This window comes from Somniosus microcephalus, chromosome 1 (genome assembly GCF_052327205.1).
Source record: "Somniosus microcephalus isolate GS21.2 chromosome 1, FLI_Smic_1.0, whole genome shotgun sequence".
In the NCBI taxonomy this organism is placed as follows: Eukaryota; Metazoa; Chordata; class Chondrichthyes; order Squaliformes; family Somniosidae; genus Somniosus; species Somniosus microcephalus.
The window spans coordinates 42210089-42282177 of NC_140987.1; the positions used below are offsets into that span (position 1 = coordinate 42210089).

Consider the following 72089-nt stretch of genomic DNA (forward strand, 5'->3'; position numbering starts at 1 on the left):
CAGGCCGCTGGATTACTAGTCTAGTAACATAAGCACTATGCTACCGTTCTGCGCTGTATGGTTCTAGAATTCTATGATTATTAGTGTGCTTTATTCAACTCTTCATAAAATCGTAGTTTAGAAATGAAACGTATGCCATTTCCTGGGCCAACATTTACTACGTGATGGAGTTTTGTGGACCATGAGGAGAGGAGCTCTTGTATTGGGCATTAGTGGACTAATGTGAAAATGGTTTCTCTCAACTTAATTTGAAAGAAAACTACAGGTAGCCTCCATGCCCTTATCAAGTTACTGTTTGGATCCATCTGATAATTAGGATATGTATTTTGGCATCTTGATTTTCCAAGCCAAGCTGGCCTTAAATCCTCATTACTTACCGCTACTTACCTTGATTACTTTGGTATCAAGACACAAATGGTTTTCCTCTGACTAAGTCCTTGAAGCTGGTTGTGAAGAAGTTTATTCAGTTTCTCTGCTCTTAAAGCTATAAAAGAATTGAGGCTAGGAGGCCACAGTGGGGCAGGTGAAGTGTGTGGATTTCCTAAAGAAGAAAATGTTAACAATGAATGATGTGTTTTTCTCTTCCCTTCTCCGCTGCAGTCCGTCCCATTTATAGAAACTTTTATATATGGGGTGGGGGGAGCTTGAATGACTGGCAAAGACTGCAGTGAAAATGAGCAGTCACAGGAGAGCAAAATGAGATTGGCATTGCCCAGTTGAGCAACGCCTCGATTTTAAAATTCTCAGCCTTGTTTTCAAATCCCTCCATGGCCTCTCCCGTCCCTATCTCTGTAATCTCCTGTAGCCCTACAACCCACCGAGATAGCTGTGTTCCTCCAATTTTGGCCTCTTGAACATCCCCGATTTTAATCGCTCCACCACTGGCGGCCGTGCCCTCAGCTACCGAGGCCATATGCTCCGGAATTCCCTCCCTAAACCTCTCCGCCTCTCTTTCCTCCTTTACGACGCTCCTTAAAACCATCTGCCCTAATATCTCCTGATGTGGCTCAATGTCAAATTTTGTTTGCTAACACGCCTGTGAAGCACCTTGGGACACTTTACTATGTTAACGGCGCTATATAAATGTGAGTTGTTATTGTTGACTTGTAGAAATGTTTACAAAAACAAAATTGTCCTCCACAAAAATGTACAATAGTGTTGTCAATTGAACTCTCTTTAATATCAGTTACTGTATATACAAAGAATTCTGTTTTTTAAAATCATACTCCAGGAAACTTTCGATTAACCGGTCCCTAAATAACCGGAATGCTCTATCCACCGGCAAAATTCAGGAGTCGGTTCTGTTAACTTTTATTACTTTTATTACTTTTTATACTCCATTTATTGCTGTGCAAGGGTGTAGCTGAAGCTGTTGCTAAGCTACAGAGACGCTTGCAACTTGTGCCGATTGAGGGTTTGTTGCTTTATACGGAGCTCTGAGCTCCGTATCTTTTACTATAGCGTTCGGTTATCCGGAATTGTTGATGAACCGGCACCAGGTCGGTCCCGTCCGTGCCGGACACCAGAAAGTTTCCTGTATTCCATTTCTTTCTGCTGATTTGTAATCATTTTAAGTTTGGAGTTGAGGTAGAAGATCAGCCATGATCTTATTGAATGGCGGAGCAGGCTCGAGGGGCCGTGTGGCCTACTCCTGCTCCTACTGCTTATGTTACGAGGGCTGACGTTACACTGACATGGGAGCCTGGAGGAGTCCGTGTTCCACGTATATACGGAGTGTGAGAGGTTGCAGCCCCTCTTTCATTATTTGAAAGGGCTGTTCCTCGATTTTTGGCTGCACTTCAGTCCCACGCTCCTGATCTTTGGTCACCCGGTGCAGAGGGGAGCGGGCAGGTCGGGGAACCTCCTCGCGGGACTGCTCCTGGGCCTGGCCAAAGTGGCCGTCGACAGGTCCAGGCAGCGGTCGGTCGAGGGGGTCGTTCGGCCCGACTGCCTGCCTCCCTTCCGCGGCCACGTTCGCGCCCGGGTGGTCCTGGAGATGGGAGCACGCGGTGTCCGCCGGCACGCTCGAGGTCTTCCGCGACCGGTGGGCACCGCAGGGACTGGAGTGCTTCATCATCACCCGGTAATGGAATTTTAGTTTAATTTATTAAGTTTCCTTTAATGTTTTAAGTTACAGTTAATTTGTTTACTGCATCACCAAAAGAATAGACTGACATGGGAAAACAGCAGAGCTTATTCAGATGTGGTAAATGGAGAACTGCTTAACTGCAGCTTAACAATTGAGAGCAGCTGACAGGCCAGGAGTTAAATGGAAAATTAGCATAGCACCAGTTCCAAAAGTGCAGTGTAAGAGCCGCAGCTGCAGTACAACTGCACTTAAACGTTACAACTTCATCTGTTAATTCCACTCCTCGTGTCCAGTTCAGCAACATTCTCTGCATAACCGTCCCAGTGCTTGCTATTTAAATAAAACTGTTTAACAAAATGATAAAACACAAGAAAAGCTGTTATACTGCAACTATGCGACTCCAACCTGTATCTGTAAAATGCAATGTGCAGTTGCAAGTCTGCACTGGTTAGGAAATTGGCTGAGCGGTAGGAGACAGAGAGTAGGGATAAGGGGCAGGTCAGCCATGATCTCACTGAATAGCAGACCAGGCTCAAGGGGCTAAATGGCCTCTTCCTGTTCCTATGTTCCTAAGTCACACTTTGATTGCACCTCTCACTAAGTTCTCTCTTCACCGGTTTGTATATATACCCAGAGCTCTGCTCGTCAAGCAGCTAATTTTTAATGTTAGTGTGAGTGTAATGGAGTGTCTGTTATTTAAACAGTAACATTTTGAAACAGATACTTCAGTGAACTCCCAGACCCTTGTGTGACATGAAGCTTTGCACTGGGCTGAAGTGATCGTGCACCCAGTACAACTCAAAGCAGTGAGAGATTCTTTCACAAGGAGACGGTCTTGCATTTCTCAGTTTAGTGCACTCAGGAATCAGAAGGCCGACCTGAATCTTCAGTTCTATCACCACCCCGTTGGTGCAGATCTGAAACTGTGGCTTTTCTGACCTCAAGCTTAAACTACATTTTGTTTTTACAGACTCCTGCAAAAGGCCGTGGATGCTAGGTCAATTGAAACTTTCAAGACTGGAGATCGATAGATTTTTGTTAGGCAAGGGAATCAAGAGATATGGATCAAAAGCAGGTAAATGGAGTTAAGATACAGATCTGCCATTACCTGACTGAATGGCACAACAGGCGCGAGGGGCTGAATCGCCTACTTCTGTTCTTATAGACCTCATGTATTTGCAAACATACCCAGGAGTGGCTGCTACTAGTACAACGTTAGGGTTCTCTATTTACTTACTAGTTCTTTGTTTTTGTAAAGGTTCAAAAGATCAAAGGTGGGTAAATGGAGTTGAGGTACAGATCAACCACGAATGGTGGAAGAGGCTTGAGGGGCTGAATGGCCTACTCCTGTTCCGATGTACATGCACAAAATGTAAAAAAAAAGGAAATGTTTGCAGCACACCTCTGAAACATTAAAAACTTAATCTACACGTACTTAATTGGCAAATAGACAGGGCTCAATTTCCACAGCACATTATCAACAATGTTCGGCACTAAATTTAGCCGATTGCAGCTGAATTTTTGTTAAATTTGGCATTTAGGTTCACAATTGAGTGCAAACAGTTTGAAATTCACCAAGCCCTTAAAATCTTTGAAAATGATGCATCACAGCAGCTTTAAATGCAGTCCACTATCTGTTCCGAGGCCTTTGAGGGATTGTAAACCATAAAATGAAACTGGTCGAATCCTGGAGATTTACTGCACGCAGCACCTGAAAGAAAAAGACAACAGTTTTCAGGAAAACCCAGTTTGCGGTTAATGTAACACGTCAGAAATAGGTCTGTTATTTTGAACCAGCTGGTACTTATTCTAAAAGGTTTCTAATGGTTTGGAGTGCGACACAATGGCCCAGTAATTCCTCTCCCAACGTGTGAGTAAGGACGGGGTACTCACGCGTGTGGCTGGAGGAATTGCCGGTTTTCAGCATGTACAGCGCATGCGCTGAAAACCGGCATTTCCTGTCCTCTGACCCAAGGGGTTCAGAGGCAGAACGCGTGCGACTGCACAGGCAGCGCGTGCGCAGTGAAATTCCTTTTTTTTTCCCCCAGAGTTGCCCGAGTGTAAAGGCCTCCGGTTTTTACGCGTGGGAAAACCAGACGTAAGTACTAGTTTTACAGGTAAGTGGGCTTTTAGTACAATTTAGACATTTTTTTTCCACAGATTTATTATTTTTAAAGAATTTACAGTAAGGTAAGTTTAGTTTTAAGACCCTATTTTTTAAAAATTTATTATTTTCAAAAATTTGATTAATTGTTTAAAACATTTTTTAAAACTTATTTATAGTTAATATAATCAGTGGGATGTTTTTTAAAATTTTATTTAAAGTTTAAGTAGTGTTTTGGCAGCCCATACTTTTCATGAGTTTGACAGTTCTTACTCTCAAACTCATGAATGAGTTTCCCCTCCCCTGATTGGCTGCACAGTGCTCACCTGATCCCAGCCGGCACATCGCACTAACTACGCCGCTGGATCAGGTAAGCACATCGCGCCGACATCTGAACCGGGCCAGTGACAGGAAATGCAAGCAGACCCGGGCTTCAGATGTTGGCACGCAGGGTGAGTGCACATCGGGGGCTTGCACGCGCGGCAAGCTCCCGATCCTAATTTCAGGGCCATTGAATGGTTTTCAGCTTTATGCCACGCTAAAAGTGAATAATATTTCTTTTTAAAAAGGTAGCGGTCAATTTCCAAGTATTTGTACAAGTGAATGTACCAGCTGGAGAGCTTCCCCCTGCCACACTTAAACCATTTTCAAGAGTGTTTTTCTCTTGTAACTACCAGAGTTCCCGTTAAGGTGAGCGCGCGCGGCCGGGCTGTGGTCTGAGAGGTCCTGTGTGGGCCGCTCACTGACTTTTACATTGTAGATACCGTGCATACGCAAAAATTTGAATGGGCCGCGCATTGGGGAAGGCAGGCCGCGCAGGAGGCAGTGCGGCTTATGGGGTACAAGGGAAATCTAGCAGAATGTATATCGAGATGAAAGCTGCCAACCGTTAATCAATAGTACTGATTATGCAATTTCCATGATTAATAATGTGAATACATTATAAAGCTTACTGATCAGTCAATAGGTTCAGTGTACTTTTGAATTATGGGATTCCGTGCTATTGATGTGCCAAAACTCACTGCCCTCTCAGTTGGCAGGAGGGTGGAAACTTTGAAGTTTTATTTTAAAATTGAATGGGACAAAAAAATTATTTGCTTGAAAGTACAGCTTTGCTGAACAATGCCATTTCAGGTAATACCCTCATAAATTTTCTTCAGCAGCACCTCCCAAACCCGCGACCTCTTCCACCTAGAAGGACAAGGGCAGCAGGCGCATGGGAACACCACCACCTCCACATTCCCCTCCAAGCCACACACTATCCTGATTTGCCGTTACTTCATCATTGCTGGGTCAAAATCTTGGAATTCCCTCCTTAACAGCACTGTGGGAGTACCTTTACCACACGGACTGCAGCGGTTCAAGAAGGCAGCTCACCACCACCTTCTCGAGGGCAACTAGGGATGGGCAATAAATGCTGGCCTTGCCAGCGACGCCCACATCCCATAAACAAATAAAAACACACACACACAATATGCTGTCCATATGCAGGAAGGGAAAAGGGTTGAGTTGCAGTCCCATTAAATCTTAATGTATGCTTGGGTCTCTTCCCTCTTAGCTATAGTTCTTGCTTTGTTCTGGACCACAGTATTCTTTTCAAGAGCAGACATGCCTAGGTTAACTCCTTAAAAAAAGACTTGAAAGACTTGCATTTATATAGCGCCTTTCGTGATCACTGGATGTCCCAAAGCATTTTACAGCCAATTAAGTACTTTTTGAAGTGTAGTCACTGTTGTAATGGAGGAAACCCGGCAGCCAATTGCGCACAGCAAGCTCCCACGAACAGCAATGTGATAATGACCAGATAATTTGTTTTTAGTGATGTTGATTTAGGGATGAATATTGGCCAGGACACCGGGGATAACTCCCCTGCTCTTCTTCGAAATATTGCCATGGGATCTTTTGCGTCCACCTGAGAGAGCAGGCGGGGCCTCAATTTAACGTCTCATCCAAAAGACGGCACTGCCGACAGTGCAGCACTGGAGTGTCAGCCTAGATTTTTATGCTCAAATCCCTGAACCCACAACCTTCTGATTCAGAGGCGAGGGTGCTACCAACTGAGCCACAGCTGACACTCAAAGTTGCAAGTTCCTTCAGTTTTCAAGTTATTGAAAGTCAGCGCGGCAAAGCTAGAAGCTCTCCCCAGCCCCTATAAAATTATATATTTAAGAAATGATTAATGAAAAACTGAGTCGAGTAAAGCTTCTACAGCAGCATGGAATATTCAGGTGACATTATTACTTAGTCTTTGAACAACTCAGTGCTAAAAGAATCATAAATGGAGTGCAGAAGCAAAGTTCTGACGAAAGGGCATCGACCTGAAACGTTAACTCGGTTTCCCTCTCTCCACAGATGCTGCCTGACCTGCTGAGTATTTCCAGCAATTTCTGTTTCTGTTTCAGATAAATGGTGTGTTCTTCTCTTAACCCACGAACCAAGCTAGCTAATAAAATCCGTAGGAAAAATGTCCCAGAAGAACATTTAATCCAGATTGATGGAAAATGTTCTTTCTAAATCCAGAATATCATGCCACCAAAAATACCATGCTCTGGCAACACCCTGACTCCAGCATCTATTTCATTCTTTTGACAAAACCTACTTGTTATAAAAATGTTACCCGGGCAGAAAGATATCAAAATATAATTGATTTGATATTCAGATGCCAGATACTCTATCCTACGGTGGTGCCGCAGGGCATTAATGCACAAACACATGTGGGTTTGTAACAGCTTACCAATATTCCCAGCAGGTGGTGGATAGCGTGAGACATAAACGTATCTAGCCAGCCGATTACAAAGTCCAACGGTTTATTTTCCAGCAGCTTTTCTTACCAGGTATATCTCTATTGTGTTTCGATCTTATATAATGGAAGTATTTTGTAAAAGAACCACAGTAGGGTTTCAGTACTTTTATTGAAAAAATATTGCAGTACTCGAGGAGGTAGAGCTACACGTGCTGAATTGTGCATTCTCCCAGCAGATCAGAATCAAATCCTTCCTTGCAGATCAGAATCACGTTTCAGATTACCGGTGGGATTATCCACTTTAGTGAATTAACAGAAATACTGTAGAGTGCACTGTATTTTGGTCAGCTGCAACAATTCCTCGACTGGAGAATGGCTACACTCCCTTGACATCAAGGCAGCATTTGACCGAGTGTGGCATCAAGGAGCCCTAGTAAAACCGAAGTTAATGGGAATCAGGGGGAAACCTCTCCACTGGCTGGAGTCATACCTAGCACAAAGGAAGATGGCTGTGGTGGTTGAAGGTCAATCATCACAGCCCCAGGACATCGCTGCAGGAGGTTATCCACTTCGGTGGCAAAAACAGGAAGACAGATTATTATCTGAACGGCAATAGATTGGGAAAAGGGGAAGTGCAACGAGACCTGGGTCTCCTTGTGCACCAGTCGCTGAAGGTAAACATGGAGGTGCAGCAGGCGGTTAAGAAGGCAAATGGTATGTTGGCCTTCATAGCGAGAGGATTCGAGTACAGGAGCAAGGATGTCTTGCTGCAGTTGTATAGGGCCTTGGTGAGACCACACCTTGAGTATTGTGTGCAGTTTTGGTCACCTTATCTGAGGAAGGATGTTCTTACCATGGAGAGAGTGCAGCGAAGTTTCACCAGACTGATACCTGGGATGGCAGGAATGACGTATGAGGAGAGATTGGGTCGATTGGGCTTATATTCGCTGGAGTTTAGAAGAATGAGAGGGGATCTCATTGAAACTTATAAAATTCTAACAGGACTAGACAGACTAGATGCAGGAAGGATGTTCCCGATGGCGGGGGAGTCCAGAACCAGGGGTCACAGTCTAAGGATAAGGGGTAAGCCATTTAGGACTGAGGTGAGGAGGAATTTCTTCATCCAGAGAGTGGTGAACCTGTGGAATTCTCTACCACACAAGGCAGTTAAAATATATTCAAGAAAGAGTTAGATATGTTTCTGAAGGCTAAAGGGAGCAAGAGATATGGGGAGAATGCAGGGACAGGGTACTGAATTGGGATGATCAGCCATGATCTCATTAAATGGCGGAACAGGCTCGAGGGGCTGAATGGCCTACTCCTGCTCCAATTTTCCATGTTTCTATGTTTTCCTCAGGGCAGTGTCCTAGGCCCAACCATCTTCAGCTGCTTCATCAATGACCTTCCCTCCAACATAAGGTCAGAAGTGGGGATGTTCACTGATGACTGCACGGTGTTCAGTTCCAATCGCAACTCCTCAGATAATGATGCAGTCCATGCCCGCATGCAGCAAGACCTGGACGACATTCAGGCTTGGGCTGATAAGTAGCAAGTAACATTCGCGCCACACAAGTGCCAAGCAATGACTATCTCCAACAAGCAAGCATCTAACCACCGCCCCTTGTCATTCAACGGCATTACCATCGCCGATTCCCCCAACATCAATATCCTGGGGGTCACCATTGACCAGAAACATAACTGGACTAGCCACATAAATACTGTGGCAACAAGAGCAGGTCAGAGGCTGGGTATTCTGTGGCGAGTGTCTCACTTCCTGACTACCCAAAGCCTTTCAACCACCATCTACAAGGCACAAGTCAGGAGTGTGATGGAATACTCTCCACTTGTCTGGATGAGTGCAGCTCCAACAACACTCAAGAAGATCAACACCATCCAAGACAAAGCAGCCCGCTTGATTGGTATCCCATCCACCACCTTAAACATTCATTTTCTCCACCACCAGTGTACCATGGCTGCAGTGTGTACCATCTACAAGATGCACTGCAGCAACTCGCCAAGGCTTCTTCGGCAGCACCTCCCAAACCTGCGACCTCTACCCCCTAGAAGTACAAGGGCAGCAGGCGCATGGGAACACCACCCCTCCAAGTTCCCCTCCAAGTCACACACCATCCTGACTTGGAAGTATATCGCTGTTCCTTCATCATTGCTGGGTCAAAATCCTGGAACTCCCTCCCTAACAGCACTGTGAGAGTACCTTCACCCCATGGACTGCAGCGGTTCAAGAAGGCGGCTCACCACCACCTTCTCAAGGGCAACTAGAGATGGGCAATAAATGTTGGCCTTGCCAGCGATGCAAACATCCCATGAACGAATAAAAAGTCCAAACAATCTTAAAAAGAAACCTGATTTTGTTCCAAAAAAACCAGATTTGCAAGTTTTAGTGCAAATCCTAACAAAACTGTTACTTGCAAAATATTAGTACTGAACTTTGTACAGGAAACTTTTGATTTACCGGCACCTAAATAACCGGAAATCTCGGTTAACCGGCAAAATTCAGGAGTAGGTTCATACTTCATATTACTTACCTTCCTCGATCTGTTGCTGTGCAAGGATGTGGCTGCAGCTGTTGCTAAGCTACAGAGACGCTTGGAACTTGTGGCCATTGTTCTGAACCTGTTGCTAAGCAACAGGGTTTGTTGCTTTATACGGAGCTCTCAGCTCTCTGTATCTTTTACTATAGCGCTCGGTTATCCGGAATTTTTGATGAACCGGCACCACGTCGGTCCCGTCGGTGCCGGATAAAAAAAAGTTTCCTGTAGTTATAGGTTCTGTGCCGCTCTTTAAATTCAATGCAGCACCTGTTTTGGCCATGCGTGGCTTGGCTCATAAGAACATAAGAAGTAGGAGCAGGAGTAGGCCATACGGCCCCTCGGGCCTGCTCCGCCATTCAATCGGATCATGGCTGATCCGAACCGAGACTCACGTCCACTTCCCTGCCTGCTCCCCGTAACCCCTAATTCGCCTTATCAGCTAGGAAACTGTCTAGCTCCGTTTTAAATTTATTTAATGTCGCAGCTTCCACAGCTCTCTGAGGTAGCAAATTCCATAGATTTACTACCCTCCGAGTGAAGAAGTTTCTCCTCATCTCAGTTTTGAAAGGGCAGCCCCTTATTCTAAGATTATGCCCCCTAGTTCTAGTCTCACCCATCAGTGGAAACATCCTCACCGCATTCACCCGATCAAGCCCCCTCACAATCTTATATGTTTCGATAAGATCGCCTCTCATTCTTCTGAATTCCAATGAGTAGAGGCCCAACCTACTCAACCTTTCCTCATAAGTCAACCCCCTCATCTCCGGAATCAACCGAGTGAACCTTCTCTGAACTGCCTCGAGTGCAAGTGTATCTTTTCTTAAATATGGAAACCAAAACTGTACGCAGTATTCCAGGTGTGGCCTCACCAGTACCCTGTATAACTGAAGCAAGACTTCCCTGCTTTTATACTCCATCCACCTTGCAATAAAAGCCAAGATTCCATTGGCCTTCCTGATCACCAGTGGTAGCACTCTCGCCTCCAACTCATAACATCATGGGTTCAAGGCCTGCTCTAGAGACTTGAGCACATAATCTAGGCTGACACTTCAGTGCAGTACAAAGGGAGTGCTGCACTGTCGGAAGTGCTCTTTCAGATGAGGCGTTAAAACTTAGGCCCCATCTGCCCCCTCAGGAGAACGTGCAAGATCCCAAGGCACTATTCAAAGAGCAAGGAGTTCCCTTGGTGTCCTGGCTAATATTTATCCTTCAACCAACATCACTGAAACAGATTAAAGGAAAAATAAATTGCACTTATATCATGCTTTTTATGACCATAGGACATCCTGAAGTGCTTTACAGCAAATGAAGTACTTTTGTACTGCAGAGAATCTGGTCATTTATCTCATTGTTGTTTGAGAAATGTTGCTGTTCGCAGATTGGCTGCCGCGTTTCCTACATCACAACAGTGACTACGCTTCAAAAATACTTCATTAGCTGTAAAGCGCTTTGGGACGTCTGGTGGTCGTGAAAAGTGCTATATAAATGCAAGATCGTTCTCTCTTTACCCAATGTTAATCATCATTATATTTCACACCAAAGTCCGTTAGAGCTGGCTGGTTTTGCAATTCCCAACTGCCAACAATGAATCAGTATAAGCTGCTGCTATTTTTATAATTAAAAATCTCCATAGATCGGCAGTACAGCCATTCATTTAATCAAACATCAGGTAGTCCCAGGTAACAAGGGTCAAAGCTTGCCTTGCAAATTCTTTCAAAGTTGCTAAATGCATTTCCAAGTCCAGATTTATACAACTTTCTCCCCACCCCAAAAAGTTGCCTCAAAATAATTTATATTTAAAAATGTCACAATTTAATGGCTCTCTGCATCTAGTCTCCAATATTTTTAAAAAGCATCATTTAAATCTTGTAACCACTTTTTTCAAACCATCTGAATTTAGTCCCCTTTTAGCTTTAACCTTTGGACTTGTCTTTCAAAATGCTCATTGTGGTACTAGAACTGGAATAAAGCTAATCTCAACTATCTACCAACTTGATAGTAGAATGCCATTGGCCCTCCTTCACCTTCCGTATATCAGCCTTTCCATCTTCTCACCCTAGCAACTGGCTCGTTCTTATGAGCCAAACATCCTGGCTCCAGCCACCCTTTCTAGATCTGTACAGCTTCAGTACGACTTCTGGGATCTGAACTCAACTGATTTGGCAATATATCCCAGCATCCTGTTCATTTTGTTTTCCGGCTTCACACTGTTTAGATGTGGTGAGCAATCAAGTCTACTCGCATCCTTAGGTCTCCCAATATCCCCTTTGGTACACGTGGCTCCTATTTTTACTTTGAATATTTACTGCCTTGCATTGTTCACAGTGAATTTCATTGGCCACTGTTCAACCCGATGGAGCCTTCTTTCCAAGATCCTGAGTGCCTCCAAGTCCATCCCAGACCCACTTAATACTCTTTCCCCATTTTGACCTAGATCCCCTTATGATTACCCTCTATTTCCTTTCTATTAGCCAGCTATCAGTCCATATCTTACCCACTGAACTTGGTTTATAAAAAAGCTTTCACACAGGAAGTCTAGATACTAAGCCACATGGTCTCTCCTATCCCCCCCCCTATCATTTTGTCACCTCAAAAAGTCCATGGTGTTAGTCATCAAGATCTACACCTCTTGAAGTTTTGTAGGCCACCATTTAATTGTTCTGCAAACACTAAGAAATCATGAATTACTTCATTACATCTTTTCTTTTGTACATGGGATGTGGGCATCTCTAGCAAGGCGAGGCATTTACTGCCCATCTCTAATTTCCCTCGAGAAGGTGGTGGTGAACTGCCTTCTTGAACCTCTACAGTCCATGTGGTGAAGGTACTCCCACAGTGCTATTAGGTAGGGAGTTCCAGGATTTTTACCTAGCGACGATGAAGGAACGGCCATATATTTCCAAGTCAGGATGGTGTGTGACTTGGAGGGGAACTTGGAGGTGGTGGTGTTCCCATGCGCCTGCTGCCCTTGTCCCTCTAGGTGGAAGAGGTCGCGGGTTTGGGAGGTGCTGCCGAAGAAGCCCTGGCGAGTTGCTGCAGTGCATCTTGTAGATGGTACAAACTGCAGCCACGGTACGCTGGTGGTGGAGGGAGTGAATGTTTAATGTGGTGGATGGGGTGCCAATCAAGTGGGCTTTGTCCTGGATGGTGTTGAGCTTCTTGAGTGCTTTTGGAGCTGCACTCATCCAGGCAAGTGGAGAGTATTCTATGACACTCCTGACTTGTGCCTTGAAGATGGTGGAAAGGCTTTGAGGAGTCAGGAAGTGAGACACTCGCTGCAGAATACCCAGCCTCTGACCTGTGGTTGGTCCGGTTATGGTTTTTTTGTGTACATGGGATGTGGGCTTCGCTAGCAAGGTGAGGTATTTATTACCCATCCCTAATTTCCCTTGAGAAGGTGGAGGTGAGCTGCCTTCTTGAACCTCTGCAGTCAGTGTGGTGAAGGTACTCCCACAGTGCTGTTAGTGAGGGAGTTCCAGGATTTTGACCCAATGACGATGAAGGAACTGCGAAATATTTCCAGTTCAAGATGGTGTGTGACTTGGAGGGGAACTTGCAGGTGGTGGTTGTCCCATGCGCCTGCTGCCCTTGTCCTTCTAAGTGGTAGAGGTAGCGGGTTCAGACCACTAGGTGTCGCAATGGTTTCACTGCGGTTACGCACAGGTCAAACAGCATGTTTCAACTATAGCTAGAGTCAGTTAATCAAAATGTTCCCCATGTCAACATATTAAAAAATGTCTATAAACAGAACAAGTTTCTATATTTCCCCCTTTTGTTTTTTTTTGCTCTAACAAATACAAACATGTACCCACATGGGCAAGGGCACATTCAGCATTCCAGGCCCATGCCATATGAATTTATTTTGTAGATATTCTGCTCGATTATAGTTAAGTGCAAGACAAGTTTATTCAAGGTCGTTTTCTCTCAAGAAACCAGTTTCACACTTATCCTCATAACAGGTTTTGTTTTAAAGACTTACCATAACCCCCAGTTCTGTTGGCACAGACAAGTGCACCAAAAAACTTTGGGTAATACTTTTGGATTCTCGCAATAGCCTTCTGGCAAGCCGTGGCTGGCTCAATCCCCGATCTCATGTATTCCACAGCTTGGTAGCTAATTCGAGAGGCAAAAACACCAAAGTAAGATAATGGCCACATTGAAAACACACTTGAACAGCAAAAAATAAATCACACATTTTGCAGAACAAGCTTACCAAGCATATTCTCTGCAGAATCAGCAACATGTCAGTGCTCCTACAATCTGTTTATATTTTTTGCTAATAAACATTTTTAAATACAAACTGATTTTTAAAAAAAAACTACTTTTCACTTCTGAACCACTGCTAGAAGGACAGCATACAGAACTGAGAGCTTATACCTAATCAGGAAAGATTGAACAGGCTGGGGCTCTTTTCTCTGGAAAGAGAGAAGATTGAGGGGTGACCTGATAGAGGTCTTAAGGTTATGAAAGGGTGGGATAGGGTAGACGCAGAAGATGTTTCCACTTGCAGGCGAGGCCAGAACTAGGGGCCATAAATATGATATTCACTAATAAATCCCATGGGGAATTCACGAGAAACTTCTTTACTCAGAGAGTGGAACTCACTACCACAAGGAGTAGTTGAGGCGAATAGCATAAATGTATTCAAGGGAATGCTTAGATGAATACGGGAGCGGGAAAGGATAAAAGGATAAGCTGAGGGGGGCGGGGGGGGGGCGGTTAGATGAAGAGGGTGGTAGGAGGCTCGTGTGGAGCAGAAACACTTTTTGACATCCTTCCTAAAATGTGGTGCCCAGAATTGAACAAAATACCCCAGCTGAGGCATAACCAGTGTTTTAGAAAGGTTTAGCGTTAATGCTTGCTTTTGTACTCTATTGCTTTAAAAATAAAGCCAAGGATTCCGTATGCTTTTTTAGACAGCCTTCTCAACTTGTCCTGCCACCTTCAATGATTTGTGTACATAAACCCCCAGGTCTCCCTCATCCTGCACCCCCTTTAAAATTGTACCATTTGGTTTATATTGCCTCTCCTCATTCTTCCTACCAAAATGTATCACTTCACACTTCTCTGTGTTATATTTAATCTGCCATGTGTCTGCCCATTTCACCAGTCTGTCTATGCCCTCCTGAAGTCTGCTACTATCCTCCTCATTGTTTACTATATTTCCGAGTCAAGTCAACTTTGAGATTTTGCCCTGTATACCCAAGCCCAGGGCATTAATATATATCAAAAAGAGTAGTCGTCCTAATATCATCCCTGGGGAACACCACTGTATACCTTCCTGCAGTCTGAAAAACAACCGTTCACCACTACTCTGTTCCTTAGCCAACTTTGTATCCACGCTGCCACTGTTCCTTTAATTGCATGGGCTTTTATTAGTCCATACTTTTCCGAATGCCAATTAATTTTATCCCGGATTATTGTCTCTAAAAAACTTTCCCTACGTTAAGCTGACTGGCCTGTTTTTACCAGGTTTCTCCCTCTTCCCCTTCTTTTAAAAAACAGGGGTCTAACATTTGCAATCCTTCAGCACCATCCTGATATCCAAATAGGATTGGAAGATTATGGCCAGAGCCTCTGCAAGTTACACTCTTACTTCCCTCAGTAACATAGGGATACAGCTCATCCGGACCGGGGTGACTTTTCGACTTGTACTGCCAATCTTAAGTACCTCTATCTATTTTTATTCTATCCAGTTTCTCCACTGCCTCCTCCTTTACTGTGACATTGGCAGCATCCTCTTCTCTAGTGAAGGCACATGCAAAGTACAAATTTAATACCTCAGCCATGCCCTCTGCCTCCACTAGAATATCTCCTTTCGGTCCCCAATCGGCCCCACCCTTTTACTATTAAAAAAGACTTATGTTAGCTGCTAATCTATTCTCATACTCTTTGTCCCTCTTATTCCATTTTTTAGATCTCTGTACTTTCTATATTCAGCTTGGTTCTCTACTGTATTATAAACCTTACAATTGTCACAAGCTTCCTTTTTGGGTCTCATTTTAACCTCTATATCTTTAGTCATCTAAGGAGTTCTAGCTTTGGATGCCCTTTATTTCCCCCTCATGGGAATGTGTCTACTCTCTATCCGAACTTTGAAGGCTTCCCATTGTTCAATTACTGTTTTGTCTACCAATTTTTGATTCCAATCCACCCTAGCCAGATCCCTTTAACTCACTGAAGTTAACCCTCCTCCGGTTAAGTTTTTTTTTATGCTTGATTATACCTTGTCCTTTTCCATAACTATTCTAAACTGAGGATAATGGCTCGGAATTTGCGGTTGTAATGACTGTGAAACTGACCGCTCACTGTCATTACTGTGTAAAACTGACAACAACTCCTGGCGTCCGCACATGTGCAATTAAACGTGAAAATTCAGAAGTTGCTTTCAGTGATACCCTGCTCATCCACAGGGTGCGCTGTTGCAGTCTTCACAGATGCAATCAACACTGAATCAGTGATTTGACATGAACTTCAACTATTTACTGTAAAAAACACTGAAAAAGTTAAGCCTTGTTCAATAAGGTGTAACTGAGTTTTTAAACAGTGTACTAAGTTACAATTACTGCTGAACAACCTCTCTGGCCCTGAAAAAGTAATCTTATAATTGGGAGTGCCATTCCCTCCATTCCATGATAAAAAATCCATAGATTTTTACAACAATTTTTTTTTTAATTTTTAAAGTTTATGATATTTCGGCTTCTACTTTAATCCCAATCTTTATTTAGCTTTCGGTATAATTATTAAAAAGTGAATGATAATCAGTGCTTTTTACTTCCTGGTTTGCTGGCTGTAAGAATTCTTCAATATGATTGGCTGCTCAGCCTACTTGATGGCATCACTATTGCTGGACGCCACAGATCCCCTATAGATGACGCCAGATAGGAAGTCATGTTGGAATAGTGGAAATCCATGCCACAGAGCCCGCTAAATCTTTGTGGGCAGGTTTCTTAGAGATCAGCGGCGATCACCGTGCCTTCGGCGCTGATCGCAAAATCCGGGCCATTATGATCACTGTTTCCCAAATGCTCTCCTATTGAAACATGCTCCACTTCATTCCCCAGAACTAGATCCAGCATAGCTTCCTTCCTCCTTGGGCTGGAAACACACAGATCATGAAAGTTCTCTTGTACAACATTTCAGGAATTCCTCCCCTCTTTGTCCTTTACACTGTTACTATCCCAGTCTATATTTAGATAATTGAAGTCCCCCATTATCACTACTCTGTAGTTCTTGCAGCTTTCTGTATTTTGCTCCTCTACCTCCTTTCCACTATTTGGTGGCCTATAGTATAAACTCAGTAGCTCAATAGCTCCTCTATTGTTCCTTAATTCTAAGGGAATAGACTCTGCCTTTAACCCTTAAACTACATCATTCCTCTCCAGTGCTATAATATAGTGTCTTTGATCAATACTGCCACCACCTTTTTTTCTTCCCTATCTTTCCTGGATACCTTGTAGTCAGGATTATTGAGTTCCCAATCCTCCCCTTCTTTGAACCAGGTCTCTGTTATTGCTTCTATATCATAGGCCCGAATTTTGCTGTAATTACAACATTAAGGCCATCAGCACTCACCATTATTATGAGGTCGTTATCATACGTGTCTTCACACCGTTCCCTTTGGGGAACTGTATGAAGTGGTGGAAGGATTTCTGGCCATGATTAACGCTCCTTCCGTGACCGTAACCATCTTCGTACCAGCCATTAGGGTGGTTAGTCCTATGGCGGGAGGGTTTTACGGGCTCCCACAACCCATACGAGTGGGGGGGCCACCCACACCCCACGGACGCAAGTATCCCGCTGGATGTCAACCCAGAATTTAGAGCCGGAGCTCCGACTCCACTTGCCGGGACTGTCTGGAGCGGGGTCGAAACCCTACGCCTTCTGGCCCAGCGGCGGGGATGCTACCGCTACGCCAAAGGCCCACTCCCATTATGAGGTAAATTGGACAGCAATTTCTGGTGTCTGCACATGCGCAGTTAAAAGTGGAAATCCAGAAGTTGCTGTCAGAGATACCCTGCTCCTCCACAGGGGGCGCTGTTGCAGTCCTCCCCAGAAGACTCAGCGCTGAAATGACTGCAACAGCGTGAACTTGACGTAACTGCCCACTAGTTAGGCATTAAGGACGGCCGAAAATGTTAGGGCTGGTGCAGTCAGGAGTAAGTCAGATATCTGCGCTCTTCCAATTCTGCCCTCTGGAGCATCCCTGATTATAATCGCTCAAACCATTAGTGGCCGTGCCTTCTGTTGCCGAGGCCCTGAGCTCTGGAATTCCCTGCCTAAACCCCTCCGCCTCGCTACCTCTCTTACCTCCTTTAAGACGCTCCTTAAAACCTACCTCTTTGACCAAGCTTTTGGTCACCTGCCCCAACTTCTCCATATGTGGCTCGGTGTCAATTTTTTTTGTCTTTTAACACTCCTTTGAAGCGCCTTGGGATGTTTTACTACGTCAAAGGCGCTATATAAATACAAGTTGTTTTTGTTTTTACAATAGCTAAATACTGCAGATGCTGGAAATCTGAAATAACAACAGAAAATGCTGGAAATACTCAGTAGGCCAGGCAGCATCCATGGAGAGAGAAACAGAGTTAACGTTTCAGGTCGAAGACCCCTTCGTCAGAACTCTCTACAGATGCTGCCTGACCTGCTGAGTATTTCCAGCTTTTTCTGCTTTTATTTCAGATTTCCAGCGTCCGCAGTATTTTGCCTTTCCATCTTAGACTGCCTTGTGTCTGCCCCGTCTGACCCCTCCCATTTCTGAACTACATCTTCCACCAGAAGCAAATTTGGTAAAAATGACATACCTTGGAAGGAATCGCATCATAATATCTCCCATTCCAGTAGCAGCTGCAGCTCCAGCTGTGCTGTCGGCATAAGCACCTGCTCCAGCTATTGGTGAATCCCCTACACGGCTGTAAGAAACACAAATAGAATGTCCAATGATCGTTAACATTTTGAACAAATATTCATCTGGATTGTCCCTAGAGATTAGATTTCACAGTTGAAAGTACAATAGCTTTATCAACCTGATGCACTAAAGCAAGCAGCAGTGAACAGCTTTGCTGCCCCCCCCAGTGATTCCCTAAACAGAGAGGGAAAAGTCTCCGATCTCAGCTGGACTACGTGGGGAAGCACCAAATGGATGCAAGGATTCACCAAGCAGTCAGACCACAGTGTTCCCAAATGGGCATATTATAAACACTTACTCCAGAGGTGGGTTTAGTTGAAACTGGGACAGAGCTGCACTGTAAATGGGTAGTCAGATATTGGCAATTTAGGGCTCCTGTCTAACCTTTTGTCGAACTATAGTTTTTTTTCTAATAATTTTTTTTAATACAGCAATTTTATTTTCATGTTCGCTTGCAATATAATGTCCTACCATTATTATTGAATCTTTTGCAATGGGTTCTCTTTCATTATCCCAAGAGATTATTCTATTAGAGTGAGGGAGGGACTGGAATTATTTTGATATACCAGGGCAATTTCTCTCATGTCCCACCTCACAAACAGTTAAAAGACTTGCATGCAGAGAATTGGGTGCAGATCATTGCTGTATTGTTTTGTACGTGGGTTCAATGACGACACATTGATGAAAGAGTATGTCTTTTAATCTAAAGTGTGTTCAAGTAATTTAACTGCTTTACAGGAGACACCATCTTAGAGATCCATCCAAAACGAAACTACTCTGCCTCTCACACATGCCCTCTGCTGGTAAGGCATAAATAATCAAACAGGCAAATTGTGGTAAACCACTGTTTGTATTCCACTGTGTACATGCCTGGACATGCCTCGGCTGACTCCTCCCACAAGTCCTAGTATAAAGGTGACTGCTCCCCAGCCCCTTTGTATTCTGGACCGGTCGACCACTCGAGGCAGACCTTCATTCTTTTGTTAATAAAAGCCTTTAGTTACTCTCTTAACTCTCAGTCTTTTATGAGTAATTGATAGCGCATCAATTTTATTAACAAAATTTTTATAATGGAGAAGATCCTCACACCAGCATGCCTGGACTTAGATCATCGGGAGGCAGACTCATCCACCAAGTTTACTCACTGGCTTAAGTGTTTCGAAAAATTCCTGACCGCCTCCGCAGCAATCAAATCGGACGAGGACAAACTGGATGTCCTGACCTCCAAAGTGAACCACCGAGTGTACTCGGTCATCCAAGACGCGACCTCGTACGCGGACGCTATCAAGCTCCTCAAGGACCAGTACACGCGCCCAGTGAACGAAGTGTACGCCAGGCACCTTCTGGGGAGTCGCAAACAATAACCTGGGGAATCGACCGTGGAATACCTTCAGGCACTGTCTGTGCTTGGCCGGGCCTGTGGTTGTAAGGATGTAAAGGCCGCCGTGTACACAGAGGAACTTATCCGGGACGCTTTTGTAGCGGGCCACAGATCCAATTACACCCGACAGCGACTGTTGGAGCAGAGTGACCTCAACCTCAACAAGGCCTCTGAACTCGCACTATCACTGGATGCAGCCTACCGGGGCATGGATGCCTACTCCTCTACACCGTGGACGCCACGGGGAATGACAGCCTGGGACACGGTAGGACCGCCTCATAGCGCCGTGCCACCCCAGCCACACCCCAGCAACGGCCCAACTACCGCAGCAGTGTCCCAAGGCCAGACAGCAGTGCCCCAAGGCCAGAAATGCTACTTCTGTGGCCAGGCAAAACACCCCAGAGCGCGCTGCCCGGCGAAAAACGCGATCTGCTCGGGCTGCGGGAAGAAGGGACACTACGCTAACGTCTGCAGGGCCAAAGCCACCCCGAACCCCAGCAGCGCCGTGTGTGGGCCATGCGGGCCGCCATCTTGGGCCTCCCCGGCCATGTGCGAACCACCGGTACAGCAGCCATTTTGGACGCCTCCAGCCACATGGGGATCATGGACGCTGCCATCTTGGACGACAGCCGGAACACAGCAGGCCCCCAACACCGCCTCATCTGATACCCGCAGCGACACACCGACCCCTACGCTGGCATCCGTTACACTGGACCAAGCGAGACCGCACCAGCTGGCCAGCTCCACAATGGACATTAAGGTAAATGGCCACGATACAATCTGCCTTTTTGACTCTGGGAGCACGGAGAGCTTCATCCACCCCGACACGGTGCGGCGTTGCTCTCTCCCAGTCCTGCCTGCGCACCAGCGGATTTCTATGGCCTCCGAGTCCCAGTCGGCAGACATCGGCGGCTACTGCGTAGTGACACTCGTAGTAGACGGGACCGTGTATGATCATTTTAAACTTCTGGTCCTGCCCGACCTCTGCGCTGCCGTTCTGCTGGGGTTAGATTTTCAGTGCCACCTTAAAAGTGTTACGATGGCGTATGGTGGACCCCTACCCCCACTCACAGTCCGCAGCCAGCAGCTCCCAAATTGCCCGCCGCGCACCAGGTGCAACCTCTCCACACTCAGAGTCACCCCCCCGCCACTGTTTGCTAACCTCACTCCCGACTGTAAGCCCATCGCCACAAAGAGCAGGCGATACAGTGCCGGGGACAGGGTTTTCATTAAAACCGAAGTGGAGCGGCTCCTGAAGGAAGGGATTATTGAGGGCAGCACCAGCCCCTGGCGAGCCCAGGTTGTGGTCGTTAAGACCGGCGAGAAGCAGCGCCTGGTCATCGACTACAGCCAGACAATAAATCGCTACACCCTGCTGGACGCCTACCCACTCCCCCGCATAGCTGATATGGTCAACCAGATCGCGCAGTACCGTGTCTTCTCGACCACTGACCTGAAATCAGCGTACCACCAGCTCCCTATCCGCCCTGAGGACCGCCAGTATACTGCCTTTGAGGCAAACGGCCGCCTCTATCACTTCCTTAGGGTTCCCTTTGGCGTCACCAACGGGGTCTCCGTCTTCCAAAGGGAGATGGGCCGGATGGTAGATCAAAAGGCGTTGCAGGCCACTTTCCCATATCTGGACAATGTGACCATCTGCGGCCGTGACTTGCAGGACCATGACGCAAACCTCGAAAAATTCCTCCGCACCGCCCAACTCCTGAACCTGACATATAACAAGGAGAAGTGCATATTCCGCACAAACCGCCTCGCCATCCTTGGCTGTGTTGTGGAACACGGAGTCATCGGCCCCGACCCCGACCGGATGCGTCCCCTTATGGAACTCCCACTGCCCCACTGCCTCAAGGCCCTGAAGAGGTGCCCAGGGTTTTTCTCCTATTATGCCCAGTGGGTCCCCTACTATGCGGACAAGGCCCATCCGCTGATCAAGTCCACCTCTTTTCCCTTGACGGCAGAGGCCCGCTTAGCCTTCCACCGTATCAAGGAAGACATTGCCAAAGCCACCATGCACGCAGTGGACGAATCCATCCCCTTCCAGGTGGAAAGCGACGCGTCCGACTTTGCCCTGGCCGCTACCCTCAATCAGGCGGGGAGACCCGTGGCCTTCTTTTCACGAACCCTCCAAGGCCCGGAGACCAGACACTCCGCTGTTGAGAAGGAGGCCCAGGCGATTGTGGAGGCTGTGCGTCATTGGAGGCACTACCTGGCCGGAAAACGATTTACCCTGCTCACTGACCAACGTTCAGTTGCTTTCATGTTTAACAACAAGCAGAGGGGCAAAATCAAAAATGACAAGATCTTGAGGTGGAGAATCGAACTTTCCCCCTACAATTACGAGATCTTGTACCGGCCCGGGAAGCTCAATGAACCCCCGGATGCGCTATCGCGTGGCACCTGCGCCAGCGCGCAGATCGATAAGACTGCGGGCCCTCCACAATGACCTCTGCCACCCGGGGGTCACCAGGTTCTTCCACTTCATCAAGGCCCGCAACCTGCCTTACTCTATTGAGGAGGTCAGGACCATGACCAGGAACTGCCAAGTCTGCGCTGAGTGCAAACCGCACTTTTATAGACCAGACAGGGCCCACCTGATAAAAGCCACTCGCCCCTTCGAGCGCCTGAGCGTTGATTTTAAAGAGCCTCTCCCCTCCTCCGACCGCAACGTGTACTTCCTCAATATTATTGATGAGTACTCCCGTTTCCCGTTCACCATCCCCTGCCCGGACATGACCAGTGCCACGGTCATTAAATGTCTGAACGACCTCTTCACCCTGTTCGGTTTCCCCAGCTATATCCATAGCGACCGGGGCTCATCGTTTATGAGTGACGAACTCCGTCAGTACCTGCTAACTAGGGGTATTGCCACAAGCAGGACCACCAGTTACAACCCCCGGGGGAACGGACAGGTGGAAAGAGAAAATGCGACAGTTTGGAAGGCCGCCCTGCTAGCCTTAAAGTCTAGGGGCCTTCCAACCTCCCGCTGGCAGGATGTGCTCCCCGATGCGCTCCACTCTATTCGGTCACTGCTCTGCACTGCCACTAACGCCACCCCTCATGAGAAAATGTTTGTCTTCCCAAGGAAGTCCACATCGGGGACATCGCTACCGCCATGGCTGACGTCCCCAGGGCCGGTCCTACTGAGAAGGCACGTGAGGACCCATAAAACGGACCCCCTGGTTGAGAGGGTCGACCTCCTCCACGCCAACCCCCAGTATGCTTACATTGCATACCCGGACGGGCGGGAGGACACAGTCTCCATAAGAGACCTTGCACCCTCGGGGGCCGCAGTAACCCACTACTCACTACCACCCCCCACCACGATCCGATATCCAGCCCCAGCAGACGGCAGGCCTGGGCCCAGCGACCCGCTCGACACCTACGAGGACGACACGCCTGTGCCACAGCCTACGCGGGACTCGACGCCGGAAGCTCCACTACCCCTGCCGTCGCCACGCCGATCACAGCGGCAGACAAGACCTCCGGAGAGACTCCAATACACTAACTTTTAATACACTTCACCCCGCCGGACTCAATTTTAAACAAGGGGTGAATGTGGTAAACCACTGTTTGTATTCCACTGTGTATATGCCTCGGCTGACTCCTCCCACAAGTCCTAGTATAAAGGTGACTGCTCCCCAGCCCCTTTGTATTCTGGACCGGTCGACCACTCGAGGCAGACCTTCATTCTTTTGTTAATAAAAGCCTTTAGTTACTCTCTTAACTCTCAGTCTTTTATGAGTAATTGATAGCGCATCACAAATATGCTGGTAAGGCATAATAATCAAACAGGCAAATACCATCACTATTTGCTGATATCATTACATCTCCCTTTCTTAAAACAAAAGTATTTTACTTTTATCTAACAACATGTTTTCTTTGTATTACTCTGCATTTTAACTGTAACACTTAATCAAGTTTTTTAACCTTGTTTTGTGTGTTCACATGAAATATGTAAATACACTAGAACTTGAAGAGAGAATAAGATTACATTACTTCCTTCTATAAAAAGAGTCCTTAAACCTGCTCAATGAGTCTCTCAGGAGGCTTCACGTGTCTTGAGGATTTTCTGATTGATTGTCCTTGAATCTGAGTTGTTGCCTCAGATGATGGGTTCTCAGCTGTGTGATCAGGTTGTTCAACAGTATCAGTCTTTTGACCTGCTGTGGCTGGTCCCATGAGAAGATCCCGACGATTTCTTCGCAGAACAGCACCCTCATCTGTCTGAATGGTGTATGATCTTGGTTGGACTTCACTCAGGACAGTTCCCTTCTGAGTCCATATGTTTGTTTTGTCTTTGAACCTTACTTGGTCACCAGTGTGGAGTTCAGGTAAGTTTTGTGTTCCTCTGTCATAGTAGTACTTTTGCTTTTCTTTCTGTTGTTCTTTGAACTTCCTCACTTTCTCCCCCTCTTTTGTTTTCAGGAGGTTCTCCGGGATGGGTAGGTTCGACCTTAGCAGACGTCCCATAAGGAGTTGGGCTGGTGACATACCACACTCGAGCGGCGTTGTGCGGTATACAAGCATGCTCTGGTAGAAGTCAGTTCCACTGTCTTTTGCCTTGTACATCAGTCTTTTCACTGTCTGGACCGATTTTTCCACTAATCCATTGGACTGTGGAAAGTGAGGGCTTGACGTTGTGTGGACAAAGTCCCACTCTTTGGCAAAGTGTCGGAAACTTGCATTGTAAAACTGGGGTCCGTTGTCTGTGAAGACCTCGCTTGCCACGCCATGTCTGGAGAATATGGCTTTCATACATGTTATCACAGCATCTGCAGTGGTGGTGTACAGTCTACAAACCTCTGGATACAGGGAGTAATAGTCTATGACTACAAGATAGTCCTTCCCTTGACATACGAATAGGTCAGCGCCTACCTTCTGGTAAGGTCTGTCTGGCGCTGGGTGTGGCTTTAGTGGTTCTACAGGATTGCTTGCTTGATATTTCAGGCATATTGTGCAGTTTGACACCTCATTTGTCACATCTTGGTTGATTCGTGGCCAGTACATCACCTCTCGTGCTCTTTTCTTACACTTTTCAATTCCCAGATGTCCTCCATGGATCCTTTTTAGCATCTCTTTTCTCAGACTCTTTGGGATAACTATTTTACTTCCTTTGTAGATGATGTCTTCGACCACTGATAGTTCCGCCCTGCAGTTCCAGTACTCTGCCATGTCAGGTGAGCAGTCTTGCTTCATGTTGGGCCATCCATCCAAGATGCTTTTCCTCAGTCGTCTCAGTGTTTCATCTTTGTTTGTCTCAGTCTTTATGAGCTCCATTTTTGCATCTGCTATGGGCAGTGCACTTGTGATCATGTCCACGTAGGCGTTCACGTCTTCATCCATTTTGGTGTTTGCGGGCTCTCTTGGGTCAACAGCTCTGGACAACGTGTCTGCTGTATACATCAGCTTACCCGGGGTGTACGCAACATTCAGTGTATAGCGTTGCAGCCTGATCATCATTCTTTGTATTCTAAGCGGACAGACATTTAGTGGCTTTTGGAACAATGCAATCAAGGGCTTATGGTCAGTCTCTACACTGATTGCTTGTCCTGACACAAACTGGTGAAACCTTTCACAGGCGTATGTGATGCTGAGCAGCTCCTTTTCTATTTGAGCATATCGCATCTCCGCGTCTGTCATTGAGCGCGATGCATATGCAATAGGTTGCCAGTCATCATATTTTTGCAGAAGAACGACACCGAGCCCACTCTGTGATGCATCTGATGATATCTTGATGGGTCTCGCTGGGTCATAAAACCTCAGAACTGGTTCCTCTGTGAGCAGTTTCTTTAGATCACTCCATGACTTCTCATGCTCATGATTCCATTCCCATTCTATGTTCTTTTCAGTTAGTCGTCTCAGTGGCGCCATCTTTTCTGAGAGGTTGGATATGAATTTACCCATGTAGTTGATCATTCCATTAAACCTCTGCACGTCCTTTTTGCATTGTGGCTTTGGCATATTCTCAATGGCGGACACCTTTCTGGGATCTGGTCTGATGCCCTCACTGCTAAGGGTATCTCCCACGAATGTCAGTTCTGTCACCCCGAGCTGGCATTTCTCTCTATTCAGCTTCAGGTTTGTTTTCCTTGTTGCTTCCAGCACTTTTTTCAGTCTCTCGTCATGCTCAGTTCTCGTGGTTCCCCATACTATGATGTCATCCATTGAGGTATCAACTCCCTCCAGGTGCTCATAGATCATATGGATAGTTTTGTGATACACTTCAGGAGCTGAGGCAATGCCAAATGGTAACCTTAGGAATCTGTATCTGCCAAATGGACTGTTGAACGTGCACAGTCTTGAACTTGCCTCGTCCAGTTTCATCTGCCAAAATCCTGATGATGCATCTAACTTGCTGAAATACTTTGCATTTACAAACTGTGACATGATTTCCTCATGTGTAGGAAGCTTGAAGTGCTCTCTCTTTATTGCTCTGTTTAGATCTCTGGGATCCAGGCAAATTCTGAGCTTTCCATTCTTTTTGTCCACAACGACAAGGGAACTCATCCACTCAGTTGGCTCATCTATCTTCTGAATCACGTTCAGGCTTTCCATCCTGTCCAACTCTGCCTTCAGTTGCTTTTGAAGAGCAAACGGAACTTTTCTGCATGGATGTATGACCGTTGGCATACTTTTATCTACTCTGATCGTGTGTTCTCCTGGAAGGCAGCCTAGACCCTGAAATAGGTCGTTGTACTCTTTCATGAGTTCATCATAGACTGTTTCTCCTTCGCTTTCCACAACGAGGACTCTCTTTACCAGGTTCAGTCTCTCACAGGCTATTAAGCCTAGTATGGCCTGCACATCCTTTGGCACCACGATGAATGCTAGCGTGTGCTCTCTGTCCTTGTGTGTCACTTTGACAATGCATTTTCCTTTCACTGGTATATCAGTACCTGAGTATCCTGTCACTTTCACTTTTGTTCCATGTATCTTTGGTTTGGGTCTAATTTTCTTAAAATCAGTCTCTGATATCACATTAACTTGTGCTCCAGTAACCAATTTAAATGGAATGTGTATGTCATTCACTTTTAGTGTCAACATCCAGTCTCTTTTTTCTTTTTTGTTTTCAGACACAACATTCACATAGGACTCCTCTATCTTGCTTTCATCTACTGCATGGACCTTGCTTTGTTGTGCTTGGTTCTTACAGCAACGGGCATAATGGTTGTTTTTGTTGCAACTATTGCATGTTTTACCATATGCTGGACACTTTTTAGGTGGATGCTGTGTACCGCATCGACTACATGACTTTCGATTGCCCCTTTCATTTTTGTTCGCAGGCCACGCCTCTTTTTTCACATTGGCGCTTTTTGTTAAACGGTTTGTGTCCATTCTTTCTCACTGCATCCACGTTGCAGCTACTGTCACTGAACAGCTCCTTTGCCTGCGACTTCACAGTCTCTGTAGCCCTACACAGTGCTATGGCTTTTCCCAGGTCTAGATTTTGCTCTCTTAGCAGTCTTTCCCTTAGACCATTATCTGGAATACCACACACCAGTCTGTCTTTTATCAGCGAGTCTGTCAGTCCCCCAAATTCACACGTTTTGCTTCTGTTTCTCAGTTCAGTCACATACTGATCAATAGTCTCTCCCGTTTTCTGTACACATGTGAAAAATCTGTGCCTCTCAAACGTCACGTTACGTTTAGGTATGCAGTAGGCCTCAAACTGTTCCATTATTTTATCCATCTTCATTTTGTCTCCATCAGCAGCGAATGTGAAGTTATTATACACCTCCAGCGCTTCATCACCCACGACATGTAAGAACACTGACGCTTTCATTTTATCACTTTTCTCGTCAGCTCCGATTGCTGCTAAATACAACTCCAAACGTTGTTTGAACCTCCTCCAACTTTCAGCCACATTACCTGTCAACTGAAGCTTCGCCGGTGGGTGTAAACCTTCCATTTTTCACTTCGTTAGCTATTCTCCAAAGGTAAGTAACGATGTTCTCTTTTGGCTTGCTAATATGTGAAGAGCTGATTTCACTGGGTAGCTTACTTGCCACGACTCCGTTCACTGTCTCGTCGAGTTGCTAACTTCAGATTTTTCCTCTTCATCTCTTTCAATCCCTCTTCTGACACCATGTATTGTTTTCTACGTGGGTTCAATGACGACACATTGATGAAAGAGTATGTCTTTTAATCTAAAGTGTGTTCAAGTAATTTAACTGCTTTACAGGAGACACCATCTTAGAGATCCATCCAAAACGAAACTACTCTGCCTCTCTCACATGCCCTCTGCTGGTAAGGCATAAATAATCAAACAGGCAAATATGCTGGTAAGGCATAATAATCAAACAGGCAAATACCATCACTATTTGCTGATATCATTACAATTGCGTCTCCCCACTGTTTTTTGTTCTTGGTATGTAATCAACAACTATGACCAGATCACACTTATTGCCCAGCCCTAGTTGCCCCAGGAATATTTATTGATTTGGTGGCTTGCTAAACCACATCAGAATCACATGGAAGCCAGTCCAGGCAAGGGTAGCAGATTCCTTTCCCTGAAGAGCATTAGTGAACCCGTTAGCTTTTCACAACAATTAACAGTTTTCATGGCATTTTAACCCAGAAATTAACAGTTTTATTGAGTTCAACAACTTGCCATGCTGGGGTGGGGGGGTTGGGAAACAGTGTGGGCTTGGCTGGGGTGCGAGGGTCCCTGGCTGCCCCTGAGCAGCGACTGGTTTCATTGGGTTGGGCGCTGGTTACTGAGTCCGGGCCCCAGGCCCGGCTTGCTAATCCTCTGAAACTGTTACCGGGAGGCTCCGCTCAGCAATGCAGCCACTGCTTGGCCCGCAGCGTTTCCAGAACCTTCCGTTGTTGTTAAAGCCCAGTAACTGAATGTTTGACTGCAATTTGGAACAGACCCTCCCCTTTTTAGACTGTGGGACAAACTGTCTCTCTACTCCCACGCCCCCAATTATTATACAGAAAAAATACCTGTGTTGTGTTACAGGGGGGTCCCTGGAATTTTTAGAACACGGGAGGGGTGCCTCAGAAGTGAAAAGTTTGAGACCCCCTGGCTTATAACAATATAGTCAACCTCAAATATTGACTGAGGTCCACGCAAAATTGTTAATATTAAGATAGACGAGGACCGACGGGACCGGCATGTTGCCAGTTGATTAAAAATTCCAGGTGACGGAGAGGGTTATCTACCGAGGCTATTTTTAACAAACAAAAATAAAAAAAATCAAGAAATGTACAATATACAGTAATTGGACTTCCGACAGCGCCAAGAAGTCGAGTAGTGGCAGTTTGGAGAAATACCCCCACTGACTAACTCGGCCATCGCAGGAGACTCGGACTCGGTAACATTTTCGAGGTGTTTTATTGAGGTGTTGTTTTCAGAGTATGAATTTTGCTGGTTAATAGAGAATTCTGGATATTTAGGTGTGGTTTAAACAAGAGTTTCCTGTACTCGAGAATCCTTATGCAGCTGTGTAAAGAGAGAGAGAGAGCTGTTCACTAGAGGCTTAAAACGCAAGAATACCTACCCTGTGATTTTATGCTTTGCACCATTAGTAGACGTCCCGGCAGCTATAGTTCCACTCTTATCAATCGCAATCATACCTAAATTCAAAATCGGCAATTAAGTGAAATCACACACGAACCCCCAACTCCTCCGTATAACTGCACAAAATGTCTTTTACTTTCCATATGCACAAGACACATCTATATCTACCAAAATAAGAAAAGGACTTACCAATGGTGTCATGGTTGTGAAAATTGACCCGCTGTGCTGGCATTCGATGTTTTTTTGACCGTAGCCCCTTCCTTCGCTTGTATGGTCCGCACGAATTTTCAGCATTTGGTAAGACATTCTGTGAAAATCAATTGTTTTTTCACAATAGTTGACAGTAATGTACAACTTATGTATTTATTTTTGTTTCAGACCTGACATCCCATCTTAAAAATCATCTAAAATATTAAGTAGGATTTGTCCTTCATAGAAATGACACTCACCTTCCAGAAATTGGGCTGGCATTTTCTGCCCAGCCATTCTGAGTACATGGACAGAGATGTATTCGTTGTTAAATCTTCACTTAGGAATCCCATATTCTGAGCAAAAATTGATGCTGTTGGAAAAATACTGTATTTATATGAAGTGTTTAAAGATACCTAGATACATGAACATTAATATTGTTAAATGGACACCATACATTACTGTTGTAATTAACTTTCCAATTCACTGCCTTTTAGCCACTTTAAATATTCTTTGGAGCACAATCTTTTTCATAAGGGAAAGTTATTCTGGACAGAGTACTTATTGTTTGAAAGTACTTCCCCCACCCCTTTTATACAAGACGGTATTAGTCCAAAAATGTTTATTTAGCATTTCTGAAAATATTAATTTTCTTACCAACACAGAAACACAGGAGTAGAACTTTGGCTTTCTGTCATGTTATCAGTGAACATCCCTGAGCATTGACATAGGATACAGCTAGGGCCATGAATTCACATGGGCCCACAAGAGCCAATTCAGACCTGCTCAACCTCAGGAAACCACAAATGCTGGGGATGCAAATTCCCTAACTTGCATCAGGATTTTCTGAGTTTGGGCTGTGATCAACTGGCCATTTCCCCCCGCCCCCGGAGACAGTTGGGAGCATTGCCCATCAATACTCTCATCAATACAGCCCATCAGGAAAGGAGACTTGACCGAAGTAAATTCAACATAAAATAGCTGTCAAAGCTAAATTTTAAGTGAAAGAAAGGATTAAATCCATTCCACTCTGTATAGTATTGTTCTTTCATCAACAGCAAGCAGAGTTTCCACAGAATCATTAAAGCTTGTGTCAACTACCCATTACAATACCTCACTTGATTCGTTAATTATTAAAGATCTGTTTCTAACCTAATTACTAAGATCTTGGGTAACATTTTAGATAAACCTGGTTTATACTTCTCCCCAATAAATATATAAACTTTAAGCATTATTTAAACTGTAGCATAATTATATGATTGATCATAATTTGCTCAGAATTTACCATTATGATATTATGAATCTTTTCCAAGAACTTATACCCAACACACTGTTTCAAAAGGTCATTCTGCCTTCCAATAGTATTAATTGTTGATAGTAAGGAGACTGGTTCAAAATGAACTAGGTCTGTATATTTCTTTTAAGAGTGTATTCCCAGGAACTGACTGACTCTGGGAACTTAAAAAACAAATTGCATTACCGCTTGAAAATGAAGCCTTTATGTTCCCAACGTTAAAAGTCACGCCAATAAAAAGGTAAAATTAATTGCAGCTGGTCTTTTTATTTTGGACTAGTCAGTCAATCCTTTCAGTAATTAAATCTATAATGTGTGATTTTTTTTTTTTCGTGGTGGGTCAAAATCCTGGAACTCCCTCCCTAACAGCACTGTGAGAGTACCTTCACCACACGGACTGCAGCGGTTCAAGGCGGCGGCTCACCACCACCTTCTCAAGGACAATTAGGGATGGGTAATAAATGCTGGCCATGCCAGCGATGCCACACATCCCAGGAACTAATATTTTAAAAAAATTACCATTTGCTTACAATCTTTTATTTAATTGCTTCTCACGATGTTAGCCATGGCTCAGTGAGCAGCAATCTCACCTTGGTCAGAAGGCTGCTGGTTCAAGTCCCACTCCAGAGACTGGAGCACAATATCTTGGCTGACACCAGTGCAGTACTGTTGGAGGTGTTGTCTTTCAGATGAGATGTTAAAACCGAGGCCCTGTCTGCCCTCTCAGGTAGACGTAAAAGATTCTATGACACTATTTCGAGCAGGGGAGTTCCTCCTGCTGTCCTGGCCAATACTTGTCCCTCAACCAACGTGACAAACAAATGATCTGGTCATTATCACTTTGCTGTGCATGTTTCCTACATTACAACAGTGACTACACATCAAAAAGTACATGTGCTTTAGGGACATTCGGAGATCATAAAAGGCACTCTAATAATGCAAGTTCTTTCTCTTTCACAAGAACAATGAGGACTAGGGATTACCTGGCTCTCCCACTAACAGTGAATGACTGCTGTGCTCCATCACTGCTCGAGCAACACTGATCGCACTTTTAATTCTTCGGAGGTCTCCAACTGCTCCAACCTCGATCGTGTTGCTGAAGAGTTTAAAAAAAATTAGATAATAGCAATGAACCTCAATATCCATCTTTTAGTCAGCAAGCGATATGTTGAGAGTTTTCATTTCCCCTACATTTTCAGTCTGATTTTGATGTTCACGTCTGCTGAGTTCTCACTAAAAATATTAAACTTCACATTACAACATGAAATCTAGTGTAAAAATCACATGTAACATTCATACATGTTGCATTCGACATTTTGAATTGCTCGCAATTAAATTAAAATGCATTGCAAAACTAGAGTGCAACCACGTACAAGAGGATGGAGAACATCAGAAGCAATTCTGGGATTTGGAGAGCGGGGACATGACCCATTCCAAAACAATTGGAGGATGTGGGGGAGAAGAGGGAACACACCCTTCTCATACCCTCCGGTGATTGCACCTACATTGAAAACCAACACAAAATGTGGTGGACTGAAGCAAAACAGTAAAGCAAAGGTTTTAAAAACTGTTTTTACTTTTCACAGGTATTTACAAAGGGTAAATTGTGCTTGACTAATCTACTGGAATGTTTTGAGGATGTAACTGGTAAAATAGATAAGGGAGAACCAGTGGATGTGGTGTATTTGGACTTTCAGAAGGCTTTCGATAAGGTCCCGCATAAGAGATTAGCTTGCAAAATTAAGGCACATGGGATTGGGGGCAAGGTATTGACTTGGATAGAGAACTGGTTGGCAGATAGAAAGCAAAGAGTTGGAATAAACGGGTCGTTTTCCAAGTGGCAGGCAGTGACTAGTGGGGTACCGCAAGGATAGATCCTGGGACCCCAGTTGTTCACAATATATATTAATGATCTGGACGAGGGAATTGGATGTAGTATCTCCAAAATTGCAGACGACACAAAGCTGGGTGGGAGGGTATGCTATGAGGAGGATGTCGTGAAACTCCAGTACGATTTGGACAGGTTGGGTGATTGGGCAGAAACATGGCAAATACACTATAATGTGGATAAATGTGAGGTTATCCACTTTGGTGGCAAAAACAGGAAGGCAGATTATTATTTGAATGGCAATAAATTGGGAGAAGGGGAAGTGCAAAGAGACCTGGGTGTTCTTGTGCACCAGTCGCTGAAGGTAAGCATGCAGGTGCAGCAGGCGGTTAAGAAGGCAAATGGTATGTTGGCCTTCGTAGCAAGAGGGTTCGAGTACAGGAACAAGGATGTCTTGCTGCAGTTGTACAGGGCCTTGGTGAGACTGCACCTTGAGTATTGTGTGCAGTTTTGGTCACCTTATCTGAGGAAGGATGTTCTTGCCATGGAAGGAGTGCAGCGAAGATTCACTAGGCTGATACCTGGGATGGCAGGAATGACATATGAGGAGAGATTGTGTCGATTGGGCTTGTACTCACTGGAGTTTAGAAGATTGAGAGGGGATCTCATCGAAACCTATAAAATTCTGTCAGGCCTGGACAGACTAGATGCAGGAAGGATGTTCCCGATTGCCGGGGAGTCCAGAACTAGGGGTCATAGTCTAAGGATGAGGGGTAAGCCATTTAGGACTGAGATGAGGAGGAATTTCTTCACCCAGAGAGTGGTGAACCTGTGGAATTCTCTGCCACAGAGGGCAGTGGAGGCCAGTTCATTAAATATATTCAAGAAGGAGTTGGATATATTTCTTAAGGCTAAAGGGATCAAGGGATATGGGGAGAAGGCAGGGACAGGGTACTGAATTTGGATGATCAGCCATGATCTCATTGAATGGCAGAGCAGGCTCAAGGGGCCGAATGGCCTACTCCTGCTCCTATCTTCCATGTTTCTATGTTTATAGAAGCTTGGTGTGTTATTACAAAAGGACAGGGGTGACACCTAGTTTAATTCATTGCATATCGGTCCTAATAGCCAATTTATAAATAGATAAACTTCCCAGTGTGCAGCAGTGGTCAGGTACATTACTCACCCATTCATAATCATAGCATCCAGTGTTGTCTCTCCATGTTCATCTGGGCTTCCTCCGTATCCCACACTGCCATCACACTGCTCAATTTCACACTGGCTGCAACCGTTTTCCACTGCATCCAACGCTGAGCCTCCAGCCTGAAGAGTGCTCCACGCTAAATGCAACACACAGACAATTTAATCCAAAAAGAATAGGGAAGATAAAGTTTCAATTGGTTGGTGAGAATGCATGTGCGGTCCTTTTTAAAAAAAAACAAATCACGTCTTATCCTGGCAGTGTAAGTGTAAAAATAAAAAAAAAGTTAGAACCAGTTTCAATAGGGAAGGCAAATTTTTGGACAATATGTGGAGTATGTCTTAGAAGAAAAATTAGAGCATTATGACCAAAGCTCGAAACGAAGTTTTCCACTATTCGATTGACATTATTTAAAGGAGATATTAAGGTAATAGCTCAAACCTCATAGTGCAAGCACCATCACCATAAAGTGTTAAATAACGGACCAGGTAAATCCGAACCAGTGATCAGTTGATGCCAAGCGTGGGTTTTAAGTCTGAGTATTGGACAAGAATGAAGCAGTTCCACAGTTTTGAGGGCCTGAGAAAGAATGAGTTAGGCCGGAATTTTACCGGCGCTGAGAGGGTGGAATCGGAGGCGGGTCAGCTGTCAAAATAGAAAAGATTGACAGCAGGTCAGGAACCCGCTGTCAAGCCGCCTCCATAAGAACATAAGAACATAAGAAATAGGAGCAGGAGTAGGCCAATCGGCCCCTCGAGCCTGCTCCACCATTCAATAAGATCATGGCTGATCTGATCCTAACCTCAAATCTTCTATCACTTTGCATCCAACCTAACCCATGTGATCTCCCGGGAGAGGCGAAAAACCAGATAAAGACCCAATGGCCAATTTGGGAGAAAAAAATCTGGGAAATTCCTCTCCGACCCATCTAGGCGATCGAAATTCTTCCAGGAGATCACTCTGTCCCTATATTTTCTGCAGTACTTACCTTCTGTAAAGGCGATCTCCACCCCAGCCAGGAACAGGAATAAAACCATCTCCTGAAATCTAACAGAATTAGAACACAGTAGGAGCAGAACAAGGCTACACGGCCCCTGGGCCCATGCAAGTCTCCCAGGTGTCGGGTCTGTCAGCGCTGAACAGACCCGACACCGAGCTTCGGGGGAGACAATTTAGATCATTCCATGCATTGTTAAGAGGCAATTAAGTCTTATTTTAGGCTTACCTTTTCATAGGTCTTCACATTAAGGTTAGAAGCTCTTGCATTTGGAAGACAGATTGAGCTTGATGCAGCCTGCAAGGAGCAAACTCACTATCCAGTGTCACCTCATTGGGACAACCTATTTCAACATTGACAGATTGCTTCTGTCATCTCAACCTCACCTGCCATCTATTCCATCAGCATCGGTGCCCTTGAAAAAATCTCACCTTGGTCCTCAGAATCACAACATGATCAGCCCCAACACCAGCATCACCGGGCACACCAGCAGCACCAACAACACCAACCTTCTCCGCAATCAATGCTGCACAGGGCATCAGCACCCGACCACATTGCTGCCCGGTACGCCAGGGATGGCCTCACCATAGCCAGATTTACTTCACTCGACACTGTACACCCTGGCTGCCACATGATGCGCCAGGTTGGCACCACACCAACACTATAAAGCATCCCTACAATGCCCAAGCCATTCCTTTCACATTCATCGCTATTGCGGGGGCTGCCCTTATGTCTCACCATTCACTGCAACTTACTAAGCCACTTCCAAAGGAGCACACAGATCTGTCCAAGAACCCAAAGTGTTGAAAATAAAGATTTCAATGTTTGACAGCACATTAACAGAAACTTCAGATGAAAATTGGCTAAATCACCCAATAGTACTGAAGACTTGTGCTCCAGAACTAGCTGCGCCCCTAGCCAAGCTGTTCCAGTACAGCTACAACACTGGCATCTACCCAGCAATGTGGAAAATTGCCCAAGTATGTCCTGTCTACAAAAAGCAGGACAAATCCGACCCGGCCAATTACCGTCCCATCAGTCTACTCTCAATCATCAGCAAAGTGATGGAAGGTGTCGTCGACAGTGCTATCAAGCGGCACTTACTCAGCAATAACCTGCTAACTGACGCCCAGTTTGGGTTCCGCCAGGGCCACTCAGCTCCTGACCTCATTACAGCCTTGGTCCAAACATGGACAAAAGAGCTGAACTCAAGAGGTGAGGTGAGAGTGACTGCCCTTGACATCAAGGCAGCATTTGATCGAGTGTGGCATCAAGGAGCCCTAACAAAACTGAAGTCAATGGGAATCAAGGGGAAAACTCTCCATTGGTTAGAATCATACCTAGCACAAAGGAAGTTGGCTGTGGTTGTTGGAGGTCATTCATCTCAATCACATGACATCACTGCAGGAGTTCCTCAGGGCAGTGTCCTAGGCCCAACCATCTTCAGCTGTTTCATCAATGACCTTCCCTCCATCATAAGGTCAGAAGTGGGGATGTTCGCTGATGATTGCACACTGTTCAGCACCATTCGAGACTCGTCAGATACTGACGCAGTCCGTGTCCATATGCAGCAAGACCAGGACAACATTCAGACTTGGGCTGACAAGTGGCAAGTAACATTCGCACCACACAAGTGCCAGGCAATGACCATCTCCAACAAGCGAGACTCTAACCATCTCCCCTTGACATTCAATGGCATTACCATCGCTGAATCCCCCACTATCAACATCCTGGGGGTTACCATTGATCAGAAACTGAACTGGACCAGCCATATAAATACTGTGGCTACAAGAGCAGGCCAGAGGCTGGGAATTCTGCGGCGAGTGTCTCACCTCCTGACTCCCCAAAGCCTTTCCACCATCTACAAGGCACAAGTCAGGAGTGTGATGGAATACTCTCCACTTGCCTGGATGAGTGCAGCTCCAACAACACTCAAGAAGCTTGACACCATTCAGGATAAAGCAGCCCGCTTGATTGGCACTCCATCCACCACCTTCAACATTCACTCCCTCCACCACCGGCGCACTGTGGCTGCAGTGTGTACCATCTACAAGATGCACTGCAGCAACTCGCCAAAGCTCCTTCAACAGCACCTTCCAAACCCGCGACCTCTACCACTTAGAAGGACAAGGGCAGCAGACGCATGGGAACATCACCACCTACAAGTTCCCCTCCAAGCCACACACCATCCTGACTTGGACCTGTATCGCCGTTCCTTCACTGTCGCTGGGCCAAAATCCTGGAACTCCCTTCCTAACAGCATTGTGGGTGTACCTATACCATATGGACTGCAGCGGTTCAAGAAGGCGGCTCACCACCATCTTCTCAAGGGCAATTAGGGATGGGCACTAAATGCAGGCCTAGCCAGCCAGCGATGCCCACATCCCATCAATGAATAAAAATTTAAAAAAATGCCTACCTTTGTGTGTTGTTAGTTGGTATGCTTGCTGTAGGATGAGGGTGAGTGTGAGGGGTGGCTAGAAAATGGGGAAGTGATAATGTAGATAGAGAGGGATAAAGTGGAGGTGCAAGGTAAGTTGGTGTGAGTAAGGATGTCCAGGAGTAGGGTAGGGAAGGCAGAGTGATGGGGATGTGACGAGTGGCACAGCAGGATGAGGTTGAGTGTGGCTTGGCAGTAATGTTTTGTGATCTACTAAAATCATTGAAAGGTTTGTGCCACTGCAGCCTGGTCCTCCTGATGACATCCCTGCTTATGTCCTCCTGTGCTGTGTGCAATCAGGCTGTGTTGATCTCCTGGGGAGGTCTCTTACGCCCATTGGAAGGGAAGAGAACCTCCCTGTGTGCTGTGACTCTCTCCATTAGCATATGGAGGGAGTCATGGGAGAGCCTGGGTGCAGCCCTGTGCCTTTGTGCAGTGCTTGTCAGTGTTTGCAGCACCTCAATGCTGTAGAACACCGACAAGCACAAACATCAAAATCAATTTGGACATGGTCCCTTTAAGGAAACCGGCTGATGACATGTCATCAAATGACGTCATCAGACCCGCTTCCTTTTAATTGGCCGGGAACCTCGCTGGGTGGGCTTAACAAGCCCAATCAAGGGAAAATCACTTGGAGAGTGTGGGCTGCAGCAGGCAACGGGCTGGAACTGCGACACTGACCGCCCCAGGACCGCCTTGGTCAGTGAAATCGCGGCCTTAGTGTGGAAGACTATGTGGCGAGCCTGAATTTTAAACACGATTGATCACGTACAGAGGAGGACGTGCACATAGGGCACCATACTGCATGCTTAGGAAGGACAAGAGAAAAGTTTAGAATAGCACTGACTATAGTAATATCAATAAAATAGAGTGAGACGGGGAAAGGTTGGAAGCTGGAGGCGAGAGGGGAAACACTTCTCAAATGACAAGAGTATTCCTTTCTCTAACTAGGAGGAAGAGATGTGAAGTTTTAAGAATAATCGACAGCAATTTCTTCAGCTTCTCCTGAACTTTAGAGCGAGTTTGAGGGAAAAGTACTCTGCATAGGTAATAACAGTTGTCACTAGTCGACACGGTTGGTCGAATTTTAGAGCAACTGTTAGCATCAGCTCGAATGTGACACAGATAATGGCCCGTAATTTCCGATAGGAGGCTTCCCACGTGTGAATGCCTCTTATCGGAAAAAAATCTACGAACTTACCTGAGGGCACCCGAGGTCCGGACACTTCCGCTCCTGGGCCTCTCCACAGTCGAGATGCGCAGTGCCCACGTATCCCAGGGGCGCAGGCGAGCCAATGGGAGAAGGGAATCTCCCTTCTTACTTTTGACAGATAGACCTGTCAAATATATGAATGGAGATCACCCCAAAAACACACTACAACAGTAAATACATTTTTTTTTAAATCACGTTTTTAAAATGAGTTAAAATTACATTAAATTAAATATTATAAACAAAAATTTAATTTTTTGAAAAAAATAATACAGGGCTAAAAATAAACTTACCTTTTTTAAAAGTATTTTTAAATTATAAATGAGTGAAAACATTTTTTTTTCACTTTTTAAAACTCTTATGCTAGTAAAAGCAGGCCTTCCGCCTGCTTTTACCAGGCGTAAGATTTTTAAGCGATTCCAGCGGGCAGAGATTCTGCAGAAAGCGGAACTCTCCCCCCGTAGAGGCCCTTCTCCAGGGCAGGCATCCGATATGTCGATCGGAAATGACGGTTTTCAGCTTCACATGTCTGAAACCGGCATTTCCGATGTCCCTACGGTTATGTGTACACAGAGCGTACACACCCGCAGGCATCGGAAAATACGGGCCATTACTTTGCCATTCTAGAAGTGTTAACATCTCCTAACATACCAAAAAGGAACTTCTGTGCTGATGTGGAACAGTAATCCATGCCATCAGTTCAATATTGATATGCCAATTTAAATGGAAAGAGCACAGTACTGTGAAGAATGGATGCCAGAAGTAGAGCTGTCTGTGATTACTTTCAATGGCGAGTGTATTTTTTTTAATGTTCTTTTATCAAACAAAAATCACACCACCTCATATTTCTGATTTTCACCCGGTACAAAATCCTTGCAATACTGCTTGCTTCGCTTGTTTAACCTTCCAAGCCCCCTTAAAAAAAAACTCACTTCGACTGAATAATGCAAAATAAAGATTGGGACATACACATGGGATTAAAGTAGAAGATTAAATATCATAGAAGCTGGTATATCATAAGCAAACTTTAAAAAAAATTGTTTTTAATTATAATTTAAAAGAAACTGGATTTTTTATCATGGAATGGAAAAATGTGACATTCCACAAACATAAAATGAGCTTTTCAGGGCCAGAGAGCTTGTTCAGCAGTAATTATGACTGAGTACCAATGTTCCCTGTAAGCAGCACAGTGCTCCAGGGAGCCCGCGCAGCCGACTTGCCGGCTTTTAAATAGAAAAATGCACATGCCCGGTATTTTGAATGGGTTGCATGGCCCGAAAAAAAAATACAGGGAACATTGCTTAGTACGGTGTTAAAAACTCAGTCACACCTCATTCAACAAGGCTTAACTTTTGCAAGGGTTTTTACAGCGAGAATAGAGCACAAAAAGTGGAAGTTCACATCAAATCAAGTGATTTCTAGTTGACACCATCTCTTCTTCTTAGGCAGTCCCTCGGAACCGAGGATGACTTGCTTCCACGCTAAAAATGCATTCTCAGGTGACTGATGAGTCCAATGCAGGACCTACAGTCTCTGTCACAGGTGGGGCAGACGGTGGTTGAAGGGGCGGGTGGGTGGGGTGTTTGGGTTGACGTGCGCTCCTTGCGCTGCCTGCGTTTGGCTTCCGCTTGCTCCTGGCGAAGAGACTCGAGGTGTTTGGTGCCTTCCCGGATGCGTCTCCTCCACTTTGTGCGGTCTTGGGCCAGGGACTCCCAGGTGTCGGTGGGGATGTTGCACTTTTTCAAGGAAGCTTTGAGGGTGTCCTTGAAGCATTTCCTCTGCCCACTTGGGGCTCTCTTGCCCTGTCGGAGCTCCGAGTGGAGCGCTTGTTTTGGGAGTCTTGTATCGGGCATGCGGACAATGTGACCCGTCCATCGGAGCTGATCGAGCGTGGTCAAAGCTTCAATGCTGGGGATGTTGGCCTGAGCGAGAACACTGACGTTGGTGCGCCTATCCTGCCAATGGATTTGCAGGATCTTGCGGAGGCAGCGTTGATGGTACCTCTCCAGTGCTTTGAGGTGCCTGCTGTACATGGTCCATGTCTCTGAGGCATACAGCAGGGCGGGTATCACTGCTGCGCTGTAGACCATGAGCTTAGTGCCGGGTTTGAGGTCCTGGTCATCAAACACTCTCTTCCTCAGGCGACTGAAGGCTGCACTGGCACACTGAAGGTGGTGTTGGACTTCGTCATCGACGTCTGCCCTTGTTGACAGTAGGCTCCCGAGGTATGGAAAGTGGTCCACATTGTCCAAGGCCTTGTCGTGGATTTTGATAATCGGGGAGCAGTACTGTGTGGCGGAGGCAGGTTGGTAGAGGACCTTTGTCTCATAGGGCCCATGCTCTCGTACACTTCGGTGAAGGTGTTGACGATGGTTTGGAGTTCGACATCCGAGTGAGCGCAGACGCAAGCGTCGTCTGCGTACTGTAATTTGACGACAGAGGATGGGACGACCTTGGATCTGGACTGGAGGCGGCGGAGGTTGAAGAGTTTCCCGTTTGTTCTGCAGGTTAGCTCCACTCCAGCTGTGAGGGCTGCAACAGCACACCCTGTGGAGGAGCAGAGTATCACTGACAGCAACTTCCGGATTAACTGCCATTTAACTGCCTGTAAATGCTCATGTGCAGACTCCAGATGTTGCTTTCAGTTTTACAGAGGAATGACGGTGAACGCTGACAGTACAACTGCAAATTCCGGGCCAACATTTCCCCACGGTTATCTACAGCAATACACAGATCGGAGGGAATAGCTGCATTTATGCTTAACACTGACTTCCTGGCTCATCATCCCCTAGCTGGTGGTTGGTTGAATGTGCTCACAGTGCCACTGTTACTCATTAGAGGCAATGCATTAAAAGCTGCTTTTCGCAATTCCCTAAAATAAGCCGAGTCAGGACTCAAAAGCAGCAACCAGTGCAGTTTACCAATAACGATCGCTGTGCAAATGCACGCCAACGTGCAAAGCTACACAAGCGGGTGTTGCTCGGTGTCCCTTCTATGCAGTGCAATGCCTGCTTTTTTCCACTTACCGCGCTGCACCGCGTCTTTAAAGGGCCAAGTGTTGATGACCAGCGGCAGCTGGGCGGCCGCCAGCGAGCAGCAGCTGCTCAGCGCCAGGGCCAGTGGAACGTAGCCCGGGAATCCCATGGCGACCCCCGGTCACTGCCGGCCCCTCACTGCGCCTTGGACCGCCCCGCTCGCCACTTCCCACCGCACCCACATACGGCGGCTGCAAAAGGACGGCCAGGGAGCAGCACTTACAATCTAAAGAAATCAAACCGGCTGCTGAGCCTCCGTTTCTTTGCAAACTTTGCACCTCCCCAGCTGTCATCGCATTCAGGCTCTCTCCCGCGCACCCCCCCCAGTTCATGGTACTTTTATGGCAAAGTTAATATTCCTTTCCCCTAGTTATTTTAATGGAATTTCATATAGCATATACAGCACAGAAACAGGCCATTCGGCCCAACCAGTCCATGCTGCGTTTATGCTCCACTCGAGCCTCCTCTCCTTTTTCCTCATCTAAGGTGATCAGCACAACCCTCTATTCCCTTCTGCCTCATAGAATCATAGACATTTACAGCAGGGAAGGAGGCCATTTCATCCCATTGTGGGAGACTACAGTCTCCCACGTAAAGAATTAGGCAACACAGCGAGCTACAAGAAATAGGTCTTTACTCCAACTCTCACAATACAGTACTGAATTCGTACAGCCCGCGAACCTGTGATGACTCACGGATTGGTCACCTGCTGGAACCTGATTGGTTTTCCTTCTCTCAGCAGCAGGCAAGTCTGAACATGCCTTATTCCTCTCAGCTTGCAACTGTCTTGCGGGGGGGAGGGGAATACAGCAGTTAAAAGGGGATTATACAGGTTTATCTACATACACACAGTGTTTCCCCAATGTGGCAACGCCCCCCCCCAGAATCCTCGTTAACTGTAAAAGTCAGTCTCTGCGGAGGTTTGACCAAACGGCCGTAGTGGCTGTAGTAGCCATCTGGCGTGTGAGAAGGGCTGTCTGGGAGGTCGGCCGGTTGGTTCGTCGGCTGGTCTGGCAAATGGTCTGCCGGTGGGCTGGCTGGACGGGCTGCCGGCGAAGGTGGGGCGGCGGCCGGGAAGTAAGGTTCTGGCGTGTCTTGGTCCTCTTGTGGTGCCGCCGCCAACGTGGGAGGTCTGCCCCGCCGTGGGGGGAGAGCCGGACGAAACGGGAAACTGAGGTCCAGGTGCGCCAGTTTGAGGCGGTCTACTGAAATAAGGTCCGGCTTCCTGCCGACATCGATAAGAAAAGCTTTGTCCCCCGTCTCCAATACTGAGAAGGGGCCGATGTATGGTGCCTGCAGTGGGCCTCTGTGCGCGTCCCGGCGCACGAAGATGAACTCCGCATGTCGTAAGTCTCGAGGCACGTAGGACGGCTGCGGGCCGTGTTGCGAAGTGGGCACTGGATGGAATTGCTGGGCCGCGTCCTGGTGCAGGGAAAGCTGTCTGGCGGCCGACCACGGCTCCGTTGTCAGGGTGAGGAAGTCGCCTGGTACTCTGAGCGGTTGGCCGTAGACCATCTCGGCCGCGGAGGCGCGGCGGTCCTCTTTGGGCGCGGTGCGCAATCCCAGGAGGACCCAGGGTAGTTTGTCGATCCAGCTGGTGTTGGCCAGGCTGGCGCGGAGGGAGGCTTTCAAGGAACGATGAAAGCGCTCGCAGAGCCCGTTGGCCTGCGGGTGGTAGGCTGTTGTCCTGTGCAACTTGGTGCCGAGGCCAGCGGTGATGGCATTCCACAAGTGGGAGGTGAACTGGGGGCCTCTGTCCGAGGGTATGTCAGTTGGCACGCCGAACCGGGCCACCCATGTCGAGACGAATGCTCGCGCGACGTCGGTCGTGGTGGTGGAGGCGAGGGGAACCGCCTCGGGCCATCTGGTGGTGCGGTCGACGATCGTGAGTAGGTGTGTGAAACCGTGCGACGGCGGCAAGGGGCCTACCAGATCGACGTGGATGTGGTTGAAACGCCTCTCGGGCACCGGGAAACACTCCAATGGCGCCTTGGTGTGCTGCTGGACCTTAGCGTGCTGACACGCCACGCATGTGTTGGTCCAGTCTCTCACATCCTTGTGGAGTCCAGGCCAGACGAACTTGGCGGACACGAGTTTCTGAGACACACGCATCCCTGGATGTGAGAGGCCGTGGATGATGTCGAAAACTCGCTTGCGCCAGGTGGATGGGACGACCGACCTAGGCGAGGGGACTGAGATGTCGCACAGGAGGGTTGTGCTGGCTGTGTGGAAGTGGATGTCGGCCAGAGTGAGGCTGGTGGTTGACGTCCTGAGTGCCTGGATCTCCGCGTCGGCGGCCTGGTCTCTCGCCATGCTGGCGTAGTCGACGCCCAGGTGCATTGCGTGGAGCGAGGGTCTTGAGAGGCAGTCGGCCACCAAATTGTCCTTGCCGGCGACGTGGCGGATGTCCGTGGTGAACTCCGAGATGAAATTGAGTTGGCGCTGTTGGCGCGCGGACCAGGGTTCGGTTACTTTGGCCATGGCGAAAGTGAGCGGCTTGTGGTCCACGAATGCGGTGAACGGCCGGCCTTCCAGGAGGAAACGGAAGTGCCGGATTGCCAGGAACAGGGCCAAGAGCTCTCTGTCGAACGTGCTGTAGGCCTGCTCATTCTTGCGCAGCTGTCGGCTGAAAAATGCCAGTGGCTGCCACGCGCCTTCGACCCACTGTTGCTGGACAGCGCCGACGGCGTAATCCGAGGTGTCCGTGGTGAGGGCGGTCTTGGCGCCCGGGATGGGGTGGGCCAGTAGTGTGGCGTTGGCCAAGGCGCTTTTGGTCTGGTGGAAGGCTGCCACCATCTCGCTGGACCAGGTGAGTTGCTCTTTGCCCGTTTTGCCCCTGGTGGCTTCGTAGAGGGGGCGCATGAGTGAGGCGGCCTTGGGCACGAAACGGTGATAGAAATTGACCATCCCCAAAAATTCCTGCAGCGCCTTGACCGAGGTGGGCTGGGGAAAGTCTGCCACCGCCTGCACCTTGGAAGGTAGGGGAATGGCTCCCCTTGGCGAGATTCTGTGGCTGAGAAAGTCAATTTGGGCTGCTCCAAACTGGCATTTGGCCGGGTTGACAATTAGCCCGTGTTGGCTGAGGCGCTGGAAAAGCTAGCGGAAATGCGCGATGTGCTCGGCCTTGCTGGTGCTGGCCACGAGGATATCGTCCAGATAGACGAACAGGAAGCTCGGGTCCCGTAGGACGGAATCCATGAGCCGTTGGAAGGCCTGTGCGGCATTCTTGAGCCCGAAGGGCATGCGCAGGAACTCGAACAGTCCGAAGGGGGTGATGACCGCCGTCTTCTGGGCATCTGCGTGGTGGACGGGGACCTGATGGTAGCCGCGAATCAGGTCGACCTTGGAAAAGACGGACTTTCCTGCTAGGTGCACCGAGAAGTCTTGGATGTGCGGAATGGGGTATCTATCGGGCGTGGTGGCGTCGTTGAGCCGTCTGTAGTCGCCGCAGGGGCGCCAGCCCCCGCCCGGCTTGGGCACAATGTGGAGGGGGGACAACCAGGGGCTGTTCGAGCGGCGGATGATGCCCAGTTTCTCCATCGTGGCGAATTCTTCCTTGGCCACCGCCATCTTGGCTGGGTCCAGGTGTCTGGCTCGGGTGAACACTGGTGGTCCCGTAGTGGCGATGTGGTGCTCGACACCATGCTTGGCTGCCGCGGCTGAGAAGGTCGGTTGTGTGAGCCTCGGGAAATCTGTGAGTAGGCGGGCGTAGTCGTCATCCGCCGGGGCAGAGCAGGACCTGACGAGGGCCGGGCTGTTGCTCTGCTGGCAGGCCAGTGAAGTGAAAGTTGCTGCATCGATCAGGCGCCTGTCGCGGACGTCGACCACGAGTCCGTGGGCGCAAAGAAAATTGGCGCCCAGCAAGGGATGTGCCACCGAGGCCGTCACGAAATCCCACGTAAATCGCTGGCCGTTGAAACAAACCTCGGCCCGTCGCTTTCCAAAGTAGCGATGGCTGCGCCATTTGCCGCCACGAGGGGTGGGCCGCTGCAGCCTGCCTGGATGTCGAGCTGGGAAGCAGGAATTATGCTGCATTGGGCTCCGGTGTCGCAAAGGAATCTGCGCCCTGAAAGGGAGTCGGTTATGTACAGCAGTTTACCTGCGGTGCCGATGGCCATCGTGGCGGCGGGGGTGCGGTCGAGCAGGCCTAGACGGTGGCGCGGGGCTGGCGCGTTGGGCCGGGTGGCCATTTTGGTTTGATCGAAAGAGCAGGGTGCTCTGCAGCGTTGGGCCTTGTGGCCGAAACGCACGTGGTAGTAGCATAGTTCTGTGACCTGGCGTGGCGGCGCGCGCTCGGTGGTGTCGGGGAGCCTCGCGGCTGCACAGCCAAGTTGGGCGACGGCGAAGACTTTGTCCGCGGCGGCTGCCAGTTGTACGCAGTCCGTGATTGGGGACCCCGCGAGGGCAGTCTGTACCTGCTGAGGAAGCAGGCTGAGGAAAATGGCCCGAAACAAGAAGCACTGTGGTTCAGAGCCCAGGAGCGCAAGCATCCGGCTCATCAACTGGGTCGGGGTAGAGTCGCCGAGGCCTGGTAGTGAAAGAAGCCTGCGGGCCCTCTCCTCCCAGGACAGGCCGTAAGCCTGCAGCAAGCGGCCCTTAATGGTTGAGTACTTGCCGGTCTGTGGTAGGTTCCCCAGCAGGTCGAGAACTTCGGCGGCGGTGGAGCTTGCTAGTGCTGAGACTACGTGGAGGTACCTTTCTTCATCGTCTTGAACCCTGCGAAGGGTGAATTGGGCCTCCGTGTGCGCGAACCAAGCCGGTGCTTGGTGTTCCCAGAAGGTGGGGAGCTTCAAGGACACGGCGCCGGGCGACATCGGGCTGCTGCTGGTTGCCGTCGGGTTGTTGCTGGCCTCTGTAGGGCTACGTGAGTCGGGGGCTTCGGCCGCCGACATTCGGGGTCACCAATGTGGGAGACTACAGTCTCCCACGTAAAGAATTAGGCAACACAGCGAGCTACAAGAAATAGGTCTTTACTCCAACTCTCACAATACAGTACTGAATTCGTACAGCCCGCGAACCTGTGATGACTCACAGATTGGTCACCTGCTGGAACCTGATTGGTTTTCCTTCTCTCAGCAGCAGGCAAGTCTGAACATGCCTTATTCCTCTCAGCTTGCAACTGTCTTGCGGGGGAGGGGAATACAGCAGTTAAAAGGGGATTATACAGGTTTATCTACATACACACAGTGTTTCCCCAGTGTGGCAACGCCACACCATCATGTCCGCGTCGGCAGACAAGGAACTATCCAGCCTCATCCCACTCTCCAGCTCTTGGTCCGTAGCCCTGTAGGTTTCAGCACTTCAAGTGCACACCCAAGTACTTTTTAAATGTGGTGAGGGTCTCTGACTCTACCACCCTTTCAGGCAGTGAGTTCCAGACCCCCACCACCCCCTGGGTGAAGAAATTTCCTTAAAATCTCCTCTAAACCTCCTACCACTTACTTTAAATCTATGCCTCCTGGTTGTTGACCCTCTTTGTCAGCTTTAAGAAGTGGTTTTCTAAAAGTCCTGCTGATTTTGGAGTTGCATAAATTGGGTAAACTCAGCATTATTTGGGTAGTGTTATTAATAATAGTAACAACTTGTATTTATACGGTGCCTTTAAAGTAGTAAAACGTCCCAAGGTGCTACACAGGAATGAAATCAAATAAAATTTGACACCGAGCCACATAAGGAGATATTAATGCTGATGTGACCAAAAGCTTGGTTAAAGAGCTAGGTTTTAAGGAGGCCTCCGATTTCCCAGCCCTGAGCCCCCGTCCAGCCTCTGATCACAGGCCCTTGACCCCCTCACCCCCTGGCCTTCCAATCTCCAGCCCCGGCACCAGACACCCCCGCCGGCCTTCTGATCTCCTGCACCCCCACCCGATCTCCGATCCCCTCCGATCCCAGCCTTCAGAACCCCCGCCACCTCCTCCCCACCCCCCCCCCACCCCCGCAATCTCTGACTCCCTCTGATCCTGGACTTCCGACCCCACCGCTGGAGTGATCATGCACATGATGCAGACCGCCGTCAAACTCTGCATGAATGGCAGCACCGAACCCTTCTTCAAGAGAATGTCTGTGGTATTTGGAGAGCACGCATACATGGCAACGATCTCTGGACAGAGGGTGTTTTGAGTAAAAAGACACAATGGGCCAGAAATTCAGGTCTCCACGGGTGATTATGCACTGGGTACTCACCCGTAGGCCCAACGAAAGTGCCGGTTTCGTGCATGCACTGCGCATGCGCAGGAAACCGGAACTTCCGTTCCCTTAAAGGAAGGGGTTCACAGGTCGAACGCGTGCGCCGGAGAGGCAGCGCGTACACCTGGAACTTTCGTTTTTTTTACAGGTTTCTCCGGGAGGGTAAGTCTCCAGGAGCTACGCTTTTAAAAAGCAGTTACAAGGCCTGCTTTTAACAAGGTAAGTGGTGAATTAAGTAAAATTATAACATTTTTTCCACAGGTTTATTATTTTTAAATACTTTAAAGAAAGGTAAGTTTATTTTTAGCCCCGTTAAAAACTGTAATGAATTTTTTCAAAAATATAAATTATTGTTTAAAATAGTTATTTTATGTAATTTATAGTTATTTTAAAAATGTGATTTAAAAAAAAAATGTATTTGAAGTTTTAGTTAGGTTTTGGGGCCAATCTCTATTCATAGATTTGATAGGTCTTCCTGTCAAATCTATGAATAGAGATTCCCTGCTACGATTGGCTCTCCATGGCCCACGTGATCCCAGGGGACGCTTCGAACTAACTGCGCCCCTGGGATACGCAAGCACTGCACGCCGGCAGTTGGAGCAGGCCCAGGATCGGAATCCCACGCGGGCCCACAGCTCAACGGCTGGTGTGGTAGGTAAGTGTAGGTCGGGGGCTTGCACCCGTGGGAAGCCTCCGACCCGAATTTCTGGCCCATTAACCCTCATGACGGTATTGAAGTGTAACCTGGTGTCGGAGAGATGAAGCTGCCTTGATTCCTGATGGTCATTGGATCACATCATCATGGAGACTTTGTACATGAACCACTTCCAGCAGTAAACTCCTGAATCTCCTGTTTTAGAACAGCTTTTCCCTCACTTGTTTCTTCAACAGAATTATGACCTTCCGACGACCCCTCCAATCTGGGCATTCCGACCCCACCCCATCCCGGCATTCTGACCCCAACCCCCCCCCCCCAATCTTGGTCTCCAATCCCTCTCTCCCTCTTCTCCGCTCCCCGGCTGCAGCCTGGTGCCGCAGGCCCAGGATCGGAATTCCACGCGGGCCCACAGCACAACGGCAGGCGCGCTATAAGAACATAAGAAATAGGAGCAGGAGTAGGCCAATCGGCCCCTCGAGCCTGCTCCGCCATTCAATAAGATCATGGCTGATCTGATCCTAACCGCCAATCCACTATCACAGAACCATCTCCTGAATCTAACAGAATTAGACACACGAAATAGGAGCAGGATCAGGCTACACGGCCCCTGGGCCCACTCCGCTACCCACAGGGCCATGACCGATCCGAACCTAGACTCATGTCCAAATTCCTGCCTGCTCCCCGTAACCCTTAATTCCCTTTACTTCTAGGAAACTGTCTATTTCTGTTTTAAATTTATGTAATGATGTAGCTTCTACAGCTTTTTGGGGCAGCATATTCCATGGACCTACCACCCTCTGAGTGAAGTAGTTCCTCCTCATCTCAGTATTGAAAGAGCAGCCCCTTATTCTAAGACAATGCCCCCTCGTTCTAGTTTCACCCATCATCGGGAACATCTTCCCCGCATCCACCCGATCCAACCCCTTCACAATCTTATATGTTTCAATAAGATCGCCTCTCATTCTTCTGAACTCCAATGAGTAGAGTCCCAATCTACTCAACCTCTCCTCATATGTCCATCCCCTCATCCCCAGGATTAACCGAGTGAACCTTCTTTGTACTGACTCGAGAGCAAGTATGTCCTTTCTTAAGTATGGACACCAAAACTGTATGCAGTATTCCAGGTGCGGTTTCACCAATACCTTGTACAACTGAAGCAATACCTCCCTATTTTTATATTCTATGTAAGTGCAGATCAGGGGCTTGCGCCCGCGGGAAGCCTCCGACCCGAATTTTTGGGCCAAATTGTTCCTTAATTCTAATGTTCCGATAAAATCTCTGACTTATTGCGAGCAATACCACAGGATATCAGCTTGTCTATATATCAAAAGTGCTACATCAAGCACATGAAGATACCACACTCAAACTCTGTTATAGATACAAAACGTGCTGAACAATCTTTAAATGCTGCGTAATTCTGAGCCTGAAACTGATGAGTATATTCCAATCGGCAGAATTCTCTGACAAAACAAGAATTGAACTCAGAGTAGCTTTAACATAGAATTACATAGAATATACAGCACATAAACTGTTATTTTCTGTATCAGGATAATTGAAATCCCCCATTATCACTACTCTAAAGCAGAGAGCCAGCACAGGCTTGACGGGCTGAATGGCCTCCTGTGCTGTAACCATTTTATGATTCTATGAAACAGGCCATTTAGCCCAACCAGTCCATGCCGGCGTTTATGCTCCACTCGAGCCTCCTCCCATTTTTCCTCATCTAACTCTATCAGCATAATCCTCTACTCCCTTCTCCCAAATATGTTTATCTAGCTGCCCCTTAAATGCATCTGTACTATTCGTTTCAACCACTCCCTTTGGTAGCGAGTTCCACATTCTCACCACTCTCTGGGTAAAGACTTTTCTTCTGAATTCCATATTTGATTTCTTGGTGACTATCTTATATTGATAGCCTCTAGTTTTGCTCTCCCCCAGAAGTGGAAACACTCTCTCTGTATCCACTCTCTCAAAACCTTTCATAATTTTAAAGAACTCTATTCGGTCACCCCTTAGCCTTCTCTTTTCAAGTGAAAAGAGACCCAGCCTGTTTATCCTTTCCTGATAAGTATAACCTCATAGTTCTGGTATCATCCTTGCAAATCTTTTTCGGACCCTCTCCAGTGCCTCTATATCTTTTTTATAATATGGTGACCAGAATTGTACGCAGTACTCCAAGTGTGGTCTAACCAAGGTTTGATACACAAGTTTAGCATAACCTCTCTACTTTTCAATTCTATCCCTCTTGAAATAAACCCTAGTGTTTGGTTTGCTTTTTTAATGGCCTTATTAACCTGCGTCGCTACTTTTAGGGATTTGTGCATTTGCACTCCCAGATCCCTTTGTTCCTTAGCTGTGTTTTCTTAACAACAATTAGACTTTGTGGCTTTAAAGCCATTTTAAGAGGATAGCACATTATGCATAGCATCCCCTACGTACTGCACTGGCGTGTCTGCCTAGATTTTTGTACTCAAGTCTCTGGAGTGGTACTTAAAACCACAACCTTCTGACTCGGAGGCTAGAGTGCTACCCAATGAGCCACAGCTCACATTTCTATATATGTTAAGAAGAACCTAGGTATAACTTTGCCTATTTCTGGAGGTATAATTTTACCTATTTCTGGAGTTTATAAATATAATTAATATAATATAATGGGGGAGAAATTTGGTTGTTAGCGCCACCGATTAACGCCTAAAGAGGCCGCGAAGTGGGGCGCTAGCCAATTTCCGGCCGGGCGCAAGGCGCCGAGCGCCTCGCCCCATATTGAGCATGCATTTAGCGCTTGCTCATGGGCACAGGCTGATTATGACGTCATTTGAGTGTGCAACGCCTTTTGGGCGCCCCGGACCGGAAATTCAGTGGCTCCCCCCTCTGTAGCGCCTGGCGCTAATAGTGACAGCTTACCTGGACCTTACCAAGTCACTCTCGGGCTGGAGGAGCATTATTTAAAGGGGACTGGTGTGGTTTAAAAGCGGCAGCCATTTTTGGAGCACAACTTCCTCGAGAGCTACAAAGAGTTGCTGAGCTGCACACTGAGAGCCATTTGACCACTGAGCCAGTGCAGGCAGATGATCTTCAGCCTTCTGACCATCACCTTGCTGTTGGTGAGCCTTGACAATGGGGAACCTTCCTGTGGGCACTTATTATGGGGGCTGCATTGAAGGGGAACGTCCTGCTGCTGAATCATCTGGAAAGGGCACTGAGATGCTGGGAGAGGGGGTCGGGCATGGCCAGACGGAGGAGGGCCAACAGACGTCGCCACAGCAGACCTTACGCTGGCAGGGTTTTCCGACAGCAGTTTTCCTACATGAACATGCCGGAGGAGCAGTGTGTTAGAAGGCTGCGATTTAGAAAGGAGGTGGTGACTGAGCTGTGCCAGCTGCTTCAGCCAGATCTGCAGCCTCAGATAAGGTGCAGGACATCTCTGTCGGTGGCTGAGAAGATGCCTGCTGGCCTGAACTTCTACGCGAGCGGCTCTTCTCAGGCTGCGCGTCAGAGGCTGATCAGAAGTAGCTTCTAGACCCCTCTCACGGAATGCTTGCTGCCATTCCAAGAACAGGAATGGAACCGGTCTGATACCCCCAAGCCTGTGAAGGGCAAGATGCATGTAAATAGCAGGCATGGCCATTGTAAATGAAGAAAGTGTTTCATTAAACAAAATGTGGTTCCTTCAAACATGAGAAAGCTATGGCAACAGAAAGCAAAACTAATACACTGACACATAACTGCCTCTCACACCCGGGAGACTGTCCAAAACATAAATCACATTCCGACCATCTTCCTTGGCCTTGATTCCACTGTGCCAACCAAAGCATCCAATGCCCCATCAGTGAGTCGTTCCGCCCTCTGCCTCACCCTTTCCATGTCTTGCTAGGCTGGTGCACCACAGGTAGGCTCCCACCGCTTTGAAGGCCTGCAAGGCAGTGAGTGTGTCTGGTGATGCCAATTGACCTGCCCCTTTAAGAGCTGGCCAGTGCCACTGTGTCTCAGGGAAAGTGATTATTGACAGCACCCTCGCTGCACCCCGCCACCGCGAAATTGGGTTGTGCCACCGTGTTAGCACCTTAAGAGTAGCGTGCAGCGCCTGATTTAGCGCCGCAATCACCTTTAGGGGCGCTGCAACCCAATATCGTGCTAGGTGGCGCTAAATTGCGCCTGGCGCTAAGCTTTGCGCATCGCCAGGACTAGCGCCCCAAACGAGGCTATACCGAATTTCTAGGCCAATAAATATAACAGCTTTAACTTTTGTCCTATGCCTGGAGTAGCACCCATAATAATTACTGTTAGAACAGTCTGGCCTCAAATAACAGTTTAAAAACTGCAATGTGTTTTCCTTTCATATATTAGTCCTGATGCCACTATTGCTCACTAAGCAGTAAAGGTTGCTTGGCGGAGAGGTTGAAGAAGCAAAATATTTTAAAACGAAAACATGTACAGTCATTCTAAAGTGTACAAAAAATAGTACATTTCTAAACCGGCTGATTTCAGATGAGCTTCACTGACAGATGCAATAGTGTGCCAATGTCATCTGTTGGGCAGGCTGTAAAACAGGATTAGCTTATAGATGAGTAGGGGGTGTGCCACTACATTCTGTGCAGTCTTTCTACATTCACAATGGCAACTCTGTCAGGACGGGTGTGCGTGCTATTCTGTACTGAGAATTAATTGGAAAAGCTAAATTGTGATAAATCCATGTAGTGAGACAAGGACTCGAAGAGGCGATATCGTAGAATTAGCACGAGTACTTTATTAACAAACAGAGTAACAAACATCATGCCTGCATCCTGGCATTTCACCTTTGCTGGCCTTGACAGGAAGCAAACCTCTGACCTTAACAGGAAGCAAACCTCTGACCTTAGCAGCAGCATTGGCTACAGCACCACCTGGTGGATAACCTTAATCATAACATCCCAGATTACTATATTCCTCCCCCCTTAAGATTTCAGTATGAATTTCTTAACAAACAACCATTCCTGAGGATCACATAAGGAGTCTCCATTCATCATGTTCCATACTTGACGAATCTAACAGTTCAGTATCAATCTCTCTGGTGGCTTGCGAGTCCTTTGTGAATGTCTAACAGTAAAGTCCCTGCTTGTTTGTGGTGAAGCCACCAGCTGCTCCTGAGCAGTGCTCAGAGTATCTGACTCTGCAACGATGGTTTCCTCTTGACGAATAGGTTCCTGTGGAATTGGCTCTGTCCCTGGTGGTGGTACCACAGATGCACTTGGATAACTGGGGGCAACCCTGTCTTCACTCATTGCATCTGGAACCTTCATTTCAATTTCCCCTTGTCTGGGAAGTATCTGATCTACATGTCTGCGTACTAGCCTACCATCTCCCAACATGACCTTGTATGATACTGGACCTGTCATTGAGTCTATGAAGCCAGGAATCCACTTTGGTCCATAACTGAAATTCCTGGTAAGGACCGCATCTCCTTCTCCAAAACTTCGGCTCTTTGTTCTTTTGTCATAGTTCTCTTTTTGTTTGTTTTGTCTGTTTTCCATTTTTCTTGTTAGTTCTGAGTGGACAAGGTCAAGAGTGGAGCGTAGTCTACGACCTAATAACAAAGAGAGAGTCCTGTGGTGGATTGAGGTGTTATTCTGTAGCTGAACGAACCCGTGACACTTTGGCTGCTAAACTCCCTTCTGCACTTTTTTTCATCATCTCCTTAAATGTTTGTACGGCTCTCTCCGCAAGTCCATTCGAGGACGGATGATATGGAGCCGAGGTCACCTGCACTATGCCATTTTTTCTCAAGAACTCTTTTGTCTCTGTACTCACAAAACAAGTGGCATTGTCACTCACCACGATCTCCGGTAGCCCTTGATTACTGAAGCTCCGACGCAGGCAGTCTATAGTAGTAGTGGCGGAAGTAGAATTTACAGGATAAACATCCATCCATTTGGAATGTGTATCAATGATTATGAGGAACATATTCCCCATTAATGGACCCGCATAATCTAAGTGTAATCTTCTCCATGGTTTATCCGGCCACTCCCAGGGGTGGAGAGGAGCCGCTGCTGGTGCCTTCCGGTGCTCCTGACAAGTGCTGCATGTCTTGACTAGATTTTCTATCGCCTCATCTAGCTTTGGCCACCACAAGTAACTCCTAGCCAAGGCTTTCATACGCGAGACCTTAGGATGACACTGATGTAGTTGCTCTAGGATAGACTGTCGTGCTGACTGTGGAATAATCACTCGTGCTCCCCACAACACACAACCATCTTGCACACTCAGCTCTGTTTTCCTGACACTGTAGGGTGTGAAGTCAGCCCCTTCCGGATGCTGTGGCCATCCCCTCACCACATATTCTCGAACTCTAGACAGTACTGGATCTTTACCTGTCCATGTTCTTACTTGCACTGCAGTCACAAGTGCCATGTCAGTGTCCTCCAACATCAAAACTCTGTCCTCTGGAGCTGCACGGATAGGTGTGCCTGGCAGTGGAAGACGGCTCAAGGCATCTGCGTTCCCATGGTACTTGCCCGCCTTGTAGACGATGACATACTCGTATGCCCTCAACGTCACTGCCCACCTCTGGATCCGGGGTGACACCATCTGTGGAACTGCTTTCATTTCATTGAAAAGAGAGAGAAGAGGTTTATGATCGGTGCATATGGTGAACTTCCTGCCGTATATGTACTTGTGGAACTTCTGTAACCCAAACATTACTGCTAACCCCTCTTTGTCTAACTGGGAATAGTTTTTTTTCGCTGGTGTTAGAGTTCGGGACATAAACCCTATTGGTCTTTCAGTTCCATCTTCCATACAGTGTGAAAGAACTGCCCCCACCCGATAAGGTGAAGCATCACAAGAGAGAATGATGTCTTTCTCTGCATTGTAGTGAACTAGCACATCCGACGACAGCATCAGTTTCTTGGACTGTTCAAATGAAACCCCCTGCTCCTCTCCCCACTGCCACTGTGTCTCCTTGCGCAGTAGTTTGTGAAGAGGTGCTAACACAGTTGACAAGTTTGGTAAAAACCTGTTATAATAGTTCAGCAGTCCCAGGTAAGCTTTTAACTCAGCCACATTTGTAGGAGCAGGGGCGTCCTGCAGTGCTTGTACCTTCTCCTTGAGTGGATGGAGCCCAGTGGCGTCCACTCTGTGTCCCAGGAACACTGCCTCATTCCCCAGGAAAGTGCACTTACTCCTCTTGAGTCGGAACCCTGCCCTCTCCAATCTCTGTAGTACCTCTCTCAGAGTGCTCAGATGCTCCTGGTCAGTTCTTCCCATCACCAGAATGTCATCCAGATAGATGGAAACATGTGGAATCCCTTGCAGTACAGCTTTGATTGTCCTCTGGAAGATAGCTGGACTAGATGAGACACCAAACGGTAAGTGGTTATATGTAAACAAGCCCTTGTGTGTATTTATGGTGACATACTTCTTAGATTCGTCATCCAGTGTAATCTGCAAGTAGGCATGACTCATATCCAACTTTGTGAATTTCTTTCCTCCAGATAGGTTTGCAAAGAGATCCTCTGTTTTGGTAATAGGATACTGCTCTAGTTTGGACACCCAATTGACAGTCAATTTATAGTCTCCACAGAGTCTTACTGAATTGTCCGGTTTTAAAACAGATACTATGGGAGCTGCCCATTCCGAACATTTCACCGGCTCCAGTATGTTCTCTCTCAATAGACGGTCAAGCTCAGCCTCTACCTTTGGCTTTATGGCATAAGGCACAGGTTGTTGTTTAAAAAACCTTGGCGGTGCCCCCTTGTCTACATAAATCTTAGTGGGGGGGCCATTAAATGTGCCAAGTTCCTCCTTGAACACACTCTCATGTTCACTCAACACTTCTTGCAAAGTCAACTGTTTGCCCGCATCTATTTGATGTACTGCTCCCCAGTCTAACTTAAGTTCTTTTATCCAGCCCCCACCTAACAGGTTTGGTCCGGTACCCGATACTATAACTACAGGTAGCTGTTCCACTGTGTCCCTGTGTTGCACAGTTACATTAGCTGTACTTAATGTCGCTACCCGTTCACCTGTATATGTTTTTAGATGCAGGGAGCAAGGCTTTAACTCTGGAACTTTTGCACGGTTCCACAATTTTGAGTACTCTGCCTTGTTCATTATGGTCACGCCGCACCCTGTATCCACTTCAAAGTTCACCTTAGAGTCATTTACTGTCAGTTGCAATGTGATAGGAGCCACTTTTGGAATGTTCTCTAACAAGCTATACATTATGAACATGTCCTCTTCTTCCTCAGCTTCCCCGCTGATGTGGTGTGCTCCATGTTTTTTCACTTCTCTCCCTTGGTTTTGCTGTCCTCCCCCTTTTGGTTTGGATTCCTCCACAGGTGATTTCGCCCTGCAAGCTCGTTTTATGTGTCCTTGTTTCCCACACTTGTAGCACTTTTCCTCCAGAAACCGGCATTCACTCGCCAGGTGATCGCCCTTGCATCTATAACATGCCTTCACATGCTCACGTTATGGTTTCTGACGCATGTTCAACTTGTGCACAACAACCTGACCTGCAACTTGCATAGCATTAGCTCTGTCTGAATCCTGTATTTCTTTTACATCTCGGTTCGCTGTCTCTATGGCTTGAGCAAGTTCCAATGCTTTTTCATAAGTAAGCCCAGTCTCGTATAATAATCTACGCTGCATTCGGTCATCCATAATTCCGCAAACTAGCCTATCTCACAGCATTTCCTTCAGGCTGTTCCCATAATTGCAATCTTGTGCTAATTTACGCAACGCCGCTACATAGTCCATTACGCTCTCTTCCTCTTTCCTGTTCCTTGAATTTAACTTGAACTGCTGTACAACCTCACTAGGCTTAAGGTTGAAATGTTCTTTTAGCAAGGCCACTAATTCAACAAATGATTTGTCTCCAGGCTTTTCAGGACTGAGCAGATTTTTCATCAAACTGTAGGTTTGGCTTCCCACTGAACTAAGCAGAATGGCTTTCCTTTTTCCGGCATCATTTATTTCATTTGCTTCAAAAATATAACCCAACACTTCACAGTATTCTTCCCAGGTTTGTGCTTGAATATCAAAAGTGGAAACCGTTCCTACCGTGGCAGCCATGCTCTCTTCCAGCTTGTAGCTAACTTTAGCTCGTGATTTTGTTGTTTAAACGTCCCGGCAGACTTTTCTTCTTTATGCAGGTTCCTTTAGGTGCCTCGTCGCCAAATGTGATAAATCCATGTAGTGAGACAAGGACTCGAAGAGGCGATATCGTAGAATTATCACGAGTACTTTATTAACAAACAGAGTAACAAACATCATGCCTGCATCCTGGCATTTCACCTTTGCCGGCCTTGAAAGGAAGCAAACCTCTGACCTTAACAGGAAGCAAACCTCTGACCTTAGCAGCAGCATTGGCTACAGCACCACCTGGTGGATAACCTTAATCATAACATCCCAGATTACTATATAAATGTATTGGCATTTTTGAAGATAAAGCCACAATAGTGTTGGACCTTTTAAATACTGCTACCATCACAAACATAAGAACATAAGAACATAAGAAATAGGAGCAGGAGTAGGCCAATTGGCCCCTCGAGCCTGCTCCGCCATTCAATAAGATCATGGCTGATCTGATCCTAACCGCCAATCCACTATGACAGGACTATCTCCTAAATCTAACAGCATTAGACACACGAAAACAGGAGCAGGATCAGGCTACACGGCCCCTGGGCCCACTCCGCTACCCACAGGGCCATGACCTATCCGAACCTAGACTCATGTCCAAATTCCTGCCCGCTCCCCGTAACCCTTAATTCCCTTTTCTACTAGGAAACTGTCTATTTCTGTTTTAAATTTATGTAATGATGTAGCAGCGACAGCTTTTTGGGGCAGCATATTCCATGGACCTACCACCCTCTGAGTGAAGTAGCTCCTCCTCATCTCAGTTTTGAAAGAGCAGCCCCTTATTCTAAGACTATGCCCCCTAGTTCTAGTTTCACCCATCATCTGGAACATCCTCCCTGCATCCACCCGATCCAACCCCTTCATAATCTTATATGTTTCAATAAGATCGCCTCTCATTCTTCTGAACTCCAATGAGTAGAGTCCCAATCTACTCAACCTCTCCTCATATGTCCATCCCCTCATCCCCGGGATTAATCGAGTGAACCTTCTTTGTACTGACTCGAGAGCAAGTATGTCCTTTCTTAAGTATGGACACCAAAACTGTATGCAGTATTCCAGGTGCGGTCTCACCAATACCTTGTACAACTGAAGCAATACCTCCCTATTTTTATATTCTATCCCCCTAGCAATGAAAGCCAACATTCCATTGGCCTTCTTAATCACTTGCTGCACCTGCATACTAACCTTTTGAGTTTCGTGCACCAGGACCCCCAGATCCCTTTGTACTTCAGTACTTTCAAGTTTCTTGCCATTAAGATAATAACTTGCTCTACGATTTTTCCTGCCAAAGTGCATAACCTCACACTTTCCAGTATTGTATTCCATCTGCCAAATCTCTGCCCACTTACTTAGCCTGTCTATGTCCCCTTGCAGGTTTTTTATGTCCTCCTCACTCACTACTTTCCCTCCCATCTTAGTATCATCTGCAAACTTTGATGTGTTACACTCGGTCCCCTCCTCCAAATCGTTAATATAGATTGTAAAGAGTTGGGGACCCAGCACTGACCCCTGCGGAACACCACTGGTTACTGATTGCCAGTCTGAATATGAACCATTTATCCCAACTCTCTGCCTTCTGTTAGATAGCCAATCCTCTATCCATGCCAGAATATTACCCCCAATCCCGTGATTTTTTATCTTAAGCAATAATCTTTTGTGTGGCACCTTGTCAAATGCCTTTTGGAAGTCTAAATACACTACGTCCACTGGTTCACCTTTATCCACCCTATATGTTACTTCCTCAAAGAACTCCAGCAAATTTGTCAAACATGACTTCCCCTTCATAAAACCATGCTGACTTTGTCTTATTAAATTATGATTATCCAAATGTCCTGTTACTGTCTCCTTAATAATGGACTCCAAAATTTTACCTACCACAGATGTTAGGCTAACCGGTCTATAGTTTCCAGCCTTCTGTCTACTGCCCTTTTTAAATAAGGGTGTTACATTAGCAGTTTTCCAGTCTGCCGGGGCCTTTGCTGAGTCCAGGGAGTTTTGGAAGATTATTACCAATGCATCCACAATCCCTACCGCCACTTCCCTCAAAACCCTGGGATGTAAGCCATCAGGTCCAGGTGATTTATCCGCCTTGAGTCCCATTATTTTACCAAGTACTACTTCCTTAGTGATTTTAATCGTATTTAGCTCCTCCCCCCCTATAGCCCCCTGCTTGTCAAGTGTTGGGATATTCTTGGTGTCCTCTACTGTAAAGACTGATGTAAAATATTCATTCAGTGTTTTTGCCATCTCCATATTTCCCACCATTAATTTCCCGGTCTCATCCTCTAAGGGACCAACATTTACTTTAGCCACCCTTTTTCTTTTTATATAACTATAAAAACTCTTACTATCTGTCTTTATATTTTTTGCTAATTTACTTTCATAATGTATCTTCCCTTTCTTAATCAATCTTTTTGTTATTTTTTGCTGTCTTTTAAAGTTTTCCCAATCCTCTATCCTCCCACTAGATTTGGCTACCTTATATGCCCTTGTTTTTAGTCGAATACTATCCTTAATTTCTTTACTTAGCCACGGATGGCTGTCTTTTCTTTTACACCCTTTTTTTCTGTACTGCATCAATGCTGTTAGTGACTTCTAAGATGGTTGACATCCTCAGTTGTGTAGGACGTGCGGAATTACCCCTTGCCCCGTCCAACAGGTTATAGAGTTCGGACTTGAAACATAGAAACATAGAAGATAGGAGCAGGAGTAGGCCATTCGGCCCCTCGAGCCTGCTCCGCCATTTAATGAGATCATGGCTGATCATCCAAATTCAGTACACTGTCCCTTCCTTCTCCCCATATCCCTTGATCCCTTTAGCCTTAAGAAATATATCTAACTCCTTCTTGAATATATTTAATGAATTGGCCTCAACTGCCTTGTGTGGTAGAGAATTCCACAGGTTCACCACTCTCTGGGTGAAGAAATTCCTCCTCATCTCTGTCCTAAATGGGTTACCCCTTATCCTTAGACTGTGACCCCTGGTTCTGGACTCCCCGGCCATCGGGAACATCCTTCCTGCATCTCCTCTGTTTAGTCCTGTTGGAATTTTATAAGTTTCAATGAGATCCCCTCTCATTCTTCTAAACTCCAGCGAGTATAATCCCAATCGACCCAATCTCTCCTCATACGTCATTCCTGCCATCCCAGGTATCAGTCTGGTCAATCTTCGTTGCACTCTCTCCATGGCAAGAATATCCTTCCTCAGATAAGGCGACCAAAACTGCACACAATACTCAAGGTGTGGTCTCACCAAGGCTCTGTACAACTGCAGCAAGACATCCTTGTTCCTGTACTCGAACCCTCTCGCTGCGAAGGCCAACATACCATTTGCCTTCTTAACTGCCTGCTGCACTAGCATGCTTACCTTCAGTGACTGGTGCACAAGGACACCCAGGTCTCGTTGCACTTCCCCCTTCTCCCAATCTATTGAGACTTATGAGAAATTACATCTGACACACGGGCTGTGCCTTTAACCTTTTATTGTTCCTAAGACAGATTCAAAACTCCAACCACCATTCGAGCAGTTTACCAATAATATTACAAGAAATCATACATACAACTGTGGGAGTACCTTCACCACACAGACTGCAGCAGTTCAAGAAGGTGGCTCACCACCACCTTCTCAAGGGCAACTAGGGATGGGCAATAAATGCTGGCCTTGCCAGCGACACCCAGATCCCATAAGCGAATTAAAAAAAACCCACGGATGATCAGCCCAGCGTTCATTGTAGGTCACTTCCTTTTGACTGCAGCTCTTCACCTTCCGACTGCAGCTCTTTAGTTGAGACAATCAGCTAGGCCCCTCCTTTCACCTGCAGTGCCGATATTTTTAGTCACTGTCTTTTTTATACAGTTTTCCTGCAGAGATTGTGAGATGCTCCTTTAATGTTTGACCTAAGTTGTTTGAGCTGTCAAACTTTCCCACTCACACATCCTGTGTGGCTACCCATTAGCTGCCTTTATCAAAGCCCAAAATTGTTCATTCACTCATAAAAGTTTATAAAAGTGGCACATTTCACGTGTTACGCCGCATCTGTATTTCAGAACTCCAAAGGTTTGACTCCTCCCCTTTAGCCACCAAAAGTCGATCTACAACCTTGTGGCCTGTTTTGTTGTAGACACGAAGGGCTGGATTTTCCTCCAGCAGTCGGGAAGGAGGCGGGACTACAACTTTTGGGTTTTAGTCCCGCCTCCATCGACGTCCGGCCAATCCACGCAATTTTCCCTTGATTGACCTTGTTGAGCCCGCCCAGCGGGCTCAGCAGTCCAATTAAGGGCCACCCGGCAACAGGTGGCGTCACAGACTGAAATTTCATCTGTCAGGACGTCCTGACAGATGAAATATCAGTGTTTCACAGCTGTTTGAAGCTGTCAAACACTGACAGTCTGAGTTCTAACCTACGTCCTTCTACGCAGACTCAGTTAGAACTCTTACCGGCACTAAAGGTTGAAGGCTGTCACTTTTGACAGCTCGCGGCCATTCTGCTTTCAGTGCCGGCTGAGTGATGGACTCCCGATGGCTAGAGGAAGAAAGGCTACAGAGGTAAGTACAGGTAATTTAAACTTCTTTACACACTTCAGACACACCAAACATACTTACCTTTGCACTCACGCACCCATCACTCACTTGAACACTGACATCGCGACCCCTCCAACTCCTTCAACCCAACGGCGTGGCGTGGTTTGGAGCCGTCGGGAAGCCCACACGACACCCCTCAAAATAGGGATGAGGCTAAAAACTGCCTGTTAACTACCTGTTAACAGGCAGTTAATTGGCACTAATCCCTTCCCGCCTCGGGTCGGCGGGTCCCAGTGTGGGGCGGGTACCCGCCTCCTTGGAAACTTACGTGGAGGCGGGTTTTTGGCGGGATGGTGTCGGGACCCCCAAAATCGGGATTTTTGCCCCCCGCACGCCTAAAAGCCCGTCTCACGGCACACTGAAAATCTGGCCCGAAGTCTGCAAATCTAAGGGAGTTTGTTTACCTCTGTTCTCCATGACTTGGAGGGGAACTTGGAGGCGATGGTGTTCCCATGATATTGCACAACTCGCCCTTCTTGGGTGTAGAGGTCACGGGGCTGGAAGGCGCTGGCAATGTAATGTTGGCATTTGCTTCAGGTTTGCTCAATCATTGTATATAAGTTTAGTTTCAGTACGTTGCACAACCTAATGAAAAGGAGGTAAACAGCCAGGTGGCCACCAACAGGATTATAATTGTCAAAGTACATCAAAGTGTTTTGAATTTTAATTAACTTTTTGAAACTTTACATTGCAGTTTTCCTTAATGCTGTGCGATATGATAAAATAAAGCAAATTTAAATATAAAGGTCTTTACTGTTATTGAATTTATAAATATTTTACCACACTGCCAGTTGAAAAAGAACTGTATCACTTGTACCTGTCAACCAAATTCCATTTTAGCTTCTTATTGGTAAATGTCAGCAGAGCAATTGACATCCTGTTGAAGCCCAAGTGGCCAAGTTCTTCATTAAGTACAGTTTGTCAAGTTACAATGTCCTATCTCCCAGAGCCACACAAGTTAATTTTAAATATCCGATTACCTTCCAGCAGTCAACTGACACCCACATAGTTTATTCACCTAGGAGAGATAAGGGGGGATTTATATTTTTACCACAGACTGGCCCAAATTATTTTAGATTACAGGAAGGTGCGAGCGTAGTGCGGCCTGCTTTTAATTTAACTGCTAGCTGCACTACAGATTAATGAGGCAGTTTTTCTTTGCTGGCAGAGTATTTATTCCTGCAAATTCACCAAGAGTTTTTGCTGCCTTAATCATAACCCATGTGCAACTTTCACATCTTGCATCCTTATCTAATAAAAGTACCAACCATCTGCATTGTAATTGTCAATTATTATTAATCCATCCTTCGAGAAGGCTATAGTCCAGAAATTAGGTAGTAGCTCTGTATTAAACATCTCTTTGAAGTTTGAAATACCTTGTTCCAGATTCCGATAATGTTAGCATTTTATTATTTCTGTATCAGAGGCCGAAAGTTGCTAATTGCAGAACAGTACCTCCAGTGTTGAGTGTTTTGTTTTTTTGTCACCCCCACTGTTAAATACATACAACGTAAATAAAAAGGAATATTCATTGAACAATTGGCCTATGTATACTTCATGATGTTGAGCTCTGTTCTTCCAGCCCAGCAGTTTTACATAGAATATACAGCACAGAACAACAGTCACTCTATTTCAAAGTAATGTATCATATGTAAATGGAAATTCTTCCCAGCCCTCACTTTTTTGTATCCATTTTTAATACTTTATTGGGCCAGTAATTCCGGTCCCAATGCATGAGTATGGACGGTGTACTCACGCGTGGGCCCGTTGGAAGTGCCGGATTTCAGCATGCACAGTGCATGCGCGGGAAACCGGCATTTCCTCTCCATCGAACTAAGGGGTTAAGAGGTCCAACGCGTGCGCGCAGGACTCTGCTCGCACGCGTTGAACTTCCTTCGTTTTGACAGGTTTGCGCGTGTGCAAGGGCCTGGACTTTTTAGAAATGAAAAAAGGAGGCGTAAGGAGTGGATTCTTGAAGGTAAGTGGACTATTATTTAAAATTATTACATTTTTTCCACAGCTTCATTGTTTTTAAGGACTTTACAGTAAGGTAAGTTTATTTTTAGACCCGATTTCGTAAAAAATTATTTTTTTCAAAAATTTTATTAATTGTTTTAAATAGTTTTTTAAAGTTATTTATAGTTTATTTAATTATTGGGATGTTTTTTAAAATTTTAATTAAAGTTAAACTAGTCTTTTGGGCGCCCGTACTTTTCATGAGTTTGACAGTCTTTACTATCAAACTCATGAATGAGTTTCCCCTCCCCTGATTGGCTGCAGAGTGCTCACCTGATCCCAGCCGGCACATCGCACTAACTACGCCGCTGGATCAGGTAAGCACATCGCGCCGACATCTGAACCGGGCCTGTGACAGGAAATGCAAGCAGGCCTGGGCTTCAGATGTCAGCGTGCAGGGTGAGTGCAGATCGGGGGCTTGCACGCGCGGCAAGCACCCGATCCTAATTTCTGGCCCAATATATTTTTTTTATTTATTCTGTTATCGTGCCTTGCTTTATTTTCTTCAAAAATCACAAATTACTTATTACCTTCAAAGGTTCTGCAGCTGAATTCTGACGGAAGATGGATACAGTTTTCAGTCAGTCATGCATCATGACTTTAAAGACTTGACCCTATCACAAAGATAAATAGCGACGAGGGACACCATCTGGTCCATCAGCTTCATATCTCCCTGGAAACCAAGGGCTCCCACCACACCACCACCTCTAACTGCTTCACGAATGATCCGTTGATCTCATGGAAGTGGCTGGGTCGATTGTGTGATGCTGATTCTTGCAATGATGTTGGGCACTCTGACAACTTAATAAGACAACTCGCTGGTTACCCGCTGGAGCAGGCACTGCTGAAATAAGTTCAAACACTGGGGTTAAGCACTATTTATTAGCAGTTGGCCCAGATAACTGTCACTACCCTTCAAAAAGTAATTTATTGTGTAAAAATGCTTTGAGATGTTTTAACATCAGAGGCATTATATAAATGTGATTATTACTATTATATTGCAGCTTACAATTGTCCTGTGATGCCGGCATAGTATTTATTATGCCCATCACTGTACTATACCGAAGAAGGTACAAGTCCAGCTTTCGTTCTTAGAATTTTACCATGATAATTATAAGCAGCATCATTTTCTTGATTGCATTCAGCAGTGTTTTAAACATATGTTTACAAATGTAAGATGTAATTACACAAATCCTCATTACACCCCTTTTCATGGATGCTGTGACAGAAATGATGCACAGCCCTTTTGGCGCTTCTTCCTCAAATAAATAAAAAACAGTTTTTATTAAGTCATTGCCTCTTTTATAACTAACTATTAGAAGTTATTAGGAACATCGGAACATAGGAACAGGAGGAGGCCATTCAGCCCCTCGAGCCTGTTCCGCCATTCAATGAGATCATGGCTGATCTGCGACCTAACTCCATATACCCGCCTTTGGACCGTATCCCTTTGATTAACAAAAAGCTATCAATCTCAGATTTAAAATTAACAATTGATCTAGCACCAATTGCCGTTTGCGGAAGAGAGTTCCAAACTTCTACCATCCTCTGTGTGTAGAAGTGTTTCCTAATTTCACTCCTGAAAGGTCTGGCTCTAATTTTTAGACTATGCCCCCTAGTCCTAGAATCCCCAACCAGCGGAAATAGTTTTTCTCTACCTACCCTATCTGTTCCCCTTAATATCTTGAAAACTTCAATCAAGTCACCCTTTAACCTTCTAAATTCCAGGGAATACAACCCTAGTTTGTGTAATCTCTCCTCGTAATTTAACCCCTGGTATCCAGGTATAATTCTGGTAAGCCTACGCTGCACTCCCTCCAAGGCCAATATATCCTTCTTAAGGTGTGGTGCCCAGAACTGCTCACAATACTTCAGGTGTGGTCTAACCAGGGCTTTGTACAGCTGCAGCATTAACTTCTACCCCCTTGTATTCTAGCCCTCTAGATATAAAGGCCAGCATTCCATTAGGCTTTTTGATTTTTATTCTCTCTGCCTATTCATGACATTTTAATGATCTATGTACCTGGACCCCCCAAGTCTCTTTGGACCTCCACTGTTTCTAGCTTTTCACCATTTAGAAAGTACCTTGTTCTATCCTTTTTAGGTCCAAAGTGGATGAATTCACATTTGCCTCCATTGTAATCCATTTGCCACAGTTTTGCCCATTCACTTTTTAAAAATTTGTTCCTGGGATGTGGGCATCGCTGGCAAGGCCAACATTTATTGCCCATCCCTAGTTGCCCTTGAGAAGGTGGTGGTGAGCTGCCTTCTTGAACCGCTGCAGTCCGTGTGGTGAAGGTACTCCCACTGTGCTGTTAGGGAGGGAGTTCCAGGATTTTGACCCAACGATGATGAAGGAATGGCGATATGTTTCTAAGTCAGGATGGTTTGTAACTTGGAGGGAAACTTGGAGGTGGTGGTGTTCCTATGCGCCTGCTGCCCTTGTCCTTCTAGGTGGTAGAGGTTGTGGGTTTGGGAGGTGCTGCCGAAGAAGCCTTGGCGAGTTGCTGCAGTGTAGATGGTACACACTGCAGCCACGCTGCGCCGGTGGTGGAGGGAGTGAATGTTTAAGGTGGTGGATGGGGTACCATTCAAGCGGGCTGCATTGTCCTGGATGGTGTTCGGCTTCTTGAGTGTTGTTGGAGCTGCACTCATCCAGGCAAGTGGAGAGTATTCCATCAAACTCCTTACTCGTGCCTTGTAGATAGTGGCAAGAACATAAGAACATAAGAACTTAAGAAATAGGAGCAGGAGTAGGCCAATCGGCCCCTCGAGCCTGCTCCACCATTCAATAAGATCATGGCTGATCTGATCCTAACCTCAAATCTTCTATCACTCTCCATCCCACCCGAACCCATGTGATCTCCCGGGAGAGGCGAAAAACCAGATAAAAAACCCAATGGCCAATTTGGGAGAAAAAATCTGGGAAATTCCTCTCCGACCCATCTAGGCGATCGAAACTCATCCAGGAGATCACTCTGTCCCTATATTTTCTACAGTACTTACCTTCTGTAAAGGCAATCTCCACCCCAGCCAGGAACAGGAATAAAACCATCTCCTGAAATCTAACACAGAATTAGAGCACAAGAAGTAGGAGCAGAACCAGGCTACACGGCCCCTGGGCCCGCTCCACTACCCACAGGGCCATGACCATTCCGAACCTAGACTCATGTCCAATTTCCTGCCCACTCCCCATAACCCTTCATTCCCTTTACTTCTAGGAAACTATCTATTTCTGTTTTAAATTTATTTAATGATGTAGCTTCCACAGCTTTCTGGGGCAGCAAATTCCACAAACCTACCACCCTCTGAGTGAAGAAGTTTCTCCTCATCTCAGTTTTGAAAGAGCAGCCACTTATTTTAAGATTATGCCCCCTAGTTCTAGTTTCACCTATCATTGGGAACATCCTCACCGCATCCACCCGATCAAGCCCCTTCACAATCTTATATGTTTCAATAAGATCGCCTCTTATTCTTCTGAACTCCAATGAGTAGAGTCCCAATCTACTCAACCTCTCCTCATATGGCCACCCCCTCATCCCCGGGATTAACCGAGTGAACCTTCTTTGTACTGACTCGAGAGCAAGTATGTCTTTTCTTAAGTATGGACACCAAAACTGTATGCAGTATCCCAGGTGCGGTCTCACCAATACCTTGTATAACTGCAGCAATACTTCCCTGTTTTTATATTCTATCCCCCGAGCAATAAAAGCCAACATTCCATTGGCCTTCTTGATCACTTGCTGCACCTGCATACTAACTTTTTGAGTTTCGTGCACCAGGACCCCCAGATCCCTTTGTACTACAGTACTTTCCAGTTTCTTGCCATTAAGATAATAACTTGCTCTATGATTTTTCCTGCCAAAGTGCATAACCTCACACTTTCCAGTATTGTATTCCATCTGCCAAATCTCTGCCCACTTACTTAGCCTGTCTATGTCCCCTTGCAGGTTTTTTATGTCCTCCTCACTCACTACTTTCCCTCCCATCTTTGTATCATCTGCAAACTTTGATATGTTACACTCGGTCCCCTCCTCCAAATCATTAATATAGATTGTAAAGAGTTGGGGACCCAGCACTGACCCCTGCAGAACACCACTAGTTACTGATTGCCTTTGGGAAGTCAGGAGGTGAGTCACTGGCCACAGAATACCCAGCCTCTGACCCGCTCTTGTTACCACAGTATTTATATGGCTGGTCCAGTTAAGTTTCTGGTCAATGATGACCCCCCAGGATGTTGATGGTGGGGGATTTGGCGATGGTAATGCCGTTGAATGTCAAGAGGAGGTGGTTAGATGCTCGCTTGTTGGAGATAGTCATTGCCTGGCACTTGTGTTGTGCGAATGTTACTTGCCACTTGTCAGCCCAAGCCTGAATGTTGTCCAGGTCTTGCTGCATGCGGGCATGGACTGCTTCATTATCTGAGGAGTTACAAATGGAACTCAACACTGTTCAATCATCAGCGAACATCCCCACTTCTGGCCATATGTTGGAGGGAAGGTCATTGATGAAACAGCTGAAGATGGTTAGGCCTAGGCCACTGCCCTGAGGAACTCCTGCAGTGATGTCCTTAATCTATTAGTATTTTTTTGTAATTTTATGCTTCCATCTACACCGCTGACAATGCCGCCTAACTTGGTGTCTTCAGTAAATTTACATATGTGGCTTTCTATCCCATCATCTAAGTCGTTAATAAATACGGTGAATAGTTGAGGCCCCAACACAGATCCTTGAAGGACACCACTCGTCACATCCTGGCAATTTGAGTACCTGCTCATTATCCCTACTCTCTATCTCTTGCCACTCAGCCAATTTCCTAACCAGGCCAATAGCTTGCCTTCAATTCCATGAGCTTCAGCTTTAGCTAACAGTCTCTTATGAGGGATTTTATCAAATGCCTTCTGGAAGTCCATATAAATAACATTCATAAACATTCCATCATGACCTACTCTTTACAAATCTATGCTGACTCGCTCTAATCAGCTGAAAATTTTTGAGGTGTTCAGTGACCCTATCCTTAATTTTCGGTTTCCTGACAACAGATGTTAGACTAACTGGTCTATAATTCCTTGGTTTTCCTCTCTCACCCTTCTTAAATAACGGAGTGACGTGTTAGTTTCCAAACTACAGGAATGGTTCCCAAATCGAGAGAACTCTGGAAGATTATAGTTAGGGCATCTGCAATGTTCTCACCTACTTCCTTTAAAACCCTGGAATGGAAACCATCTGGTCCTGGGGCTTTTCCAGTCCTTAGCGCCATTATCTTCTTCATTACTGTTATTTTGCTTACGTTAATTTTGGTGAGTCTTTGTCCCTGATTCAATATTAGTTTCCATGGGATGTCCAGCATGCTATCCTCTTCCTCCACTGTATATTCTGTTGCAAAGTAATTATTCAACATATCTGCCATTACTTTATTATCATTGACAATAGGCTGTTCCCACTAGTTGTGTGGCTGGTCCAGTTAAGTTTCTGGTCAATGGTGACCCCCAGGATGTTGAGGGTGGGGGATTCGACAATGGTAATGCCATTGAATGTCAAGGGGCGGTGGTTAGACTCTCGCTTGTTGGAACTAGTTCACACTAGTTGATGGTACAAGGACTAGGGGACACAGATTTAAGGTTTTGGGCAAGAGTTACAGGGGGGATGTGAGGAAAAACTTTTTTACGCAGCGAGTGGCAAGGACCTGGAACTCGCTGCCAACAGAAGTGGTGGAAGCGGAGACACTCAATGTTTTCAAGGGGAGACTGGATAGGCACTTGAGGGAAATAAACGTGCAGGGCTACGGGGATAGAGCGGGGGAATGGGACTGACTGGATTGCTCTACAGAGAGCTGGCACGGACTCGATGGGCTGAATGGGTTCCTTCTGTGCCATTATGACTCTATGGGGGAAAAATTCAGTTGGATTGTGCCTCCCGTTAGCGCCTTAAGAGGACGCTAATGGGGCGCAAAGCAACTAGCGCCCGTGCGTGGCGATGTTTGCGTCACTCACGAAATTAATTAGACATTTTGCGGTGGCGCTAAACACTACCGCCACGATCTCCTGCGCCGGCAGATTGCAACGCCCCGGTAGTGCCCCGGACTGGATATTGAGTGGTGCCCCCTGCCTTACCGCCTGCCACTAGCAACGGCAGGTTGAGTGGAGCGTTTTGCACTCAGGAAGGGACTGGGAGAGCACTATTTAAAGGTGACCGCTTCCTGCCTTTTTTTGTTGGTGACATATTTGCACCACGCATTCTGAGAGAGAGAGAGAGAGACTTCTGGAGAGATTCAATGCTGTGTGAAGGAGTTTTGGATACTGAGCAGCACTTTGCAGGTTCATTTTGATTTGCCCTTCCTTGTATCGATTTAGGAGAGACTATGGGGGCTGCACTCTGTGCTCTTTCCCTGGGCCTCTCCATTGTTCTTTCCAGCAGATTTAATGTACAGGTCTCTCCAGGCCGAGATTCAAGGCAGCAATGAGCAGGGTGTGGATGGAGAGCAAGATCGACCCTCCCCTTTAAGAACTGGCCGGTGCCGTTGTGTCTGTGTTCCATTGCTGACTGACATCACATGAGCTTCGCCAGCGCTCTGCGGTAGCGCCTCGCTCCTCGGCCTTTGCGCCTTAAGAGAGGTGTGTAGCGCCTGATTTAGTGCTCCAATCACCTCCGGGGGCGATAAAAGCCAAGTTTGCAGTCGGAGGCGATAATTAGCACCAGGCGCTAATCTTTGCGACCAGCCAATAATCGCGCCCCAAACGGGACGATACTGAATTTCTCCCCCAAGGACTCTATGACAATATCACTGTTATCAGTTTTCAAGACGCTCACATTGCTCCTGAGCACCCTCTTTTTCCTAATATAATTGTAAAAAAAATTGTGTTGATTTTGATATCCCTTGCAAGTTTCTTTTCATACTCCCTTTTCGTAGCTCTTACTATCTGTTTTGTCACCCTTTGCTTTTCTTTGTATCTCTCCCATTCACCTGGATCTGTGCTGTTTTTTGCATTTTTGTGTGCTTTTTCTTTAAGTTTTATGTTGTCCCTTACCTCATTAGTCGTCCATGGCTTTTTTTGGGCAAGTAGAACCCTTGCCCCTTACAGGTATAAACTGGCTCTGTGTCACGTTACATTCTTTTTTGAACACCTCCCACTGATCTTCTGTCTTTTTACCCATTAACAGATTTGCCCAGTTTACTGTGGACAGTCGCTGTCTCATCGCATTGAAGGCGGCCTTACGTAAATCTAAAATTTCAGTTGCTGTTCACGTTTCTCCCTTTCAAACACTAGGGTGAACTCAATCATATTATGATCGCTCTTAGATAAATGTTCATGCACTGTTAGACTGCTAACTAAATCTGACTCACTACCCAATTATTAGCATTGGCATTTTGCCATCAGTAAACTGAACTTGGTCAAGACTGAGGTCTAGCCTCTCTTTCTATCCTATTATGAAAAAGAAAGGCTTGCATTTATATGGCACCTTTCATGACCTCAGGACATCCCAAAGTGCTTTACAGCTGATTAATTCCCTTTGAAGTGCAGTTACTGTTGTAATGGAGGAAATAAGGCAGCTATTTTGCGCACAAAAAGCAATGTGATAATGACCAGAAAATCTGTTTCAGTGTTGTTGGTTGAGGGATAAATATTGGCCAGGACACTGGGGAGAACTCCCCTGCTCCTCTTCGAAATAGTGTCATGGGATCTTTTATGCTCTTCCACCTGAGGGCAGAAAAGGCCTCAGTTTAACGTTTCAAATGGAAGACTGCCCCTCCGACAGCGCGGCGCTCCCTCAGTACTGCCCCTCCGACAGTGCAGTGCTCCCTCAGTACTGCCCCTCCAACAGTGCAGCGCTCCCTCAGTACTGCCCCTCTGACAGTGCAGTGCTCCCTCAGTACTGCCCCTCCGACAGCGCGTCGCTCCCTCAGTACTGCCCCTCCGACAGTGCAGTGCTCCCTCAGTACTGCCCCTCCGACAGCGCGTCACTCCCTCAGTACTGCCCCTCCGACAGTGCGGTGCTCCCTCAGTACTGCCCCTCCG

General features: G+C 46.6%; 1 protein-coding gene across 1 annotated transcript; it reads right to left on the reverse strand.

Moving 5' to 3' along the window:
• Nucleotides 1–1158: 1158 nt before the first annotated feature.
• On the reverse strand, nt 1159–41698 carry LOC147124042 (N(4)-(beta-N-acetylglucosaminyl)-L-asparaginase-like). Its single transcript, XM_085978581.1, has 9 exons — nt 41507–41698; nt 33819–33972; nt 31788–31900; nt 29771–29883; nt 29511–29628; nt 29302–29377; nt 18293–18400; nt 13468–13601; nt 1159–3800 (listed from the first exon to the last, which is right to left on the reverse strand). Exons 1-9 carry the CDS (start codon nt 41622–41624, stop codon nt 3706–3708), a joined length of 1029 nt encoding a protein of 342 aa, XP_085834707.1. The 5' UTR covers nt 41625–41698; the 3' UTR covers nt 1159–3705.
• Between the last annotated feature and the right edge of the window lie 30391 nt (nt 41699–72089).

Coding starts and splice junctions, on each gene's coding strand:
- LOC147124042 (XM_085978581.1), bottom strand. CDS start 41,624: ATGGGATTCCCGGGCTACGTTCCACTGGCCCTGGCGCTGAGCAGCTGC. Junction 31,901..33,818: donor GATGCTATGATTATGAATGG/GTGAGTAATGTA, acceptor TAAACTCTTCAG/CAACACGATCGAGGTTGGAG. Junction 18,401..29,301: donor GCAAAGCATAAAATCACAGG/GTAGGTATTCTT, acceptor TGTTTCTTACAG/CCGTGTAGGGGATTCACCAA.